Source organism: Lissotriton vulgaris, chromosome 2_1 (assembly GCF_964263255.1).
Source record: "Lissotriton vulgaris chromosome 2_1, aLisVul1.2, whole genome shotgun sequence".
NCBI classification, from domain to species: Eukaryota; Metazoa; Chordata; class Amphibia; order Caudata; family Salamandridae; genus Lissotriton; species Lissotriton vulgaris.
The window spans coordinates 1622203381-1622275469 of NC_141687.1; positions in this window are offsets into that span (position 1 = coordinate 1622203381).

Genomic DNA, 72089 nt, shown 5'->3' on the forward strand with positions numbered 1-72089 from the left:
AGGAGTCAACATCCATATCTCCACTGCCACAAATGGATCGAGATCGATTACTTTCACGTTCTTCACTCTCCCAGATTTCTGTCCCCAAGACATCTGCTAGATAAGTCCACTCTGGGGTGGCGTACCTTCGGCAGGGCACACGTACCCTTCTCGATCTTCTTGGACTCTCAGTGCCTGAGTCTGTAGTTTCTTCTTCTTGATCTGATTCTTCAGAGATTGGGACAAGGGTTTTCTCCTGTTGTGCCTTTAAGCTTGGCCTCCTTCTTCTCTCTGGCCAACTAGCTTCGTCACTCCTTGTCCTCCTGCTCCTCGTTCTTGGACTTGTCTCTTGGTCACTCTCAGCTTGTTCAGTATCTGATTCGATCTCCCAGTTACTTTCTTCTCCTGAGGCGACTTCGGTCTCACTAGTGTCCTGACCTTCGTCGACCTGTTCCGTCACAGTCTCAGCCTCTTCGATCACCTCTACAGCTTGGCTTTCCCCCTCTATGGCTTCTCCGCTTTCCGCTGGATTCTCATCCGAGAGAGGAGCTGTTTCTTCTAGAGGTGTTGGCACTCTTCGAGTGTGTGAAGCATGTATCCAATTTGGCAGGCCTCCACACTTCACTGCAGTGTTCGTAACAAGTATGACTTGAAATGGTCCTCGCCAACGCACGTCTAAGCAGTTTTTTCTGACATGCTTTTTCACCAGGACCCAGTCCCCCGGACTCAGATCATGGCACAAGTCTTGTGCTGATGGAACCTCTGCAGCCTGGACCTGGAGGGACACAGAATTAATGGCATCAGATAGTCCCTTGCAGTAGTCCAAGATCAAGTCGTCTGTGATGTTCAATAACGCTGCAGTCGGAACCGATGGCAATCTCATAGCTCTCCCCATTAGCACTTCATGTGGAGAGAGACCTGTTTTTCTATCTGGTGTGCTACGTATGCTCATAAGAACCACTGGAAGTGCATCTGGCCAACTCAGGGATGTTGATGAACAAACTTTGGCAAGTCTGGACTTAATTGTGATGTTGATTTGCTCTACAATCCCTGAAGCTTCTGGTCGATAACTGCAATGGAGCTTTTGATCGATACTCAAAGCTGAGCATAGCATCTTCACTATTTCGCTGTTGAAATGAGTTCCTCTGTCCGATTCCAAAGAGGATGGCACCCCAAACCTCGGTATTAACTCTCTAAGTAACAGTTTTGCTACTGTAAGTGTATCGCACCTACGTGTAGGGTAAGCCTCAACCCATCTAGAAAATATACAGACAATCACTAAAACGTATCTGAGTCTGTTGCATTTAGGCATTTCTATGAAATCAAGCTGCATCCTATTGAAAGGCCCCCCAGACCTCCCAATGTGACTCAATGTGACTGGTGTTCTTTTTCCTACATTTAGTTGCTGACAGATCGCACATCGCTGACATACTGCTTCTGCCGCTACTCTAAATTTAGGATTAAACCACGTTTGTCTGAATACTCTCACCATGGCATCTCTACCTATGTGTGCTGATCCATGCAATTTCCTTGCCATTGGACTAACAAGTTCATTTGGTAAAACTGCTCTCCCATCGGCAGAGATCCAAAAGTTCATCTCGCTTCTAGTACAACCAGCTGTTTCCCAGCCCTTTTTCTCATCATCTGGTGCATTCTCCTGAACACTCCTTAGCTCATCCCACGTATCTACAGTGTCTAACAACATTGTCAATTCAGTTCTTTCTTGGATTCCCCCCACCTTCACATCAGTGTGAGAATATCCCTGTTCTGCGCAGTAACGCGCTACTTCATCCGCATAGCGGTTACCTTGTGACACAAAATCTACATTTTTTGTATGCGCAGCACATTTGACAACTGCAATAGCTGTCGGGCCTTGCAATGCCTCTAACAATAATCTCACGAATTCTCCATTCCTAATGGGAGAACCCGAGGAGGTCATGTAACCTCTTTGAGACCATAACTGCCCGTAATCGTGAACTACCCCGAAACCATATTGGCTATCGGTGTATATGGTGACTCGAATTTTGTTACCTGCTAAACAGGCACGTGTCAAAGCAACAATTTCAGCTACCTGAGCGGAGTGTACTCCTTCCAGGCAAGCGGCTTCTATAACTCTGGTAATTGTACAAACTGCATAAGCTGCTCTCAGCTGACCAATATCGTCTCTTACGCATGAACCATCAACAAAGAAAATTTCATCGGGGTCAGTCAATGGCTCATCTACGATATCTGGTCTCGGTTTGGTGCATAGTTCAGTCACATCAAGGCAGTCATGATCTGTACAAATTTCATCATCCACATCATTTGGAAGTGGCATCAAAGTTGCAGGATTCAAGACGGAGCATCTTTTTAGGGTCACATTCTCGGCAGCCAGTATGACTTGCTCGTAGCGTGTGAGCCTGCTATTCGTCAGATGCTGAGTCTTAGTCCTGGTCATTAACAATTCCACAGAATGCGGTACGTACACCACTAACTGATGTCCCATCACCACGCTTTCAGAACGTTCAATGCTGACACCCGTTGCAGCAACGGATTTGAGACATCCGGGCAACGCTGCGGCTACTGGATCTAATGTAGCCGAAAAATACGCAACTGGCCTACGCGCATCTCCATGAATCTGGGCCAAAACTGCTAAAGCGCATCCCTCTCTTTCGCAGCAGTAAAGCAAAAATGGTTTTGTGTAATCAGGCATTCCTAAAGCCGGGGCGCGACATAAGTCCTCCCTCAGCTGTAAAAACGCCATCAAACAATCTTTGTCCCATGGTACCGGATCACTCACTCCTTTGTGCGTCAGCTGTAATAAAGGTTTTGCCTTCAGTGAAAAGTTAGCTATCCACTGCCGACAATAACCGACCATGCCTAGAAACATCCTGACCTCTCTTTGTGTTGTAGGCGCGTTCATTTTCATAATCGCCTCTATTCTGTCTGGAGACACCTTCCGTTTCCCCTTTTCAATCCTGTGGCCCAAGTATTGCACTTCGGTAAGACAATATTGCAATTTACTTGGAGACACCTTGTGCCCGTTCTCGGCCAAGTGATTTAATAAGGTGATGGTGTCTACTCTGCAAGCTTCCTCAGTTTCTGACGCAACTAGGAGGTCGTCTATGTACTGGACCAGAACTGAATTCTTGGGCAGTACTAGACTCTCAAGATTTCTCTTTAATAGCTGGTTAAAAATCGATGGGCTTTCTGTATACCCCTGAGGGATACGACACCATGTTAAAACGCGATCTTCCAGCTTAAAAGCGAAAAGATACTGGCTCTCTTCATCTAAAGGAATCGAAAAGAAAGCCTGGCACAAGTCTATCACGGTGAACCATTCAGCTTGGAACGGTATCTGAAATAATATCACTGATGGATTCGGTACCACTGGACAACATGAGACAACAATATTATTAATCTTTCGAAGATCCTGCACTATTCTGTATTTTCCACTAGGCTTCTGTAAACCCATAATCGGGGAGTTACATGGACTACCCACGATCTCCTTCAGTATTCCCTGTTTAATCATGGATTCGATCACAGGCTTTATTCCTGCAATCGTCTCCGGTGTCAACTTATATTGTGGTGTTCTTGGATACTCGGCATTGGGTCTTACCATGATCTTTACCGGTTCTACTCCTTTGATCAATCCTATTTCTTCTCCAGTAAAATCCCACACCTCAGCTGACACTTTCTCCCTCAAGTCTTGTGGAAGCTCCTCCACTGTTAAGGTAGGATATAGTTCCACGCATTCCTGCGAGTTTACAACTTTAAAATCGGCATCCTCATCATTGGTCTGCACTTCTACTCCTTCAGGTGTGCAATGTATTGTGCAATTCAGTTTACACAACAGATCTCTTCCTAGTAAACACACCGGGCTAGAATCACAGATCACAAACTGATGTTCGTCACTGTAATTCCCTATCTTCACTGACACTGGTTCTGTCAGAGGATTCGTCATCCTCTTGTTTGCGACTCCTACCACCTGAATCATCTCTCCTGATATCGGCAGACCTGGGACTACCGCTGATCTCAACGTGGATCTAGTGGCTCCCGTATCCACCAAAAAGGTCGTAGGACATCCAGCTACTTCGGCTTCTACGTATGGTCCTCTCTGATCTACTTCCAGGGCTGCTTCAAGAGTACAGTCTTCTTCCCTATTCACTCGTTGCCCTGTAAGAGGATCAACGTAGTAGCATTCTTCTCCTCCTACGAACAATGGCATTTGTCTATAGGTCTTCCCTCCATTCGCAATGCGAGGCGGTTGAGGAAACGGGGCTCGAGGAGTCTGAGTCCCCCCTTTGATAAACTTTCCCTTCGGGACTGTTGCTCCCTTAACCACGTTGTTCTGTACCTCTTCCTCCTCCTGTTCTAATTCCCCTGTCTCAACATTGTAAGGACACTCGCGTCTCCAATGTCCCACCTCATTACACTGATGGCACCTGGTTGTCCTTTTCAGTGTTGCGATATCCATTCTCGGTCTCGGTCTTTCTTCCTCATGTCTGCTCTGATTATTCTGTTTCTTTGCTGGCGTTCCTATTCCCTGTTGTCGCTGTCCACCCTTTCCAGCTGATTGCATCTGTACTAACATCAGCTTTTCCTTCAGCTTCTTTGCCTTCGAATCTATCTCATCGCTACAGTATCTTGCATACCTCAGAATCTCATCCAAAGGTTTGTTCTGCCAGCAAATTAAATGCTGTTGAATCATCAGGCTTATGTCTGGTCTCAATCCGAGAACAAACTTCGACACAAACTGTCCTATGTCTTTAGGATCCATTACGTCTAATCCACTGTACTGCTTAAATGCTTTCAGTAACCTCTCATAAAACTCGTGAACTGTCTCTTTGGGCTCCTGAGTTGTTCGATCTATCTTAACCCAGTCTATGTCTTGCACCGGCACTTTCTCTTTTAGCCATGTTATTACCCTCTCGTATTTTTCCATGACTCTATCTGATGGACCGCCTGTCTGTGCATTCCTCGGAGGCTCACAAGCGGGCCATTCAATACTAAGTTTGCATGCCGTCCACAAATCTCCGGGTACCACGATATCGAACAAGGTGTTCAAATCGATCCACAGTACCTTAGAGATCTTCACGAATCTCTCTACCTGCTTGTACCACTCTACGGGATTTTCTCTAAGCTTCGGGAAGGAATTAGTGAATGCCGCGAAATCCCCCCTACTCCATGGTACATGCACGTAGTTTCCGTTCGCGATTTCTCGCAAAGGGAAAGCTTCCATTCGCATTAGGTCTGTATCCTGGGACTTCACTAGTGTACTCCGTCTGACAGATCCCTTCTTGGACCATCTTTCCTCCCATCTATCCAGATCTCTCCATATTCTAATACACATGACCAATTCCCTTATGTGTACTCTTAGCCCAATCGTTCTGCGCTCATCTAGATCTTGATCCGTGCAATTCAGCCTATGGTTGGCCTGTAAAGCCTTAGTTCGTGATATGTCTATCATATACTTTTCTGCCAATTCAGATAACTTCTCATGAGCTGCTCTCGCTTTCCGAGTAACGTCTTTAGATAAGAACAGTATCTCATCTGGTGCGTACAGCTCTAACCTCTCGAATGCCACTGTGCCGTCAATTATTTCGTCCAAGTCTGATTTTAAACTCATTACATCTATGCATCTTGCTTTTATTTCAGCTCTCAGTACGTCAATCCTAGGTTGTTCTCTTACATCCCTCTCACCTCCACTATGCGCCCTACGCCTAAGCACAGGTGAGTTATGAGGAATTTTCCTTCCATCTCTTTGTTCCCACCTCTCTAGATCCCAAGCCTTTCCATCTTCCCTTGGGGTGTGGTGGAACAATGCTCCATCCCTCAACCCTACATTCCGTCTTTTCGGTTTGGTTTCTCCAGATACGAGATAGGATCCTCCGTGCTGTTCTAAACCACTGTAACTTGCTTGCTGTCTAGTGTCACTCAACAAACGATAAGGACCTTCATGGCTCTCCATGCTCCCGCGATCTCGTTCGTGATCACCGGATGTATGGCGAGACGTTTCGCGACTCCCTATATTCTCATGACTTCGTTCTTGATCACCGGACGCATGGCGAGACCCTTCGCGACTCTCCATGTTCCCGTGATTCCGTCCGTAATCACCGGAGGCATGTCGAGACGTTTCACGACTCTCCATGTTCCCGTGATTCCAATGTTGCACATTTTCATCCGGAGTATGGTGTGTGCATCTGAAAGTGTTTCGGTACTCCTGCGTCCTTCGTTCTCCCTCACTAAAGGTGACGCGAGGCACTTCCCCACACCCTGCACTCCTGTCGTTACACATTTGCCGATTGCCACTAGTAGTAGGGCAAGTATCTCCCCTGCTTCCTTGACTCCCTCTCTCCCACTCCGGGCTGCTTTCGCCAGCTCCACAATGAGAGAGGATCTTGTTATCCTGGTCTCTCCACTCTGCTCCTGTTTCTAAGCTTTTATTCCGAGCCTCTTCGGCAGTATCCCATTCTTTCAGATATTCCCTTAATTCCTTATAGGATTTTGGTTTCGGTCCCCTCAAATCCATTGATCCTCTTTGACCCCCTTGTTCTATCCAGGGACCCGTTGCGGAATCTAATGGGGTACTCCGACTCACTGGTGCTAATATCCGCCTCTGAGAATTCATCGCATTATTCCTATTCTCCATCTCTGCCCTTTCCCTGTCCCATCGTGCCTGCTCCTCCTGCTGGACCCCCTCTGGGTTGTAGATTGACACTATAGGACCTATGGTAACAGGTACTTGTAGAGCGTCTGGCATTTGGTACGACCTTGCACATTGCGTCTCTGGCACCTTCTGGACCACGAATCTTCCCACTACTCTCTGTTCGGAACTAGCTTGGGGTATTTCCTCACTCTTGTTGGAGTCCCACTCCGTCACTGGGATCGATTTATATTCCCCCCACCTAGCTCCGTCCCCTTGCTGTAGTATGGGACTTGCGGTTTCGCTATTGTACGGAGGTGGTCTATCTGTTAATAGCCTCTCTATCAGATCCTCCTCCGTCTCGCTTTCCTCATCTTCCTCCTCTAGAGGTTTCTTTTCTCCCGTGGCTTCTATCATGGTGAACAGTTTGTCCGCTTCTATCTTTTGCACTCTCCACTTCTTAGCTTCCTCATCCCATTTCGCATCCTGCACTGCCTTTACTGATCGTCTCACTCTTTCTTGGCGCCTCTTTAAATTTCTTTCGTCTGCTGCTCTAAACCATGCACTAAGTGCTTCGAACTGTGTTGGCCTCGGTAGAGGTCTCGCTGCAAGCATTACTGCTTTTAGTTGGTTCAGCACTTCTAACTTAAATGTTCCGAATCTTGGAAACGTCAGTTCCTTATTCCCTTCCGTTAGCCTATTCCACTCGGAGACCCATAATATCGAGTGTAAGCCTACATTTACTGCCATATGATAAGCTGGTGTGCCTTCTGGTGGAGCTTCTTCTCCAGCATATAAGTTTCTTCTATTCCTCCTAAAGATTTTTCTTAAACCCTTAAAGCACTTCATTTTTGATAATCTACGATTTTCTCTTATTAATTCTCTTCCTTGTTTATGTCCCGATGACAACTACCAATCCCTGTGCGACTCTCGCTAATCAGCCTATCCCAACGCTGTTCTATGCTAACCGACCAATCTCAGCGCGACTCTACGCTGACGTCACTCGTCCCCTCTGCAGCAGTTTCCTTCGTTTCTCAACTCGTCTCGTGGTCTTGCATGCGTTTCATTCATACACCGAAAAATGACTACTTCCGTCCAAGCGATCACTTTTCTCTGACTGTACGGCCACAGTCTAACTGTAATTGTCACCTCAACTAGCGAAACGTCTTCCTCTTACGGTCAGACGCTCACCTTAACTGATAGGTTACTTACACACAGTAAACGTACGACCAGCATGCGTTTACTCATACACTCACTCAAACGCTCCCCCTATCATCGGTCTGCGGGCGATCAATGGTACCTCATGACCCCCTTTAAATGGTAGACAAATTACTCTGGGTGTTCGATACACCCGAACCACTTAAGTCCTCTCTGGACATAAGATTTTATCCGGTTGCGCGCGCTCACAACCTTCCCTCAATCACACTACAGGCATTCAACTCCGCTTGACATTACAACACAGGAACAACATAAAACACCGCAATCTTACAACGCATGACCCTTATACTCACTCTCGACCGATTCTGCTGCTTTTCTCTCGACGCACCGTCAGCACCGTCTTCGGCAGGGATTCTTCTTCTGGTCGTCGATGACTAGGGACCTTGGGGTAAACTAAACCTGACCTAGGTTGTCTTCCTCAAGAAGAAAACCATCTTTCTCTGCTACCAACTGCGGGGAATGAGATTTTAATATCTTTTATGATCAATTTGATAACTTATCTCATTCGTCAATTTTGGATCGCTTGTTGTCTGTCATTGAGTAAAAGACAACCCCGCATAGGTTAGATAAACCCCATTAACTGACGCCACTCTGAAGAACCACTTACAACTGATAAAGTTTAAAAGGTTTAATATAAAATTAAGAAAAGTTGCAAATACAATCCTCTCAGGATCAAATTCAGCAAATATACAGGAACTAGTAGGAACATATATTCCCTAAAGAACCTCAGTCTACAAACAAATACAATTAAAGTCAGTTCCAAAAATCAGCAAATTAAAAAGCATCGATATGAAGTGGTTCTTCTGCGTCATCTACAGAAAGAGAAAAATAATCAAGTTAAATCTGTCCCTACTCTATACTAAGTGACATCCCTACTTCGCAAGTTTCTAGTACCCTAAAAAAAAGGTGTCAGCAGTTTGACTCCCTAAGAAGTTCAAACTCTCTTAGCCTCTAAAGGTAACTTAAGTTTAAGAAGCAGTACCCTCTCTGCCTACCCATCCGCTCTCCAAGGGTCCTCGGCCTACTGCTCCCTTGCGCTCTGATCTCTCTCAGCGCATCTGCTCAAGTCATCTGCTCTTTCTAACTTGCCTCTCGCTCTGAGCTCTTCGCCTTCGCTCTTGCTATCTTCTCCCCGGGGTGCTGTCCCTAAAATACACAATCACAGTGTGGGTGGAACGCCCCTTCGACGCCCACCACGGACTTTCCCCCATGATGTCATTTTCTCGCTCTTTCCATGGCTTCGTCTTCTTCGCGTCGTCCGTTAAGTTGACCTTTCTCCTTAGACGCCATCTTCATCTTCTCGCTGGTGACTTCATTCAACTTTACCTTTGACACTTTCGGAGCAAAATCTATCACCTTATCAGAACTTTATTCTTTACGACTATGCATATAACCTTTCTTGGTCCTGTGAATGGTCATTTCAAAACAAGACTCAAATTCCTATCGTCTCCCTTCATGTTTAGGCAATAAACTTCGTCCGACATTTGTCACCTTAAATCTAACAAGAACTAGACTCTTTGGCTCGCACATTCAAGTGAAGGCTATTCACGACTCCTGTGAGCCCACTAAATTACCAACAGCGGACTACACTCCTGCGAACCCTTGGTCAGTCAGGTTATAATCACAAATGACCTAAACTCTTCTAACATTCCTACAAACTTCTTCTACACAGTATAACCTTTAACATACATTTATATATGATCGCATTTTAGCAAATCCCTTGCTTATATGTGAATACATTTTACATAGAATACAATTTACGTAGAATATAAACCTTAATACATAGAATATAAATTACATAGAATATAAAGTTATATCCTCATTCGTTACATCGTTATATATATGCTCTCTGCACATTTCTCCATGTTACATTTCTCGCCGTTTCTACATTTAAAGTTACACATGTACATGAATTTCACTTTGTACGTTCTTCTGTTCGTGAGCATTTCTACACATTTCTATATTAGCCCACTACGTATACGGGCCTTCTAAATCTAATGCATTCTAAAGTGAATACAGGATATATTCCCTATATTACTTTAGTCACGTCTGTTAACTTTATACTTATAAGCGTCAACTTCACGTTCGATATACATTTCATTCCTACGTTTATACAATATGCTTCTAAATATGACTCGGATATACGTTTTATTCAAATTGCGCTCTCTCAAGGGTCCACTACTTCATCCAGCAACATTAGCCACAATTTGGTTCTGTTTATTGAATCAAATGCAGTGGACAGATCCATAAAGGCGAGATAGACAGGGCAACGCCTGGCAGGGATGTACTTGCTAACTGTCAGGGCTAGGTTCAAACATTGTTCATTTGTACCTACGTTTTGGTGGAATCCAAATTGAAAAGGAGAGAGGATGCCCTTGTCGCCCGCCCAGCTGACTAAACGGTCAATGAGTGAAATAGGGCAATTAGGAGACATATGCATGGTAATCTAAAAGCCCAACCTGCAACCCTTGACCGTGACAACTGTTGTACAAAATGTATTGGCCTTCACAGCTCCCATGTTGATGGCCCTGACAAATGCACTCACTGTGAAATCACTGCCAGAGTATCCACAGCATTTTACATGCAAATACGTCCACAAATAATCTACATCAATGAAAACCAATATGTTTTCACCACAAAGAATGATGAGCTCCCTCATTGCAGCTGCTAAATTCATCCAACCAGAGATCAAATGGACCAATCCATGCTGAGACTCATCCTCAAACATATTACAAGCCTTCTGTCTCTCCCCGTACCTTCACTGCAAAAGACTCTCCCTTTATGTGCGAGAAGCACAAAGTTGACTCAACATCTACTGTTAACTGTGCTGAGGGGTCTAAGGGTCTGATTTAAAGTTTGGTAGGAGGCTCACTGTCTGCTAGGGCAAGAAAGGTAAACACCTCCCTTGTTCTGGGTGGCTATTGCCCACCCTATTTGGAGATATATGCATGTCTGGTGGAGATCTCCATGTCTTCTGAGGAGCTGCAGCCACCGGGGCACTTCTGAAGGCATTGAATGTTTGCTGAGCTGTTGCCATGTTTCATGCAGCCACTGTGAAAACAAAAACAGATTCCCAAAGCGATAGTTTGATTCTATATCTAAAAAATCTAGCAACACCAACAGCTTGGACGTTTTGGTGAAGTACCATATCCTCCAAGGTCTAAACCAGGCCGTCAGCCTTGTCTTGCACTCTGGTGATGATAACTGAAGATCACAGTTTCAAAAGATAGCAAATATTATTTTGTGCCTTTTATTGGGGATTACTCATGAGCCACCACCCACTGTAGGGGTGGGGGAATGAATCAGCGCCTGGATACCCTCACGGTGGACAAGTAGCGCTCTACAAACCTACTGATTGATTGATGGCCTGCATCTAACAAGAATATCACATCCACCTCTTTTCGACAGTGAGGGAGAGGGTGCTCATGCCACCCTAATTGACACAAGTCACTCCGTACCTGACCTGACTCACAACCAAAACACCATGATATGAAACAAGGGGAAATGAACAGGAAAAATCCTGAGCCTTAAGGTGCCCTGCAGCTGTATTTGTGCATTGGATTATCGCCAAACTCCCCTGTCAGTCTGCTCTAGTGTAAGTGATCCATAAATGAAATATGCTCAACTCCGTCCTGGGCGTTTCATGTTCAGAAAGAGTATTAAGTACAATAACTGTCAGCTATTCATTTAGTGTTTGATGAAATACCGCCCTGGTGATGGCAGCTATTACATTGCTTTACTCGTATCTCTGCTTTGGGGATGCTGCAGCAGGGCAGGCAGTCTCGGCCAGGATTGTGGGCAGGGCTCGTGTGCCAGCATGACATGACTTGAGCTTCTTAAGGTCCCCCTGCCCTTCAGAAACAGCTCATCAAGTTGAAATAAGCAATTTCGGACACTATTTTATCTAGCACTGTTTTCTCAATGAGGATATTAGACGCTTCTTTCAGATCTTCAACAAATCCGCTGAGATTAGAGGATTGGTCTTCCCATCTCCGAGGTTTGAGGCGCTGCTTCTGCAGTGCTGCACACAGTGTGAGCCCAGCAGGCTTCATGAACGGAGAGAAGAATAATAAAAGCAAAAGGCGAAGAGCAGATTCTAAGCCCTGCCATGCAAGGGAAGTAAGGCAAGAACCAGGATGACTTGGCAAGAAATAGGTTCTGGTGCCCCTCATGGGGGAGGTGAAGTTCTCCCCAAGCTGCATTTGTGACCCCCTGCAGCAGAAGATCTAGCAAGTTCACCTGCAAGAAGAGCGGCCAGGTCTACAGTGGTGGGTCTTTGCTTGAAACTCTGAGTTTAGGTGTGCTTTTAATGTCTGCCTGGGGTGTATTTTTGGGACTATCTGGGAAAAACCACATTTATGTGGGACTCGACTGACGTACAGCAGCAGCTGTGTTGGTGAGTGATGTACAGGGCGTACGCAGCTGCAAATTCATATTTCCAGCGTGCAGTGAAGGAATGGCTGTAGGGAGAGCCTGCTCCACCCAAAGGAGGGTGCAGGCTCTGAAACAGGCAGCCTGCAGCATTGCGAGCACAGGAAGATGCGAGGATCAATGGCAACAAGAAGTGCCAGAAGGGGGCGGGTTCACAGGGGTGCCAGGCGCCATATTTGCCCGTTGTTCTCCTTGCAGAAGAAGACATTTGGTCTTCCTGAGGGGGGGGGACTTGAGGGCAAGCAGAGAGGACACCAAAGTATCTTTTTGGGGACACAACATGCAGCTGGAGCTAGAGACTGGAGCTCGGACAGATACTGGCAATGGACGTGTCCCCGGAGCAGTGAACAAGTACTGCGAGGGCCACACTAACAGAGAGCAGACCAGGCCACCCAGGACCTGGCGCATGACGCCTGGCAGGGGAAAGACAGCTCCTGCTCAGAAGAGGTAGGTGCCAAAGGAGCATGTTCCTCAAAGACAAACATGAGAGTTAAAGAATGTGATTGGGGTGCCGATAGGACATCAGGGGGTGTAACAGGTAAAGGACCAAGAGGGGTACAGAACCAGTTTTGGTGCTACCACAGTGGAATGCAGTTTCCACAAATATAGTCAGGAGAAGATTGCTATGAACAAGAGGAGCAAAAAATAGTGAGTGCCCCAGATTCCAGTTCAGGATGCTAGTGAGGAGGAGCAGGCTGACCGGAGGCGGCATCCCCTGCGCTTGGGAATAACATGCTTAGCAAGGAGTGGCTGCCTCCAGGCACGTAGCAGATAGGGTGTGCACCAAACACATCATGGATCTGGGGTTAAAACCATTGGTCAAAAAGAGAAAAACATGCAACTGGATGGGAGACATGATGTAAGGTACTCCCGGACATAGAAGGCCACCCTAGATCAGTGATGAAGGTCATGCTTGCACCCAAGTTACGTGATGGGGAGGTGGCAAGGAAGGAAGACAGGGACAAGGCGACCGACGGAGGGCATTGAGTTTCAGCCCATGAAGGGTCATTGAAGGGGGCATGAGAGACAAGAGAAAGAAGTAAGCAGAAATAGCAGTAGAGAGTCAAGATTCCAACATGGACTGTGAGCATAAGGGCTGACAACTCCAGACTGGACAGTGCAGTGAGTACAGGGACACTATTGGGATGCCTGGAGCTGTGATAGTGGAGAGCAAGTGCAGTGCAAGATGGACAGAGGGTACAGAGGGCAGAGCATGAGGAATTGGTTTTTAAGATGTCCAGAGGGCGTAGTGGGAGGAAAATGTTCTCGAAAGGAGAGGATAAACTGAGGTGCCTGGTACACCTGACATTTCAATGGACTACTGGTCCAGGATTCCCGGGGGCAGAGGAGAGGCCTCAAGGCCACCTGGCACTACAAAGCGTGCCTGTTACTCCCACTACGTGGGACACTTGATATTGCAAGGGACTATGTATCCCAGAATTCCAGGGGGCAGAGAAGGAGGCCCTAAGACCACCCAGTGCTACAAAGTGCGCTTGTTACTCCTGTTATGTGGGACGTGCCTGGCCCAGGTCCACGGCTGTCCGCACCCATCAGAGTACGGAAGAGGCTGGGCTGGACCACCTCCCTTTAGCTTTGCTCCTTCGACCTCTACAAGTACTTCCATTTGGTAATGGTTTCACTTTTATGGATCTAATCTTTCCATTGATACAAATTTACTGGTTTCATAGTGCTCAAGGGTCTGGAAGACTTACTTACTATTATAATGCCCCTTCAATATTTAAATTTATTTGAGCTTTTTAACAGCTCAACTCTGGCTTAATTTTTATATGTCTAACTGAACAGCAGATAACACTATTGTACTTCTATTTTGGTAATGTTATCCTAACCTCAATGAATGACACTTTAAAAAGTGGATAATTTCGTACCGACTTTTTCATTAGCACTTAACTAAAAACTTGCATTGCTGGTCAGGTTTTAGATGAACCAGTGCTAGGAAAGTGGACCACTGTATTAGGGACCCTGATAAGGTTTTGGTAGTATTACTTGTGTATTTCAAACTTGCTGCTTAACTTTCATCTGTTATTAACTTAGGGATTTGTGTAATAAAAGTCCCAATGAGAGTTGAATCAGTGGAAATATCTATAATTCTAAAGCTTTGCCTTTCATATTTTGCAAAAATGGTTAATCTCAAGGCACTCGAGGCAGCGTCAGGCAAGCATAAAATTGCCAAGATTAGTGCTGGGGAAAATTGCATTATATTAGAGATTGACAATCTAATAGAAGAGATCTAGTCTATGCTGTAGGATAAGACGAAAATAGATGGTGCCTAATACCCTAAGATAACATGATTCTACAAGTAATATAATGATAAGCAATACCCTTCAATAACTGCAATATCCGCCCCTAGCTTACAAGTTGAGCGGCAAGGTGGAAGACCCCCAATAGATGAAGCTTTGAAACATAACCTCTCACACATTACTCAGGTAATAGTTAGTCCATCTGTTGAGACGATGAATCTGGCTAGCCAAACCCCTACTGAAGTAGTTGCAGTGGATCCCATCATTCCCTCTACAAATAGATACTCTTCTGTGGCAACCCCTGAGCGTAGTAGTCCACTGAATATAACTGGTAACTTGGATAGAGGAACTCAGAGAGATTCCTCTCTGAGGGAGCTCTGCTCAAAAATTGACTCCCTCACCAAAGAGCTCAAAGAACTAAAAAGACTGGTGAGAATTCTCTTGTCCCATAATGAAGTCCTGGGGCTGGGTTCGAGTAGTCCCAACTAAATCACCCAGCAACTACTGAAACCCATAATAACTCTATTGGTAAGACACAGAGACAGACAGCATTGAATTTGGTCTCAATCCCTAGAGTAGCGCATGTACACTCTAGTTCCCCCTACAACCAAAATAATAGAATGTACAGGATGGGCCTGGGAGCTTCCCGTAAAAGTGGTGAGAATTACATCAAACAAATTGCCATAACAGGATCAAGAACGAAAAATATACCTAGGAATTCCCCCATATTTCCATTGAAACAAGAATACAACATCCTTTCCTTTATGAGATCAACTGAGAGAACTTTCACTCATGCCTCTCCTAGTATGCTGAATTCCCACACCGCCCCTTCACATCGATCTAATGGTTACGCTAAAGGAAGTACTCACAAACACGAAGGAAACGTAGTGTACATGATAAATGTCCCCAGGTTAAATAAAAATACAAGGGAGGGTGGTGAATCCCTGATTAATAGGATAATTTACTGGATTATGCCAATGTATGTCACTGGTGCGTGCAGACATATTAAGAGCTGAGCAAATTTCGAGTAACTTTGGGGAATATAACAATGTTTAACTTTTTCTCAGAGCCTGATAAATCGTAGATGGACTGATTTCAATGGAGCTTTAGATACCCATGTGTTCAAAGATAGTGTTCTAGACCATGATAGGGGCCCAATAATTGCACTTGTTTGCCAAAACAAGAAGACAAACAATTAATTAAGCACCTAAACCAAGTTTCTTTTTTTTGTTCAAATCTGTTTTTATTGTGAACACAGCGATAAGCCTACAACCCCGTGTCGGGGCCGGCCGCGCACAGAAGAACTGGAAGGCATGAGTAACCAGGGGGGGGTCGAAGTATTAACACAGCGCCCTGCCTACAACCCCTAGAAGGGGCCGGCCGCGTGGCTTAGGGGTAGTGATAGCAAGAGGTGGTCACGTGCTGGTGATGCATCGCTGTGCGGGGGAGGCGCGTATGAAAGGAAAAGCTGTAGTGTCACGTTTTCCTAAGGCCCAACGGGGCCCAAACTGCCCCGTAGGGGGGCGGAAGCCAGAGTGGCAAGTAGGAAGGAAGAGAAAGTCGGAGGGAGAGTGAGCAGTAGCAAGAGGGAGAGGGGCCGGGGGGGGAAGATATCAGTCGCCGGGTGGGGGGCAAAAACGCAAGCAGGCGAGCGGCGTATTAGAGCATAACAGCGCCTGCGCTGGGGGGAGCAGTTAAGGACCTAGTCTGCTCGGGTCAGCCGGGATGAGGGCGTCCTCGAATAGCTGCAAAGCACGGAGCCTGGGGGGCATGTGGCGGGCATAGCTGATGGAGCACAGATGGCGCACGAGGGGTTCCCACACTGCCTTGAAGCGCACGCCCCTCGTTTGGATCCGCGCCGTGAGCAGTTCCATAGTCAGGACCTGCCAGAGGCGCACAAACCAGGAGGCTATCGGCGGCGCCTCAGCCCGCTTCCAGTACAGAGCAATGAGTTGCTTGGCAGCGCCTAACATGTGAAGTGTGAGGATCCAGTCGCTGCGCGTGAGGGCCCTAAGTGCAGGGGGTCGAATGCCCAGCAGGAGCGTGCAAACCTCCTCAGGTAGGGGGAAACCCAACACCCTCTTAATGTGACTGAGGACCTCCTTCCAGAAAACAGCTAGAGTAGGGCAAGACCACCAGATGTGTACAAAGTCGCCAGTCGCAGTGCCGCACCTCCAGCATAGCGGCGAGGAAGTAGGGAACATTTTGCTGAGTCTCAGGGGGGTATAGTACCATTGCGTAAGCATCTTGTATGCGTTTTCCCTCTGTGGAATACTGCGAAAGGTTTTAGGGATGTCAGTCCACAGCCGGGCCCACTGAGAAGGCGTGATATCGGCGCCGGCCACCGACTGCCATTGTCTCTGGTAGGGGTGTGCGGGTGGAGCGGTGGGGTGCTGCAGGATGTTATAGATCTGGGAGATAAGCCTTTTCAGCCCCCCGAGGGAGCGCACCAGTTTCTCGAATGGCGTGTAGGCCCTGGTGGCAGCCCGATACATGTCATCTCCCATAGTCCAATGGCGCAGTTGAGCATACTGTAGGCCGGCGGTCGAGGGGAGACCAAATTCTTCCCTGCAGTCGGGCCATGACTTAGGCACCCCTCCAAGAAAGAGGTCTCCTATTACTCTGCAGTCCCCTTGTGTCCAACTCTCGAAAGCGCGGGTCTGGGCTGCAGGGGGAAAGTGCGGGTTACCAGCGATGGGGGTGTGTGGAGAGGGAAACGTGGTTAGACCCTTGGACACCGCCACCCTGTCCCAGACGTCAAGAACTGTTTTCGTCGGGACCGCCATATATGCACTCCTGGATCGCGCCACGCGTGGTAGCCAAGGCAGGTCCCATATGGTGCGCCCCGTGACCACCCGGTCCATGTGGAACCAGTGCTTGTCGCTCTCGCGCGCACCCCATTCTACGACGAACCGAAGGTGCGCCGCCCAGTAGTAGTGGAGAAGATTCGGGCAAGCGAGGCCGCCCCTGTCCCTCGGTTCCATGAGGACTCTCTGCGAAAACCGGGGTCGCTTACCACCCCAGATGAAGGACGTGAGGTCACGTTGGAGGCTCTTAATGCAGTGAAGCGGGATTGGGGTGGGTAAGCACTGGAAGACATATAGAATACGGGGGAGGACCGACATTTTGACCGCGTTGAGCCGCCCTAGCCAGGAGATCATCAAGGGCTTCCATTTCCGCAGGTCCGCCAGGACGTCTTTGCGGCAAGATGCCCAATTCCAGGCGGACCATGAGTCCAGGTGGGGCGTGAGGTCCAGACCCAAGTATTTGATGTGGTTCTCCGCCCAACGGTAGGGTGTAACCCCTTTCAGGAAGTTGACCTCCTCCACAGGGATGGTGAGGTTGAGCGCCCAGGATTTGGTGTGGTTAATCTTAAGGCCAAATGCTCGTTCAAATAGGGAGAGAGCGTCATGCACCGCCGGGAGGGAGTCCCGAGGGCGCGTAAGAGTGAGGATCAGATCGTCCGCGAACAGCGCCACTTTGTTGGCACGCCCCCCATGGGGGATTCCGTGAATGTCAGGAGTGCGCCTAATCAGCTCCGCCAGCGGCTCCACCGCTAGGGCGAACAGGAGTGGCGAGAGCGGGCATCCCTGCCTCGTGCCCCTGTGAATCGAGAGCGGCGGTGTTAGTTGGCCGTTGACCCGAAGTCTGGCCTGTGGTCCGAGATAGGGGGCCATGCACCTAGAGATCATTTTAGGGGCAAGACCAAGTTTCCGGAGGACCGCTCGCAAGAAGGTCCAGTCAACCCGGTCGAAGGCCTTTTCTGCGTCAAGCGAGAGGAGGCAGGCCGGTATATCCCAATGCCGTACCTTCCCCACTAAGTGTGTCAGCCTGCGCACGTTGTCAGCCCCCTGTCGATCCCGAATCAATCCCACCTGGTCCGGGTTCACTAATACCGGCATGTACGGGTCCAGCCGTTTAGCCAGGATCTTGGTGTAGATCTTAAGATTGGTATTCAGGAGGGCGATGGGGCGATAGGAGGAGCACAGGTCAGGGTCTTTCCCAGGCTTGGGGATCAGGGCGATCTCCGCCAGGCCCATATCGGGGGACGGGCCAGTAGTGTCAGAGAAGGAACCGTACAGTCGCAGCAGGTGCGGGCGGAGCTGGGTCAGAAATAGGCGGTAGAAGGCCAACGGCAGACCGTCTGGTCCCGGGGTTTTCCCAATGGGGAGGTCCTTGACGGCCTCCGTTATTTCCTCCTCCTGCAGGGGACCTTCCAGAGTAGCTGCACATGCCGGGGACAGCGGAGACCCCTCAAAATCCGCAAGAACGGCCTCCCGCGCCTCCGCAGAAGTGGGCTCCTCAGCATATAGGGAGGAGTAGTAGGCGACGAAGGCCTCCCGCTTGGCTTTTTCAGAGGTGGCGCAGGTGCCATCCTGCCGCTTGACGTTGGCGATGTGGGCCCTGGTTGCACGTGCTCGCAGCCTGCCTCCCAGCAGGCGCCCAACTTTGTCCCCGCCCTCGTAGTAGCGTTGTTTGAGCGCCAGCAGGGAGCTCTCTGCCTTGTTGGTGCGCAGCGTGCGGAATTGCCCCCTGAGGTTGGCGAGCGTTCTCTTAGATGCCTGTGAGGGGGAGTCCCTATCCCGAACCTCCGCTTGTTTGATCTCACTAGCCAGGTCGGTTTCCAGCTTAAACGCCTCCCTCCTCCGCGCTACCGCCAGGGAGGTAATGTGGCCCCTAATGGTGGCCTTGAAGGCATCCCAAGTCGTATGGAAGGGTAGGTCAGGGGTATCGTTAGTAGCGAAGTACGAGTCTATGGCGTCACGGATGCTGGCAACATTCTCCAGGTCTCGAAGGATACTCGGCGGGAGCACCCACCTCCGCTCACGAGTGGCATGGGCCAGGGGATCTAGTAGCAAAAGTTCCACATGGGCGTGGTCCGATAGGGAAATGTCGGATATGGCGGCAGTCAAGGAGTCTCGGGCCAATTCAAGGGAGGTGAAGAGGTAGTCAATACGGGAGTACGTCCTATGGGAGTGTGAATAAAAGGAGTAATCTCGGGTTCCCGGGTTGTGGTAGCGCCACACATCCACGAGCCCCAGGTCTGTAAGCTGCGTTCTAAGGGTAGAGGACATTGCCCCCATGCCATTAAAGGAAGCCCCCGCCCGATCTAACTCAGCGTCCCACACTAGATTGAAGTCTCCGCCCAAGATCACGCTAGGGTCGCCTGGTGGGAACTGGTCTCGCAGAAGCGCCTGGAGGTATTTGTCCTGCAACTGGTTGGGCGCATATACACATCCCAGGGTGAACTTTGCACAACCCATCTGCACCGTGGCTCGGAGGAAACGCCCGTCAGCACTCTTGAAGGGTTTCGTGGGTCCCCGTGTGAAGCCAGCCCTGCAGAGGATTGCCACCCCCGCCGTCTTAGTGTCAGAGGAAGCCCAGAACTGTGTGGGGTATCTAGGGTGCGCCATGCGCTTAGTATCCCCCTTTAAGAGGTGCGTCTCCTGGAGGAGGATAATGTCAGGGGAGTGATGCAGGAGATAGCGCCATATCTGGTTCCGTTTGTTGGGGGAGTTGAGCCCTTTGACATTGAGTGATAGGACCTTCAAGGGCGCGGGGATGTTCGCTGTCATAACACTAAGGGGGGGCGGAGCTGCGCAAGTGTCAATGAAGCATTCCCCCCTGCAGACAGGGCAATGTCAGCCTCACCTCACCCCCAGCGTGTCAACCCCCGTAGGTCCCACCCCGTCACCCCTCTGCAAGCGCGGGGAGAGAGCAGGAAGAAAGGGTAGCGCGAGAGAAAAGTAGGAAGAAAAGAGGGAGAAGGAAGATAAAGAGCGTGGAGAGGAAACACAACCAAAACAGGCCAACAGGGCCATTGTACATTGTCCCAGGTACCGGACATCCTCTACCCGAGGGTTCGGATGAACACAGGAATGTCACTTCCTACGGGACAAAGGGAGGGAGCGGAGATCTGGGTGAGTGAAATGAAATCCGGTCGTCTCGCAGCCCGTCCACCCCGCTGCCACAAAGAAGTCCGGGGGTGGTCCGAGCCGGGGGGCCCTCAAGTTCAGATCAGGCACCAGGAGGGCAGCGAAGCCCGGCGATGCGTTGCAGGGCCCGGAAGGGGCGAAGTCCATCGTCCGCTCCCCCTGGCCCCCATGGGGGGCGGGGGGGAAGGCCGCGGAGGCGGCCCTCTAGAGTGGAGGGGAACCCTATCCCCAAGAACAGTAGGGTCAGGACACCGAGGCGTGGCAGGACAGATCCAGGTGCCCAGGGGACGGGTGTAGGCTCAGGACAGCATGAGGTTAGTTAATCGTGTTCAGTTGTCTTCTGGAGTCGAAGGACGGTCCCCTCCCTCAGCGCCAGAGGCGAGAAGCTGGGAGGCCTGCTCCTCGCGGTCGCCCTCGAGGGAGCGAATGTGGTCGATAATGTCTTGTTTGGTCTGCAAGGTGGAGAGGCTAGCCACTGCGGGGGACCGGCGACGTTTGCGCACAGTGGACCAGTCTGGGCGCGGAGGGGCCCCCTCCGGGCGGTGAGGGCGGGATGGGCTGTGGTCCGGGGACTCCGGCATATTAAGCAATTGCGCTTCTTCTCGGTTGGACCGGAGGGCCCTTCGTTTTCCCTCCCACCTAAAGATGAGGGCAAAAGGGTGTCCCCACTGATAGGAAACGTTGAGGGTCCGGAGTCTCTCAGTGATCGGGCGGAAGACCTTTCTCCTGTGGAGCGTGGTGGGAGCCAGGTCTTGGAAGATCTGGATCTTGTGGCCTCCATACCGCAGGTCCGGGTTGTCTCTGGCCGCTTTTAGAATGGCCTCCTTCTCCGTGAAGTAGTGGAGCCTGGTGACAATGTCGGGCAGGAGGCCCGCCTTGCCCCCCACTCCAAAGACTCGATGTGCGCGATCAAGGCGCGGTGGGGGGGCGTCTTCCTCACCCCACACCTCTTGCAGGAGTAGGGCCACGTAGGCCATGGTGTCGGTCCCCTCTTCTCCGAGTGGCACGCCCCGTATGCGGAGGTTGTTGCGGCGCCCCCTGTTTTCCAGGTCCTCCTGCTTGATCTGGAGCTGGATATGTTGCTCTTCCAGGGTCGCCACCCTCTGCCAGATTTGCTCTAGGTCCTCAGTGCGGGAGTCGACCGTCTTCTCCAGGCCGTCAACCCGGTCGCCGAGGTCGGTGACTTCCTTGCGCAGCTCTTTGACGCACAAGTGGACCTCCGTCCTGAGGGATCCAATTTCGGACTTTAAGTCAGCCATGAAGGAGGACATGAAGGCTTGAGTCACTGGGGGGGAGTCAGCAGGCGGCAGAGGCTTCCCCCCTGACGTAGAGGGGCCCCCGGATGATGGCGGCGAGCCCGCTTTGCCCCACATGGAAGCCACCGACGCACCTCTGGTTGTCGTCGTTGGGGGGTCCGGCTTGTTCCCTTTGCCACGGGTCATGGTCCACTCGGGGCGTCCAGGGATAGCGGGGAGTAAGGCAAGCTGGTGCGGGTAGCCCCCGGCCCGCAGCGGAGAAGAGTCCAAGGGAGGTCTCGCAGGTGCCCCGGTGATCCAGCAACCCAGGGCCCACGATCAGGGGCTCTAGACCGCAAGGAGGAGATGGCGGGATGCGATAGGGCCCCACAAGCCTGAGGCAGGGCCTGCCCGTAGTCCGTCCGCAAGGTGTGCCAGGGCAGCAGGGGTCCAGTGTGCAGGGGGCCGGGTGGACGAGTGAAGTGGCTCCTCCGGGGAGGCAAGGCGGCGTGCAAGCAGGGGGAGAGATGGCAGACATTTAGCAGCGGCGCGGAGGCTGCAGCTCACCAGGGGTGTCCCGCGGCGGATGTAGGATCTGGAGCTGGGGCCCGCGAGGGGAGAGCCTCCGGCGTCTTCTCCGGGGCCGGCCTCTCGTTCCCGCCCAAGCCGGGGCCTCTCTTGATCAGGCGGCCGCAGCGTCTTCAGCCGGGAGCAGCCCGGCGCCAGCAGCCTTGACGGGGCGCCCAGGCAGCAAGCAGCACCACGGAGGGAGACTCGCCCAGGGTCCCCGCAGGCCGGAGACAGGGCGGCCAAGTCAGTAGTCCACTGGGCACATGAGGGCTGAAGGAGAGTGGTGCGCAGGGGGGCTGCCAAAGCGGGTGTAGTGGCTCCTCACCTCGAGTCGGACAGCCAGCCAAGGGGGCAAGGCGACGTGCAGATAGAAGGGGATCGGAGACGTCCCGCCGCGATCGGGAGCTGGATCTCGCAGCGTTGGGGCCCCGACAGCTGTTGCGGGGCCCGGCCTTCCTGTCCCTCCGAGGCCTGGGCCTCGCTCGAGCGCAGCGTCCGATCAGCCTCCCGGCCCGCCGCCGATGTGCCTCAGGGCAGCAGGGAGCTCGCAGGCAGGGGTCGCATGCACAAGGGGGGCCGGTCCACCACCTCCGAGTGCGTCGCTGCAGAGAGCCGATCAGGGGGAGAAGATGGCGGGCAAAGCTGCAGCAGGGCCCCCCTATCGCCGGGCCCCTCCAGGGAAAGACAGAGGGAGGGGGGGCGGCGCGCTGCAGCTCACCAGATGTGTCCCTCGGCGGGCGATGAAGCCGGAGTCGAGCCTCGTGGGGAGGGGGCCTCCGGCGGCCTCTCCAGGTCGGGCCTTCTGTTCCCGCCAAAGCCGGGGCCTCTCCTAGCCGTGGCGCCCAGGCAGTCGCTGCGTCCTCCGCCGGGGTCAGTCCGGCACCAGCAGCCTCGCGTATCCGCACAGGCAGCAGTCAGGCTCCGCGAGAGGGGTGCAGCCGCATATGGGGCTCGGGGAGTACCAGCATCTCTCCCAGGCCGGCAATCAGGCCCGCACCGTGGGGACCAGGCCAGGCAACTCGGCAGCCGACCCCGCGGCAAGATGGCGGCCAGAGGCCGATCGCGGAGGTCCCGGGGCACCGATCGTCTGCAGCAAGGGCTTCATCGGCCGAGGCTCGCCTCCAGAAGGGATCGCTGGCAGGGTCGGCAGTACACAGGGGGCCCCCAGGAGCAGAAACCCCCCGGACTTCGCTGAAACAGGCGTAATTAAGCAGCGGGGGCGACGGAGCTCACACGAGACGCGTCTGCTCACATCGCTGTCTCGGCCACGCCCCCCACCAAGTTTCTTTGAACATTGCAGTCTAAAGGCAAAAACATTTTGACCTTAATTGGCAGGACTAAATTGATCAATTCTAAATTTGTATATTGCAATAAATCTGGCTAATACAACCACCTCATAAATCAGGATATAAAACATATAGTGTAAATGCTATACCTTCTTCCAGTGATAGGCCATCAGGGGGTCTTGTTGTATTGGTACAAATATCACAGAAATATTCCTATTGAAGCATTGAACATTGATTCCCCTGATATCCTAGGGTTAAGAATCAACACAGAAAAGAGCCTTATTCTGTACCTTTCTAACATCTTTATTAGGCAGAGACAGAGAAACATGAATCCTCCAGTTTAGTGATACTGGAAATCTATTTAAATACTATAAAAATGAATGGCATGATAGTTATGCAGGGGGCTTTAACATCATGTATGAGTTCATGTGCGGCTTTAACTTAGTTACTGAGGAAAAGGATGAAGTATGGTACATACCTTTTCTTGACTGTAACCAGATCTGGGGTATCCGGGGAACAGACCTCAAGTGTTCTGTGATCCTGCCTGAGGCACCTTCTGTTAGTAGACTGAGACCAGGAATAGAGTATCGGTGGAACAGACCTCAAGTGTTCTGTGATCCTGCCTGAGGTACCTGCCATTAGAAGACTATGAGCCGGACTGAGGTATCCGGGGAACAGACCTCAACTACTCTGTGATCCTGCCTGGTGTACCTGCCGTTAGTAGACTATGAGCCAGACTGGGGTATCCGGGGAACAGACCTCAAGTATTCTGTGATCATGTCTGAGGTACCTGTCATTAGTAGACCGTGACCGGGACTGGGGTATCCGGGGACCAGACCTCATGTGTTCTGTGATCCTGCCGTTAGCAGACTGTGACCAGGACGGGGGTGTCCGGGGAACAGACCTCAATTATTCTGTGATCCTTCCTGAGGTACCGGCCCTTAGCAGACTGTGACCCAGACTGGGGTATCAGGGAAAGAGACCTCAAGTATTCTGTGACCCTGCCTGAGGTAACTGCCATTAGTAGACAGTGACCCAGAATGGGTATCAAGGGAACAGAGCTCGAGCATTCTTTGATCCTGCCTGAGGTACCTGCCGTTAGTAGACTATGAACTGGACTGTGCCATCCGGGGAACAGACCTCAAGTACTCTGTGATCCTGCCACAGGTACCTGTCGTTAGCAGACGGTGACCCGGACGGCAGTATCTGGGGAACAAACCTCAAGTACTCTGTGATCCTACCTGAGGTACCAGCCCGACGGAAGTTACCCGTTGAGGGTCACCCGGGTCACTAATGACCACCTCTCAGCCTTCCATGCAAAATTAAGAGTCGGTCAGAAAGTAGAGAATACAAAGCAATAACTGTTTATTCAGTGTACACCCAGAGTGGAGCCCATTCTGCCTAGTCGCTCGGAGTGCTGCAAAGGGACTGACATCAGTAAGCATATAGATACATATGTACATTTCAGAACCAATGAAGACACGCACATCATGGAATTTTCCAAGCAGATGCAGAAAAACAGTGAAGTACAAAGACTATGGGCCTCATTAGGATCGCGGACGGACGGAAGTCCGTCCGCGACCCCAGAGCAGGAGGGAACCTCCGCATGGCATGCGGAGGTCCCTCCTGTGCAATTAGGATGTGACCGCCACCCTGGCGTACAGGGTCCTATTGTTCATCAATACTTTGGCACTCTTGAGCACCAGCGGTGGAGCTTGCTCTGTCCTAAGCTTGTATCCCACGTTGATCTCAATGGGTTACTTTCAGGGTGGGAAACATCACTTACAACGCAACTTTTACAACGACATACCATTACAACGCAACTTTTACATCGCAAAAACTTTTACAACACATGTATTTACAACGAATGTTTTTACAACGCAGGTACCTTTACAACGCATACCATTACAACGTAAGTATTGGTAAGTATATAATTATTTTTTATATGTTATATGTTTGGGGTAAAGGGGTATTTTTAGGGTTCTGGGTCAGTTTTGGGTTTTTGGGTAAAGGGGTATTTTTGGGGTTCAGGGTCAGTTTTTAGTTTTTGGGTAAAGGGGTATTTTTGGGGTTCAGGGTTAGTTTTTAGTTTTTGGGTAAAGGGGTATTTTTGGGGTTCAGGGTCAGTTTTTAGTTTTTGGGTAAAGGGGTATTTTTAGGGTTCAGGGTCAGTTTTTAGTTTTTGGGTAAAGGGGTATTTTTGGGGTTCAGGGTCAGTTTTTAGTTTTTGGGTAAAGGGGTATTTTTGGGGTTCAGGGTCAGTTTTTAGTTTTTGGGTAAAGGGGTATTTTTAGGGTTCAGGGTCAGTTTTTAGTTTTTGGGTAAAGGGGTATTTTTGGGGTTCAGGGTCAGTTTTTAGTTTTTGGGTAAAGGGGTATTTTTGGGGTTCAGGGTCAGTTTTTAGTTTTTGGGTAAAGGGGTATTTTTGGGGTTCAGGGTCAGTTTTTAGTTTTTGGGTAAAGGGTTTTTTTTGGGTTTCAGGGTCAGTTTTGGGTTTTGGGGGTACAGGGGTACAGGTTAAAAATAAATTAAAATTAAATTTAAATTAAATTATATTTTTTTAAATTAATTTACGATTATAAAATTAACATATACTTACCAATACTTACGTTGTAATGGTATGCGTTGTAAAGGTACCTGCGTTGTAAAAACATTTGTTGTAAATACATGCGTTGTAAAAGTTTTTGCGTTGTAAAAATTGCGTTGTAAAAGCATGCGTTGTAATAACATGCGTTGTATCAACATAGATCCCTTTCAGGGTATACTCTGGCCTTCCCTATCTAATGACCAAACAACTAAACTGAGGTAAATAAATGTGCTATGCCAGTTTCAGCAAATTTTGTTGGTACCACAACCCAGTACAACCTATCTAACACAATCCATCCTTAATCTCTTTTCTCCTTGGATGCAATTTCCTTCAGCCGAGGGTGCAAATTGTACCTGGTGGCCCCAGTCACAGAATAATCAACAAATAAGGGCTCCTGGGTAGCTCGTATTCTGGAGGAACAGTCGCTTTCAGCATATCTTCATTCTTATCCGTTTGAATACAAATTAGCTGGGCATCGCTTAACGGGACAAACCGAAGCACCTGCTCAGTCTCGGAGTCCCTGATGCCGCCTTTCACCCACTGGTCATAGGGCAGGGGCAAAGGGACCCTGCGACAATGGGTTGCATGGATCCAGTTCTTACGGCCAGCAACTTTCACTGCGGAATGCCTTACTAAAAGGACTTGCTCCGGCCTCTGTCACCGTGGCTCCAAACTTTTCTTCCGCTGAAAGTTCCTGATCAATACAAAATCTCCAGGCTGGATATCATGGCTGGTCCCTCTGGCATAGGGGGCAGTGAATCCTGGACCTATTGGTGAATAGAACGTAAACTTACTGTTAACTGGCCAAGATAATCCAACAACACAGGGTACTCAATATCAGAGAACTGACTGGGACATGGGACGCCATAGACATTTGCCGGGCGTCCGAACTCAACCTCGTATGGCAACAGTCCTGTTCTAGAATGTGCTGTTATTCTTGTTGACAAAATAACTAACGGTAAAGCATCTGACCATTTTAACCCTGTCGTCTCCTGAATTTTTGCCAGTTTGAGTTTGAGAGTACCATTATACTTCACAACCAAACTTGCTGACTGCGGATGATTGGCAGCATGAAATATCTGCTTTATGTGCAGATCTTCACAAATCAATTGGATCACTTTTGCATTAAAATGACTTCCGTTGTCAATCCAGATCACTCGGGGAAAGCCGAAACAAGGAAAGAACTCCTTCAGGAGTACTTTTGTAGTCATAATGGCCATATTGTCTTTAGTGGGGTAAGCCTTGAACCATTTACAGAATGCACATACAACCCTAAAACATACTTCAAATTATTGCATCTTTTCAACTGTATAACATCCATTTGAAGGACGTCAAAAGGAAATGTAGGTGCTGCAAAGCTGCCAGGGAGTGTAGGGGTACATTTCCCAGGATTATGCATTATACATACCATACAGTACTTCATAAGTGGGCTGCTGTCTTAGAGATGTTATCATTCTGCCACAAAGGGTCTAACAATTTGCAAATGCCTTTAGCACTAATGTGAGCTGGACCGTGGGCCATAGTAACCACAGGAAGAGCATATGCATCTGGCAACATCCATCTCTGTTTCCCTGATTTATCAACCCAACAGCCTTCATCATTCGATTGTGCTGTACTTTCCTGCCACACCGCAAATTCTTCTATTGTGGCTTCACTTTGTATCTCCTTTACACTTTCAACACTAACTTCAGGAACCCACCTAGCTGGACCTGCTACAAACATTCTTTTCATATTTGTCCGGGCCGTTTCCTTAGCTGTCTGATCGCAAAAGCATTTCCCCTACCTACATCATCAATGACCGTCCGGTGGGCGCAACACTCACTATTGCCAATTTCTTGGGGCGTGCCAAAACAAAAAAAAAGCCTCAATATGGGTTTTGGAGTAGAGTGCTACTCGCCAAAAAAGCGCTTCAACACCCCATCAGGGGTAACAAGTAAGCATGGGCGGAAAATCCGTTTCGCTCGCGGATTTTCGGTAAATTTTGCAACTGCGAGATTCGCGAATCTCCTGCAAAATCCACAAATCCGCGAGCAGCGGATTTTATGGCTTGCTCGCACTGTTCGCGTGAGTTTGCGGCTTCCCAGTACAACTTCGCGCCCCGCGAATAAGCGCTAAATTGCAGAAATACGATCTTAGCAAAACTGAAACTACTTACCAGGTTCAAAAGTTCAGGCTCATCATTAGTAGCCATTTCCTGTAGTGCTTCCTGAGGGGCCCCTCCAGAGTTCAGTTGCCTACTTGCAACTATTATGTGACCCTGCTGTGAACCTCAGAATAGTTACACATATGCCACAAAGGTCCTGAATTACAGCTAAGGGAGACAAGCAGGAGCCAGGCAAGTTCAAATCCATTAATCAGCCCCTAATTCATTATTGTCAGTTGGGGCAGGGCAGGTGTTGTAACTAATTTTGCAACAATGAAAGCACTTAGCAAGTGCAAAAGATCACTAATCAGGAAGCACTAAGGAAGCAGGTGCCAGCTAAAAAAATATTCTGTGACACATTAATCAGCCCCAAATTAATTCAGGTCACTTGAGGCAGGGAAGGTGTGCTTTGCTTTGCCACAATAATGTACACTGACTGGACAACCAGAGGGTGCTGTGATGAAACAGAGGGTGGCATGGGTGGGCCAGAGGGTGGCATGAGTAGTCAGAGAGTGGCAGTGGTGACAGAGAGTGGCAGTGATGAAGAAGAGTGTCCCAAACAGGCTGGACACGTAGAAACAACAAGTTCGCAAAACTTGCGACCCGACAGGTAAGTTCGCGTTTGCGAAATTGTACAAAACCCTCGCGAACTGGCAGAAACCTGCGCGAACACACAAAAAAAAAATCCGCAAATTCGCGAGAATTCGCGGATTTTGCGAATTGCGAGTTCGCAAATCCGCAAAATTCACGAACGCGAGATTCACAAAATTCGCCCATGCTTAGTAACAAGTGCTTGTCGTGATTGGCATCAGCGCAAGAATAAAGAATGCCACTAACCTTGTTCTTGTGCCAGGCGGAGACGATGTCGGAGCTAAGCCCCCCAATCCCTCTCGACACGACCTCCAACAGAGAAGAATTTACTCCCTGCGTGAACTCGTGCCCCGGGGGAAAAGGGGAAGTGGATAAAATAATAAAGAAGCTGTGGTTTCCGTATTCCTCTCTAGGGCGTGGTATGCACTCTGCGCTGTGTCGGAAAGGGCCTCCAACGCTGTATAACAGGGCGACAAAGCAAATAATTTCTCTCTGTTCTCTTATACTATTTATACAAGGTATTGTTCATCCCCTCCTCCAACTCACCAAAGTTTCATAGGCTTCTGTAAATATTTGGATTCCTCATAAAAAGTCACTAGAACAAGGAACTTGACTTCCTTTTGAACAATGCGTTGTTACAATCACAACACGGGTTCCATGGATCATTTACTATAGTACCACAACTTGTCCTTAATTCAGAGCAAATGTCCAGCTCTTTCCAAACAGGCTTCCACGGAATTGAAATTACACTGTGTCCACAAAACACTAAGGGATTCTCTCCTAATACTGAAAGTAAGTGCGCCGAACGCGTCTTTTAGTCAGACGCAAGTAGCAGCACAAATGCTTTCTTTTTACTCACGTGCCATTGAAACGCGACTCCGCGCGTTTAATTGCATCGGGCTTCTCTTTCCGTAGGGAAAAGGATTGATTCGAAGGAGGCGAGCCCGCTCTCCTTCCACAGGTACTGCGCGACGATTGTCTCAAACACTCTCTGAAGTCTTCGGAGGTCAGGGTTTCAACAGGTCAGGTACATGAAAACAGAAGCTCGAATCTTCACGCTGGAATCCGGCGGGGAATACCATCCGCCATTCCTCTCTGGAAGCAGGTCAATTGACAAGCACCTTACCCCTGTGGAGGAGGGGCTTATGTCTGTAGAGAAGGCCCCAAGGCATTCTGGTAGCTGTAGTCCTAAGGACGTTTCCCGTTTTCCGTGCATAGTAGGGAATTAGCCCTTTCGACCTTGTAATCGCTACAGTGCTATGTATATATACATGCAGACCTTTGTCCCACTTCTATCCCTCTGCTACCCTTCTCAATCCAAATAACTGACTAACATCCACCAATCAAATTACTTTCACATTTCACTATACTAATCCAACACTACTCCTTTAATGGGTTCAGGAGTAGCGTGCTACTCACCCCAAAAAGGCGCTTCAACACCCCATCAGGGGTAGCAAGTGCTATATGAATGCAGACCTTTTCCCTCTTCTATCCCACCGTGATCCTTCTATACCTGATTAATATCCACCACTCAAATTACTTTCATGTATCACTATACTAATTCACCACTAATCATTATGAGTTCCGGAGTAGCGCTCTAATCACCAAAAAAGTGCTTCAACACCCCATTAGGGGTAACAAGCATTATATAAATGCTACACTTGTTCCCTCTTCTATCCTTCCGCTATCCTTCTCAATCAAAATAACTAACTAATATCCACCACTGAAATTACTTTCATATTTCACTAAACTAACTCAACAATAATCCTTTATGGGTTCCAGAGTAGTGTGCTACTTGCCGAAAAAGCGCTTCTATGCCTCATCAGGGGTAGTAAGCGATATATAAATGCAATTACCCTACAATACAATACAATACATTAGTTCAAATGTTTCCTATGTTGTGCTGCCATGCCTTCTAACCGTAGCACATGGTCTGCAGGCCTGCAATGGCATATCTAAATCTGACCAATTTGGCACATACACTTTTCAAGGAGGTACAACCAAATCTAAGATTGATTACATCCTTTTAGGTATCCCTTTATGGGATAAAATTATGGACTTCATGATAAATCATTTGGAAGATAGTGACCATTACCCTCTACATTTAATGTTGTCAAGCTCCTTGATTAAGGAATTGGGCATGAAATCTAAATTGCCTATTCTAATGCCCTGAATACATTTATCGACCTCCCTACTTCTGAAATTCCTATAACTGACATTCACCATAGGTTAGTTGAAAACGTAAAACAAAATCTAACTAAAGCTCCATGTAAAAGCTTGGCTAAAGTGTCAATTTGGAAACATTTGAGAAACCTCTGTTATACAAAAGATTGCCGAAAAGCTAAAAAGGCCCTAGCCATGGCTTTAGGATCTAAATTCCATTTTGATGTGGCCAGGGCCCAGTATAATAAAGTAATAGAACTGATCAAATGTAATGGGATGATACCAAGTGGATAGATCGGATTGAGGCAGCAAAAACTGGTGACAACTGTGCAAGGCCCCAGGGGATCTACTGCTGTGAAAAGCAGCGAGTCTTCTAAGACCCCCAATGTTGCCCGGTCGCAGGGTCCCACCTCTAATTCACCTTGGGTTCGTTACCAAAATAATTAGGCAAGCGCTGGACACTGGAAGACAAGAAAAAGGTTTATTACTCTTAAGAGGAGACCACATCAACTGCAGACACCGGGATGTCTGAGGGAGGTGTTCTGCTGGCAACTCCTTCACGCTCTTCCTTTCATACAGGTTTGACACAATGCATTTGTTTTATTTATCCTAGTTACAAGCTTGGAGTCTCCCCCCGGGCAGGTTTGTCAAAGAAGCCCAACATTGATCCATCAACATGGTTACACAAGCCCAACATTAATTCTCCTCCCACCCAGGTCAGAACAGACAATCTCATCTTGCAGCTGGACCTTGCTTCAGGGTCTAAAACATGTGAGACCGGCCAGATCTAAGAGTCTGTTCTGTTGATAAAACCAGGTCCTATTGTTGGCAAAAACAAGTCTTGCTGTGTGTAGTGCAATAAACCATGTTTGCAAGAGTCTGTTTGGTATTTGGAACCTGTTTGTGTAAGGGTGTCCAGGGGTTTGCCTGTAAACAGAGATGAGAGGAAAAACGAGTTTGTGGCAGCAAGTTCATGTTTGTCGTGGCAATAGTTTATAGCCCCCAGCTCACATACCAGGTTGGTCAGAGGGATGCTAGTAAGGGCAGGGTGAAACAAAAGGTGACCAACAGAATACAAAATGGCTGCGGTTGGTCAGAATGACTGCAGTTTATGTGCACGTAGGAACTTCCATCAGACAAGATGGCGCAGGTAATGTTTATGATTGTCGTTTTGCTTTTAACAGTCGCCCCTTTGAACATAACTAGCCAGCTTATCAGTCTTTTTTGATCTCCATAATGTCCTATATCTCTTGTTCATACATTACTCTCATTTTTGTTAGCTGAGTGTCCATAGTCTTAGGGCGCAAGGTACTTATGCAAAGAGAACACAAAGGTGGTATAGAGTATACACCCAAACAACAACATATTGCTAATACTGGGACCAAGAGAAACATTGGGCGCGATTCACAGAACTAACTTAAGACAAAATCCTAACCTTACTACCATTTTCGTATTCACAGAAGGCACTTACTCATTTTGGTATTCACAGAAGACACTTACTCATTTTTGCATTCACAGAATTTAGGACTCCTAATTTTAGGACTCTGAAATGCCTTCTGTGAATACCGAAAGTCTTAAAATTGGGATTTTTCTCAATTTAGGAGTACTAAAGTTAGGATTCCTAACTTTACTACTACTAAACTGAGAAAAATCCTAATTTTAAGACTTTCGGTATTCACAGTAGGTATTTAGGAGTCCTAAAGTTAGGAGTCCTAACTTTACTACTACTAAATTGATTAAAATCCTAATTTTAAGACTTTCGGTATTCAAAGAAGGCATTTAGGACTCCTAAAGTTAGGACTCCTAACTTGTGTGAATACCAAAATGAGTAAGTGCCTTCTGTGAATACCAAAATGAGTAAGTGCCTTCTGTGAATATCAAAATGGTAGTAAGTTTAGGATTTTGTCTTAAGTTAGTTCTGTGAATCGGGCCCATTGATATTTTACAACCCCAGTCCTTCAAGATGCCCCAAAGCCAACTTCCAATTGTCCAAGTCTCTGATCCTTGATGAATTTCTGAAGACAGTCTGTGGAGATGTTCGATTGCTTCATAGACAGAGAGTGAATTATCAGGGATGTATATGCAGCAACTGGCACCGATGCTGCAACATGCTCCTCCATGGTCCGCTAGTACCACGTCCAGGACCATGCGGTTTTGTAGGGCCACCAGACGGACCGCTGGAAGCTCAGCAGTGTTGTTGGTGAGGATGCAAGTTGTGATGTTCAGGGCGGTTTCTACCGCTTGAGACAGATGTCTGGTGGCTTGGCTGTTTGCCTTCGGATCCCATAGCGGGACGAGCCCTTTTGCTGCATCGAGGAACTGTGATGCAGCAGAGTCTGCTTGATCAGTGTCTTTATAACGCTTTTCTCAATGATGCTCTGCAGGGGCTGTGTGGGTTGGTGGCAAAACAAAGGCGATGTAGCACGTGCCACCCCCCCAGTTTCTGGGGAGCCAGGTGTAAGCTTTGGTTCCACAGACAAAGTACATATTGGGTGATGCAACAAATGCTGGAGGGTTGACAGTGTTCAAAGTCCTTACAATGGTACAAGTGCTGTGACCCACATTCTTAGTCTCACGGCCTTCAATGCATACAAGGCCAGAGACATTCACCACAGATAGGGCCACAGTCAGTGTTGCAGCAGTTCTTTTCTTCAGGTAGGAAAATGTGGCTCTGACAGGATTATTGAAAACTTGTATTTCCACTCGTTCTTTGGAGGGGACATTCATTGGGAATGTCACATTGGAGGTGTGAGGGCAAAAGGGAGCTGCTGTTCTTCCTGTTTTGTTTAGCCAGAACTCGTTGTAGAACTGAGCGATTGTACCATCGGAAGTGGCATTGTCTTTGTAACTTTCTTGTAAGAGCATCATCCAGGCAAGGCAAGATCCGTGAACAGAAAACGGTTGAAAGGGATGGAATGTTCAGTGGCATGTGGTAGCAGCCCACAGACCCAACAGTTAGTGGCATTGGTGGCAAGATTGTGCTGGTGTAGCATCGGCACGAAATAATTATTCCAGAATTCTTTCCGTCGTTCTCGGAGATGTGGCGACAGTGATACCAGATAATGTTCTTTCTTGGTGGTTGGTTACATGGTGGGTGACATTGTTCTGTATGCAGGTGCATTCTCTTCAATGATCCAGAGTGTGACCATTAGCAAGAGGCAGGTGAGAAATGCTGCTACAAGTGCAATTGTCTTTATGCTGTGCAGGTTGGTAGTCTTGGTGTCTTTGCAGTTGCTCTTCAGGTGTTCCGTTTCTTCCATCATCTTCGAGGAGCTCACCAACTGTTCGGACCACAGACTTTTGTCTGGTGCTTTTCCTGGCAGCGTTGTTTGGCTGTGCTACCGATCTGAGACTCTGACTCAGTTAGTGGCCTGGTTGTTGGAGCTCCAACTTTTCATCGATCCTAGGTTGTACCCTTCCTTGGATGGCACCGTAGGGTCGGAAAATTTAGACAGTTGGAGGGTGTCTTCTTTTTGGTAGCAATTCAGAGCTGGTCGGTCCTTTGCGAGTACTTCCTCTTGCACCTCCACCTCTTCAGAGGTCGCCAGCGTTGGAGGGACTTTCTTGCAGTGATGGGTGTGCAGCCAGTTTTGTTTTCCTTCCACTCGGAGGGCAGTTCGAGTGTTGATCAGAACTTGCCAGGGGCCCGTCCACCTGGGCTCCAGATTCTTCGTTCTTTGAAGTTGCGAATTAGGATGAAGTCCCCAGGCTTTATCACGTGTTCTCGGCCCCTGATACATCAGGCAAGGCTTGCTGCACCTGTTGGTGGATAATGGTTAGCTCGTTTGTCAATTTATGCAAATAATCTGACATTAATATGTTCGGGACATCGTTACTGGAGGTGGATCTTGGTGCCGCCCAAATGCTCATAGGCCTGCTGAAGACCACTTCATACGGCGTCAGTCTGTGTTTGGTTGGGGTGGAGCGCATTGATATCAATGCCAATGGAAGGGCATCGGGCCATTTCAACCCGGTCGTGGCAACTATTTTGGCTAGCTTTAGTTTCAATGTTGCATTGTGTCACTCTACCAGGCCCGCTGATTGGGGGTGGAAGACGGCATGGAACTTTTGTTTTACCCCCAACCCTCTCAGTATGTTCTGTATCACCTCGGCTACAAAGTGGGGGCCGTTGTCGCTCCATAAAATTCTGCAAAGGCCGTATCGGGGGAAGAATTCTTTCAACAATACTTTTGCAGTGGCTATGGTAGTATTGTCGCTGGTGGGATATGCCTCCACCCATTTGCTAAAAGCGCACACAACCACCAGGACATATTGTAGACCATGGCATCTCCCTAGTTCGATGTAATCCATTTGAAGGACTTCAAAGGGGTGGTCAGGGACTCCAAACCCTCCCGGTGGTACTACTGTCCCCTTCCCTGGTTTGTGTTGTAGGCAGACTATACATTGTTGTACTAGGCGTTTTGCAGATTCTGCTATCTTGACATGGTGATGAGTTCAAGCATGGCGGTGGAGCCTATGTGTGTTGGTAAATGTGCCATGGTCAATATAGGGATTAGATAGGCATTGGGTAACAGCCATTTATTCCTATCTTTAGTTCTCCAGCAATTTTCCTCGTCTTTTAATCCCACCCTTTCCCACTCTGTAAATTCGTCTTGTGTGTCTGTCGTCTGTATGTCCCTTACAGTGGTCCTAGCATCAGTACATTGTTCAGCTTGTGACCTGGTCACATACATTCGTGTTGTAGTTCTGTCTTCTGCCGTGGCTTGGGCAGTAACGTCTGCTAGCGCATTTCCCTGTCCAATGAGATCTGTCACTTTCCTATGTGCTTGGCATTTTATAACTGCTATCTTTTTGGGGAGGAGGACTGTTTCCGTCAAGGCGGAGACTAAATCCCCATGCAGGATGGGTGTACCGTGTAAAGTCAGGAACCCTCTTTCTTTCCATAGAATCCCAAAATGGTGAACCACCCCGAAGGCATACTGGCTGTCGGTGTATATGTTAACTGTCTTGTCAGTCGCTAAGATGCACTCTCGTGTGAGGGCAATGAGTTCTGCTGCCTGGGCGGAACTTTGGGCAATACGGGCTGTTTCTAGAATGGTTCAGGCTGTGGTGACAGCATATGCAGCTGAGGTGGTGCCGTCGGGGAGTTTGATGCAAAAACCATCCACCCATAGTTCTCCATCTGGCTCTAGAAAGGCAGTGTCTCTGAGGTCTACTCTACTCTTTGTTTGTTCATTGGTTAGTGTCACACAGTCGTGTAGTGGAGCCACGTTAGGATCATTTTCGGGTAGAGTTAACAGTGTGGCTGGATTGCGGGAGGTGCATTGCTTTAGGGTAATGTGTGGTGCTAGCAGGGTCAACTCATATCCTGTCAGTCGGGCACTAGTCAAGTGTTGGGTTTTGGTCTGGTTCAGTAGTGTGTCGACTGCATGGGGTACTAAAACAGTGACTGGATTGAAGAGCACTATTCCTTCGCTCTGGCGTACTGATACTGCTACAGCTGCCACAGCGCGCAGGCACACTGGCAGTGCTCTGGCTACTGGATCGAGGGTGGCAGAAAAATATGCACAAGGGCATTGTTTGTGACCAATTGATTGTGTTAGGACAGACAATGCACATCCCTACCTTTCCTGTGTGTAGATGAAGAATGGTTTGGAGTAATCTGGGGTTCCTAGGACTGGCGCTGAGCAAAGGGCATTGTGTAGTTCTTTAAAGGCTGATTGGCATTCAGGGGTCCAGGGGAAAGGTGAGGGGATGTCTTTAGCTAGGAGGGAGAGAAGGGGTTTGACAATGAGGCTAAAGTTCGGTAACCCCTGTCTGCAAAACGATGTGAGGCCTATCAAAGAGCGGACTTGCTTCTGATTTTTGGGGACAGGGGTGTCTAGAATTGTCTGGATCCTGTCTGGATCCTGTCAGGCGTGAGTTTTCTCCCTTCTTTTGATAAAAGGTGACCCAAATAGGTCACTTGTGATTTACAGAACTGCAATTTCTTTCGGGAGACCTTGTGACCATTCTCAGCAAGGAAATTGAGTACTTTGATGGTGGCTGTGACGGCTATTGGTATGGTTTCTGCTGCTAGAAGGATGTCGTCTACATATTGTATTAGTGCCACTCCATCTGGCAATTGTATGGCATCCAACTGTCTTTTAAGTCCCTGGCTATAGATGCTTGGGCTCTCAGTGTACCCCTGAAGTGCTCTACAAAATCTATACGAACGGGAATTTAGGGTAAATCCAAAAAGATAGCAGCTGTCCTTGTGCATAGGTATGGAAAAGAAGGTGTTCTTGAGGTCGATCACAGTGAAGGTGGTGGCAGTGGAGGGGATTAAAGTCAAAATTGTCGTGATGTCGGAAACTACCGGGTATTGTGGTACTACGATTTTGTTTACCTCCCGCAGGTCAATGATGAAGGGGTAGGCTTTCCCGTCTCCCTCTCCCTGTCTCTTTACAATCGGTAGTATGGGACTGTTACAAATGTTGTACACTACTCCTCTGCCACCCATGCCTCTACCAACGAGTGTATGATCTCTGTCAATGTTTTCTCACCCTCTAATGATATTTTGTACTTCGGTACCTTCGGTAGGGTTGCGTCCTGTCGTATTGTTACGTGTACTTGGTCAATCATCATTCGTCCAACAGGGAACAGACTTTAGAGCTATCTCTCCTGCCATTGAAGTTTATACGTCAAAAGCAAAGGTAGCTGCCTTGTATGGTGCTGAACTTTGGGGAATAGATCATGTGAAAAGTTGACATTGGGTGAGAACAATTTCATATGGTCACTATTACATCTCCCCAAAAGTACTCACTCATTCCATTGTTTCATGATGCAGTCCTCAAAAGAATAGAGCATGTGGCAGTTTTACGTCCTCTGCTCTATTGGGTAAGGATATGGACAGTTCAGAAGCTGGCCCCATATAGAGAAGGATTTGTAGTGTATGTTAATTGTACAACCCTATGCGTCAGTTAGAATGTATTAAGGTCATAATGTATGTCGCCCAGGAGACTGATATCGAGCTGCGTGGGGAGTGACAGTTGGAAGTTGTCGAGCCCAGCAGCCAATTACAGTTACCTGCATAGTCGCAAAAAGTAGTAATACTTTACTTATATGTAGTGTCTTTACTACACATTAGTTAGCTTCTCCGTGTACGTGCTCGTGAGTCTGTGGAGTACGGTTTGAGGAGGAGATTTTGTTGATCTGCACAGCATATTTCAGCGGTTTCATATGGATGAAGTTCAGCAGTATCATTAAGCTGATCCACTCAGCAAGGCAGAGTAATTCTGAGAGTGTGGCTTTATCATATTTTGGTTATTGCAGCATTTGTCATCAGTTCCATATTATTTTGGGTCTTGTATCCTTTCTTTGCAATATCTTACACTGATCCGCACAGCTTGCGGTCAAGCAAATTAAGCTCTGCTACACATCCAGCTCTACTTTTTGGATTTCCTATTTTTTTTAGTGCCAATAATCCACAGTGCATGTGGTCATGTTCTTTCTTTAATGGAATTTTATTTTAGAGTTTTTAGTATAACCTTGACTATTTCCTGGTCCTCATTCTATTCAATGTGAATTTACTTAGTATTTTCATAGGCATTTTCCTTGTTAAGTTTCCAGTGTCATTTTAATAACTTTTTTCCAGCTGTATATGTTGAGACAAAGTAAATTTGAACTTTCATTGTTAAGTTTCTAGTATTATTTGAACTTTTCCGTGTAATTAAAAAAAAGGGAGAAACTAACAAACCATGGCAACTCCAACACTGATTGTTACGGAGAATCCACTCAAAGAATTCTTGTGTATACCTCGGAAGCCACCAGTTCCATGGTTATAGAGGGAGGAATACGCTTTGAATTATAATTCCACCATTGATCATACCAATAAATTATCTGCAGAAAGGAAAAAAGGATTGCTACTACACTCTTTAGGCCTGGAGGGTTTAGGGCTTCTAACCAACTCTCCAAGGATGACAATGCGGGACATGAAAATGTCTTTAGGAAAGTTCCTAGACAATTGGATACTTATTTTTCTCCAAAAGTATGTCCTGGAATAGCGCATTACTACTTTCTCTCCACAGGAGGCAAGAGAAGAATGAGTCAATAGATAAATATGTGATCACTTTGAATAAATTAGCATTGGATTGTCATTTTGTAATTATAAAGGAAGAGCTAATCAGAGATCAAGTCATAATGCACGTTCATGATCATTCTAGCAAGGAGAGGTTGTGCTAAACAGAGACAGTTCTTTGAAAGATGTAATGTCAGTCGTGAGAAAAGCTGTGTTGTCTGGCAGATGCGCTAAAGCGTTCAAGAAAGATAGACATCTGTTGAACATGAAACAGTTGTCAGAAATATGGTGAAGAAACCTAAAATATTTATATTTAGCTAGGGATACAGAAAAAAAGAAGGAAAGAAAAACACAGTAAGAAAAGATCTTGGGTGTTGTAGATGCTATACGAAGAATCATCTGGCTAATTGTAGAATTTGTCCAATTATAAAACAGAAGTGCAGCGTTTGTGGAAAAATCTGTCATTTTGATTGCAAGTGTAAAAGGAAGACGTCAAGAAATGACAAAATCAAATGTATTGAGGAGGGCATTACTGAAACCTCTGGTGAGGGGGGAGAAGAGGATAAAAATGAAGTGTTCTAAATGTTGGAGAGAAAGTTGTACTTAATATTGGAAATGGGAATGATAAATGCCAACAATGCAGAATGAGGACATTGCCGCAGATTCTGGCTCACTATTCATTATAGTGAATGTGTCGATATGGAAAGAAAAATTTGAGAAAATATTGGGTTCAAATCTTCTGAAAACGGATATTGTTTCGGAAAGTAGTACCAGTGAAACCAGAGAAATTTTGGGTTATAGACAATTACTTATTAAGGTTCAAGAATAGGAAAGCCATAGGTAAAGTTATTGTTTCCAAGAAAGGTCCTTTGGTTCTAGGATGGAAAGATCAGAGAAATCTGTACATCATATTAGATCCTAGTGGTATGAACAAGTAATTGTGCTTGATGAGGGGGAATTTAAAAGGAAGGGAATGCGTGAAGAATTTCTTAAAGTTTTTGGTGAAAGCATTGGTAGGATGGAAGGTTAAAAACATAAGATGGTTTTGAAAGAGAATGTTATTCCTAAAATACATAAATTCAGGAATATAACCACGTCTTTAAGGGAGGAAGTATGATTAGAGTTGGAACAGCTAGTGAACAGTGGTATTATAGAACCGGTGCAGTCGTCCGAATGTATAGCTCTGTTGATTTCCCAAGAAAGACTAACTGCAAGATTAGAATATGCATTAATCTTCACCACCTAAATTCCAATATTATATTTGATCAAATTCCCTTTCTCAAAATCAATGAGATGTTGGCTAAAACAATGGGCATGGAGTTCATCTCCCCTATAGATCTATCACAAGCATACCATCAAATCTTTTATGTGAGGATAGTAAGAAGTTCACAGCATTTATTTCACATATGGTATGGTATCAGTTCACAAGAATGCCTTACAGGTTGGCCTCTGCGGCTGCAGTTTTTCAGCGCTTGATGTTTAATACTTTTGGAAAACTGGACCTAATTCTATTTTTTCAAGATGATATTTTTGTCGTAGGAAAGGACTGTAGTGACCATGATTTCAAACTTAAACTAGTTTTGCCTTTGTTAAACAAACACAGTCTTACTGTAGAATATGCCAAATTCAAATTTTTAAAAAGACAGGTGACGTATTTGGGGCGTGAGATCTCGGCGCTTGGGATTCAAACTCAGAGTAAACTAGTGGAAACTATTAAAGATTCTCCCAGTCCAAAAAGTGAAGACAAATTCAAATCCTTTTTAGGACTTGTTAAGTTTTTCTCCAAATTTGTCAGAAATATCTGTATGAGAACATTTCACATTAGGTAATTACTAAGAGCCAATGTGAAATTTGAATGATCTGAGAGCTGTGTGCAGGAATTTGTGGATGTAAAGAATGCAATTTCGGCTGGCCCTGCATTGCAAGAGTTTGACCGTATGGAAAAAAGTGTGGTCACTACGGAATCCAAGCATCATAGGTTTTGGAGCTGTATTGTCACAATCTAATAAGGATGATAATCATTCCATAAGCTTCAAGATAGTTGTCACCAGCGGAATTAAAATGTGCTGTGATTGAAAGGAAACATTGGCGTTTGTTTGGTCACTTGAACATTTTCGTCATTCATTTAGGGAAGAGAAGTTACCGTCAAGTGTGACCATAAGTCACTAGTTGAGGTGTTGACTAATGTGGGAATGAACAGTGTTTCCTCAAGGTTGGTCAGGATTTCTATGAAATTATTAGATTACATATTCAAGATGGAGTATTTGACAGGAAAAAAAGAATGCTGTAGCTGGTTTCCTATTTTGTTTTCCTAGATGATGTCAAACGTGTCTTGGCATGGGATAATGGGATGCAAGACTTCACAAAAGAAGAGTAGAATCCAATAAATATTTCACATAAATAAGGTAACGAAGTTCATAAGTAAAGGATGGCCTACAAAGGGGGAGTTGAAAGAACTTAGTCTATTTTGTGAAGTAAGGCATGAATTAACGTGCAGCGATATTCTCTTTTCTTTTTTATTTGTCAAAAAAAGAGCAGATTCAAGATATTACAATCCACCATAACTGAAGGTGGTAGCGGCAAATAAAATATTAACACAGTACACAATATTCAAATTCCTAACAGGTGATCAATTCATTACAAATACATATAGATTCACAAGAAAGCAAAACAAATGAATAAAAAAAAGAAAGAGAATAAAGAAGCAGCAGCATATATACACACATTGATCCTCCTTGAACCTGTACACTATCACATAGATTCATCATCGGCATGTTTTGCGAGTCTGTAATAGCGATTATTAAGGAATCGCTATTACAGACTCGCAAAACGGGATTCATGTAGAAATCGCAATATTTATTGCGATTTCTACAGCCTCCTTATTTGCGATTAGCTAATTGCTAATCGCAAATAAGGAATAACTCCTCATTCATTCCTATGGGCCTAAAGGCGCACAGGAATGAATGGGAAGACATATCAATGTGCGAATCGCTATTAGCGTTTCGCATGTTGAGTTTGCGATTTCAAGGGTGCAGGGGTGTCCAAAGGACACCCTGTTGCACTCCTGAAATGATATTGGATGCTGGTGTTACGCACACACATGTCCCAAAGACATGTGTGTGTGTAACATACAACTTAGAAAAATGCACTTAAGTGCATTTTTCTAAGTATCCGCTATTTACCACGAGGTTTGACTTCGCGGTAAATAGCGGCCTAAAATTGCGAATTCACAATTTTTCAAATAGAGATTCCTTAAATGCAATTCCTCGCAAATTTGCGAATTCTATAATAGCGAATTTTGCATTTGCAAGCAAAAGACGCCGGATGTTCCTCTCTGCCGGTCAGAAGTTCCGAGTCCACACTAGTCGCAATTTAAAGTCTGCCAAAAACTTGTACATCTCACAAGTAAGACCCTCGTACCTCTATCTTCTCTTAGAGTTTAGTGGGTGGCAATATTCTTTCTCTATTTTTCCATTCTTGAGGCCATGGGTGGAGAGGACAGAGAGCCGATCGCGATAGAAGGGAGTCAAAGCGGTTCTAGTCCATGATCTTCCATCCCCCAATGTGCAGCGATCTTAATGTAGCTAGAGGAGAAAGACTTGTTCCCCAGGAAACTTTAAGGAAAAGGATTATTTCTTTGTGTAATGATGGGCATTTTGGTATTATAAAGACAAGAATGAGTGTGAAGAGCATCTACTGGTGGCAAGGTATTGATGCAGATGTGGAAAAGGAAGTAAGAGAGTGTAGCACATGTATGTCAGCAGACAAAACTCTCAAGACTTTAAGGCCTCCCATGAATGAGTATATTTGTCCCAGATTCCCGTGGGAATGTGTGGAGCTGAACATTATGGGGCCGTTGGTAGTTCAGGAAAATACATAGTTACCCTAATTGATGTGTTTTCTAAGTGGCCTCTTGTGAAAATCATCAAAAACTAGACACAGACACTGTGCTAAAAGTTTTTGATGAAATGTTTTTAATTGAAGGTACTCCTGGGATAATTATAAGCGACAATAGAGTGCAAACCATTTAGGATATAATAAATCACATTTTTAATTAATGTGGGATCATTTACAGAACAACCTCACTGCATCATCCCAGTGGAAATGGTGTGGTGGAAGGGTACAATAGAGTATTGAAAGGTGCAATTCAACTGGCATGCAGGAACAATATTCCATGGGAGGTACAGATTTTTAAAACATTGTGGTCATGTAGGGTTACTGAAGTTCAAGCCACAAATATTTCACCTTTTAACTTATGAGGGAAATAGAACCCAGATCAAAGTGGAATCCGTGATGGTTAAACTCTTTAGGAAATGTAAGATGGTCATTGTCAGAAATAATCTATTGCAGCAACATGACAAATATAAAAAATATTATGATGAAAAGCACCATGTAAAACATGCTGATGTTAAAGTAGGTCAAAGGGCAGGATTAAAAAAACTTGGGAGCATTTCTAAAGGAACTAATATATTTTTTAAACCTCAACACATTATTTGGGTGAAGAAAAATTCAGTGACATTGGAAAATGGGAAGTGTTAGAATCTTAAAAGAGCTTCATCATGTGGACAAGGGAAAGTAAACAACGAAAGTAACAAATGGTTAGAGCTGGAGCATGAATAGGAACAGAACACAAATCAGGAAGGTCTGGAATAGGTTGATGGTAGAATGAATGAAGGGGTGTCAGAAGGCAGTGCAGAGGGTGTTTCTGAGAAAGAAATAGCTGATTTAGGAAAAGACAAAAAAGGGTCACAAAGCGATCTGTAGTGCTTAATGATTATCTTTGTGATTAATAATGTGAAATGTATATTTAGTCAATACTGAATGTTGACTCATCTTCCTATAGACGTGATATTAAGTTGTAAATGTATTGCTTATAGATTACTATTCATTTCAATTTCTTTTGTATAAGTGGGAAGGTGTGTAGTGCATGATAACTGTAGAATGCTAAGCATCAGTTAGAATGTATTAGGGCCATAATGTATGTTGGCCAGGAGATTGTAAAAAGGTAGGCAGATTCAATCGATAACCTTTAAGTATTGCCCGGCGTTAGTCGCCTCTCATACCACTCGAAATTATCAAACAAAGAGGCAGGCGCTGGAGACTGGAAGGCAGGAAACAGAAGTTTAATCCGTCGGAGCAGAACACATCAAATCAGACAACAGGGTATCGTCTCGAGGTGCTCTAACCACATCTCTGAGGCCTGGCCTCTTATACACAGGTTTATGGCTTTATTGCATGAAACACATTCTTGTTAATACTTTGATGTACGGAAAGACATCCTCGGAATCCCTGTTTCAAGCCTGTTCCCACACATATCTACAGTAGAAGTCCCCACCCCGATCTCAGTAGGTGATGACTGTCGCGCAGCCGGACATTCCGCCGGTTCCCGGAATGTGTGCGGCTGATCGGATCTCATGGGGTGGGGGCTTTGATCAGTCATAGATCCTTTGAAGAGGGGCAACTTCCTACTGTAGGGGGCAATAAACTGCATCCACAGGACTAGGTGATGGCCTGGGATGGGGTAGGACAATCGGGCACAGAGGAAGGGGGTTCACCAAAGGATGTGTGATTATGAAAGGGATGGAGGGAGGTGTTAGCCGGGTACTGGATGTGGCTCTGAAGCAGGGTCGCGCTGAGGGGGTGGTTTATGGCCCAAGCATGTGAGAGCGGGGGCTGTCAGTGCGTGGGGGATGCTTTCGAGGTCAGAGAGAGAGGCGCTGGTGACCGGCAGTGGGCAGAGAGGCCATGGCATTCAAAAATGGCTGCTACTTACGCACACATATGAGCCTGGAAAAGGGACAAGATGGCACCGATAATGTTTACGCCGCAATCTAGATTTTAACAGTCCTCCCTTTTCAACATATCTAGCCAGCTTGTCAATCTATGTCTATCCCCATTATATTACGGATTTCTACTTCGTATAAAGCTTTCATGCGTTCAGCTTCGAAGTCCAGAGTCTTAGGGCAGATACAGTCAGCAAAAAGTGAGCACAGGGGCGGCAAGCATTGTACACCCTGGCAGAATCCACATATTATGACAATCGGTATCAATACAATCATAAACAACCTCCACCCCCAGTCCTTTACAGCACTCCAGAACCAGCTCCCAAACGACCATTCTTCTTGTTCCTGATGAACCTCGGAGGAAAGTCTGTGGAGGTGTTCAATGGCTTTGTAGACTGAGGGCGAATTGTCCGGTATGTAGGTGCAGCAGCTGGACCTAATATTACGGCATGCTCCTCCATGATCCGCTAGAACCACATCTAGAACAAGGCGGTTCTGAAGGGCCACCAGGCGGACCGCCTGAAGCTCGGCTGTATTGTTTGTGAGGATGCCAGCTGTAATGTTCATCGTCGTTTCAACTGCCTGGTTCAAATGTCGGATGGCACGGCTGTTCGCCATCGGACCCCAGTGTGGAACAAGTCCCTTCATTGCGTCCAGGAACTGTGCTCCGGTGGAGTCGGCTTGCTCAATGTCTCTTGCTCGCTTTTGTCTGTGGTGGTTTGCTGGAGCCACGTATGTCGGAGGAAGGATGAAGGCACCTCCCCTGCCCTTTGGGAGCCAGGTATAGGCTTTCGTACCGCAGACAAAGTACATATTCGGAGAGGTGACAAAAGAGGGTGGATCAGCTGAGTCAAAAGTTCTGGTGATGTGGCAAGCGCTGTGGCTCACCAATTGTGTCCCGAGGCCTTCGATGCATACAAGGCCCGAGACGTTGACGACAGACAGGGCCACAGTCAGGGTGGCAGCTGTTCGTTTCCGGAGGTAGGAGAAGGTGGGTCTGGTTGGCTTGTTGAACACCTGCATTTCAACCCATTATTTGGCAGGGATGTCCATATGAAAGGAAGCGTTGGATGTCACAGGGCAAAAGGGAGCAGCAGGTCTTCCTGTTTTGTTCAGCCAGACCCCATGATAAAATTGAGACACAGTTTTGCTGGAAGTGGCATTATCCCTGTAACTCTCTTGCATGAGGATCAGCCTAGCAATGCAGGAACCATGAACGGAGAAAGGTGAAGGGATGAAGGGGATGATTGTGTTGGTGCAGCAACTGTACGAAGGAGTTGTTCCAGAACTCCTTACGTCTTTCTCAGAGTTGAGGTGAAAGAGAGACCAGGTAGTGTTCTTTCATGGTGGTAGTCTGTGCAGTGGTTAGAAATATCTTATGAGCTGGTGCGCTCTCTTCCACGATCCAGAGGGTGGTCATGAGGAGGAGGCAAAAGAGAAGGGTGATAAAAAGGGCAATAGTCTTTAAGCTGTGCATTTTGTCAGTCTTTGGGTTTCTGTAGTGGATCTTCGGATGTCCGGTTGCTTCCATCATCTTCGTATCGGGCGCTTCCATCATCTTCGTATCGGGCGCTTCCATCATCTTCAAGGGGCTCGGTAGCGGGCAGAACCACAAACTTCGTTTAGCTTCTCTCCTGGTAGCCTTAGTGATAGGTCACCGTTCTGAGATTTCTAACTTAGTCAGTGGCCTGCTTAGCCGAAGCTCCCTCCTTTCGTCGCAGGTTATACCCATCTCTGGATGGCACAGTGGGATCGGGAAATTTTGCCAATTCAAGTGTCTCTGTATCAGGGTATTTAACAACAAGGGGTGGTGATGGACAGAGTTTCTGAATTAAGCAGAACACTCTCACCCAGTCAAGAGATCAGGGCTAGATCCAACACCGTTTTTTAGCTCACTGCACCATCCCAGCTCAGAACCAGGCTATATGCAAATTAGTCTGTTCCTGTCCCAGTGCATGATGGGAACAGGGCAAACCAAACTACCAAGCCAATTCTTACACTGGGAAGGAAACAAGCTCCCGGGTAAGAGTGGTCTGCTTAATTCAGACACTCTGTTCATCACCACCCCCTTTTCTGAATCATTTTTGGCCACTATAGGTGTGGCAGGGTATACTCAGACATGAGTCCCTTTCTCACTGCACCATCAGGATTCAAGCAAGCCGGGCCGAAGACGGCTGAAATGCCAGAAACCGGTCCCCGGTAGCTTGTCTCCTGTCTGGTGAAGAATTGGCTTGGTAGTTTAGTCTGCCCTGTTCCCATGATGCACTGGGCCAGGGACAGACTGATTTGCATATAGCCAGGTTCTGAGCTGGGATGGTGCAGTGAGATAAATAACGGTGATGGATCAAGCCCTGATCTTTGGACTGGGTAAGAGTGGTCTGCTTAATTCAGACACTCTGTTCATCACCACCCCCTTTTCTGAATCATTTTTGGCCACTATAGGTGTGGCAGGGTATACTCAGACATGAGTCCCTTTCTCACTGCACCATCAGGATTCAAGCAAGCCGGGCCGAAGACGGCTGAAATGCCAGAAACCGGTCCCCGGTAGCTTGTCTCCTTTCTGGTGAAGAATTGGCTTGGTAGTTTAGTCTGCCCTGTTCCCATGATGCACTGGGCCAGGGACAGACTGATTTGCATATAGCCAGGTTCTGAGCTGGGATGGTGCAGTGAGATAAATAACGGTGATGGATCAAGCCCTGATCTTTGGACTGGGTAAGAGTGGTCTGCTTAATTCAGACACTCTGTTCATCACCACCCCCTTTTCTGAATCATCTGTATCAGGGTAACAGCTCAGGGATGGTCGGTCTTTGTTCAGGAGCTCTTCTTGGGTGGCCACGTCTTCGGTCGTCGTCAGGGTCAAGGAGATTTTCTTACAGTGGTGTGCATGCAGCCAGTTTCGCTTCCCCTCCACTCGAAGAGCTGTTCGGGTAGTGATCAAGACTTGCCAGGGGCCCGTCTACCGGGGTTCCAGATTCTTTGCACGCTGGAAATGTCATATTAGTACAAAATCTCTGGGTTGGATGTCGTGTCCAGGGCCCCTGGAAGCATCGGGAATGGCCTGCAGCACCTGTTGATGGATAACAGACAGCGTTTTAGTCAGATTATACAAATAGTCAGACATTAGGACGTCCGGGACGTCGTGAATGGATGTCGGTTTTGGTGCAGACCAAACGCTCATAGGCCGGCCGAAAATGACCTCGTAAGGGGTCAAGTGGTGTTTGGAGGGGGTGGAACGCATTGATAGCAATGCCAGTGGGAGAGCGTCTGGCCATTTCAATCCTGTGGTAGCCACTATCTTCGCTAGTTTGAGCTTCAGCGTGGCATTATGTCGCTCAACCAGTCCAGTAGATTGGGGGTGGAAGACTGTGTGAAATTTCTGTTTTACACCCAACCCCTTCAAGATGAGTTGGATAACCTCGGCTACGAAGTGGGGGCCATTGTCGCACCACAAAATTCGACAAAGGCCGTAGCGAGGGAAGAATTCCTTCAGTAATATAATTGCAGTAGCAATGGCAGTGTTGTCGCGAGTTGGATAGGCGTCCACCCACTTGCTAAATGCGCACACGACAACAAGTACATACTTCAGACCTTGGCATCTTTCTAGCTGGATGTAGTCCATCTGTAGGACTTCAAAGGGATGATTGGGGACCCCAAACCCTCCCCAGGGTACGACAGTTCCTTTCCCAGGGTTGTGTTGCAGGCATATCAGACATTGTTGGACCAGACGTTTATCTGAGTCTGTGATCTTGTCATTGTGCCAAACTTTGGAGACAAGTTTGGCCATGGGGGCAGATCCTATGTGTGCAGGGGAGTGTGCCATGGTCAGTATGGGGATCAGGTACGAGTTGGGCAGCAACCATTTGTTCGTGTCTTTTGTCCGCCAGCAGCCTTCATCGTCTTTCAGTCCCACCCGTGCCCATTCAGTCAATTCATGTGGTGAGCTGGCCATTTGGATGTCCCTAATAGTTTCCCTAGCGTCCTTCCAATTTTTCTGCTTGTGACCTGGTCATGTACATGCGTGTCGTCGTCCTATTCTCGGCTGTGGTCCGGGCAGTGATGTCGGCCAGTGCATTCCCCTGCCCAATGATGTCCGTCACCTTTTTGTGTGCCTGGCATTTGATTACAGCAAGTTGTTTGGGAAGGAAGACTGCTTCAGTCAGGGCGGAGACTAGAGACAAGAGACAAGAGCCCGAAATGATGAACCACCCCGAAGGCATACTGGCTGTCCGTGTATATATTTGCTGTCGTCCCTGCTGCTAGGATACACGCTCATGTGAGGGCAATCAGTTCTGCTGCCTGTGCAGATCGTTGTGTGATGCGGGCTGTCTCAACTACAGTTCGGATTGCGGTAACTGCATAAGCAGCTGAGGTGGTGCCGTCGGGGAGTTTGATGCAAGAGCCGTCCACCCATAGCTCTCCATCAGGATCTGGGAAGGCAGTGTCTCGGAGGTCAACCCTACTCCTAGTCTGTTCGTCCGTGAGGGTCACACACAGTGGCGGCTGGTGACATTTGAAAGTGGTGGGGCTGAAACTGATAATCATACTGCACCATAGCGAGCGAGCGTAGGAGGTTTCGGGGGGAATTCCCCCCGAGAAAAGTTTGAAAAAATAGTGGAAAATGGTGCATTTCCAAGCAAATCTGAGAAAGCAGAAAGGTTAATAAAGCAATTGTGAAAGTGCAGGTATTACATTATTAAAGAGCTGTCATATAACATACTAGGTAGCTGCTTATTCAGTATAATAACAGAGCTTCATCACAGACTTCAAGATGCAATGCTGAGAACCTCACAGATTGTTTTTATTTAAACTGCAAACAATAAAACAAACAACTTTTTTGATTTAAACTGCACACAACAAAAGAACCAACTAAACAGGTCACAAACTATCACCAATCAACATATTTACTTTTTGTATCTAAATTCAGCACGCCTGTCTTTAAGCGCAGCAAATTTTTCAATTACTTGAACGTTAAAGTCAGCAATATTTTGAACAAGCTTGCTCTCTATAGAGAGCATTGCCAATGCATTGAGTCTTTCCTGAAGCATGGTGTTCCTCAGGAATGTCTTAATCCTTTTTAAGGAGGAAAAAGATCGTTCTGCCTCTGAGGTTTTCATAGGAGTTGTAATGACGATTTTTAATAAAGCTGCTGTCTCTGTAAATGTCTTTTCCATATTAAGTTCATGAATTAAAGACAGCAAAGACCTGCCATCTTTGGCTTTCTGGTACACAGGCATTGAGTACATTACTGTCAACTCACTTTTCAGGTCCTCTTGGTTGAGCATCGGATAAGCTTCCACAGCCTCATGCAGAGCATGCTCAGGGAAGGATTCATTATATTTTTTCAAAGTATTTACTTTCCAATAATGCAGCACTCCCCAAATGTTTTGTGAAAGCAAAACGCTCTTGTGCCTGCACAATTACAATGTCACAGATCTCTTTTGCACTTCGGACCAGAGTGGTGATGTTTTTTCTGTGGTTTGAAAAAGTTGAAGCCGCTGGCAGTTGGCTGTCTAAATTGTCAACCTCATCTCTCACTGTGTTTATGCTTGCGACAAACTCTGTGGTATATCTTTTCTCAGAGACAGTATCTACGTCTCGTCCTTGCAACTGATTGTATAAATTCTCGACCTTTGTCATTATCTTTTCAAATAAAAACAGAAAGAACTGAAACTCTCTATCTTTTAGTGTTCTAGCAAAGCCACGGGCTTCACTATGACTTTTGAAATCAAAGGTGTCATTGGCTTCTATGGCTTCAAAACATTCCACAAGGTCCTCCCTATATTGAAATATTAGTTGGACTGTACGTATGTTATAGTTCCAACGAGTTGAGGCTCCCCTCTGAACCTTTTTGTCCACAATCTCCTGAAGTGCTTCCATTCTTTTTGGGGAACGTGAGAAGAATGCTGCCATGCCTCCTACATCCTGAAAGAAAATTCGTGCCTCAGAGATCTTTGATACTGCCTGTTGCATAATAAGATTACGTTGGTGGGCGTGACAGTGCACAGAATGAGCATTCGGGTAGACATCTCTTATTCTTTTCTGCACGCCACCATGGCTTCCACTCATTACGGACGCACCATCATAGCTTTGTGCAATAAGTTTTTTTCTTTGCTGCAGCTCTGGAAAAATGAAGTTGAGTTGACGCAGTATAGCTGCAGTAATGGTTTCTGCAGTGGAGTTTTTTAAATGAGTGAAACCATAGAACCGCTCCACAACATTATAGCCCTTGTCCAGGTACCGAAAGACTAATACGGACTGCGTTTGTGTGGCCACATCAGTGGTGTCATCAGCCTCAATAGCCACAAATCCTGTGTTTTGCAACCCTTGGACGATATGGCTTCTCATTATTTCTAGCATACACTCCAGGAGTTCATTTTGTATCGTTTTAGAGGTGCCCTTAAAGACTGTAGCACTTGCTAAATGTGCTTCCATTTCCTTGTCTATGCTTGCTACTAAATCTACAAGACCCATGAATATTCCAGGATTTGTGGATCCTTCCGATTCATCATGGCCTCGCAATGCCAGTTCGAAAGCACCACAGAAACGAATGCAATCAATTATTTTTGATAGTATGTGTCTATTCCTATCAACTGTTTCATTGTGTTTCTGAATTGTTTGGCGATATGCATCGCTTATGTGCTGCTCAATCGGTGCGTCTCCCAACATTCCCAGTCTTGTAACGTTTTCCATATGCTTTCTTGTGTGTGCATGCTTCTTTATTTTTTCAGACAGATGCTTTAAGTCTTTAACTCCTTCTTTTGTCCAAGGAAAGTCACCATTAAACAGCAAGCAGGGCAAGCAGAACAATCTGTTTCTTGAAGGGCACCCTGTAAGCCAATCAGCGTTTGTGTACCAGGTGTTTGAGAATGCACAATTGTAAGATTTTCCTCTGTCCTGGGTAACTTGTTGGAGTTGTAGGTCAGGTCGATGAGGTCCTAACCTCTTTATCTGTAGTTTATCTTCCAGTGGGCGTGCATGGAATGACCGTGTAATTAATTCTTGTACCGTATTCATCTTGCCGATGCTGTCTTTACCAATATGAAAGAAGCCTGTCAATAGTCAAAGTACAACATATAAGATTTGGTGCAATAATATCAAATTTCTGTACAAATACATATATATTGTGCAGGATAGCAATATAGCTGCAACAGCTCATTTGAATGGCCAGCCAGGGGTGGCACATAATACATGCTGCAGCCCCTGGTAGGCCTTGAGTGCACCTATGCCCTGGGTACCTATGGTACACTATACAGGGACTCACAAGAGTGACCCAATACCCAATTGGCAATGCACCTAAAGTACATTGAGTGAATTTAGAGAGAGAACAGCTGGGTTGTGGGTCTGATTAGAAGGACCACAGCCTTTGTAAGTTGTAAACCAGTAAAGCAAAAAGCAAAAAAATGGGGTGACCATAGGAAAGCAGACCCTACCCTCCTACATGACGCTCCCCTTTGGACAACAGGATAGGTAAAAAATACAGCATGACTGGCTGCTTCCTCTGTGTGCCATAGTGGCACTCAAACAGACACTGTTTGAGGGCCTTTAACAAGGCATGGATAGATAGTGCCTATAATACCCGTTATTGCCCAAAGCACAGGGCTAAGGGCAGGCTCAGTATTACTAAATTCCATCCAGTCACAGTACAATGTTCAGAATGTGCACCCACCCCAACCACCATGTAGATTGAGTGACCACAAACATAGCCCTAACTCCAATCTAAAAAAAATATCATCTGTGTCCTTACCTTGAACACGGTTGTTTGCTGGGTCGTAGCCGGGATGGTTGGGGCCTCTTGTTCTTTCTCCAAAAATTGCACCAAAAAGTTAGGTAAAGGTTCAGGTTGGTTGTCAGGCTTTACCAGGTGCTGGAAATAAAAATATAACAATGTATTTTTGAGACATTAGGGTAATCAAACAAAGACTAGGGGGGGGGGACATAATGGTAACATTTTAACCTTGCAGTTTTTAGTTCACTGTTGTATGTTAGGATTTTTACTTAGGAACTGCAAGTGACAAAATGATTTATCTGAGAAAGGCAGTGACTCACTGACCTATTTACAGCATTTTGTAATCTGCATCAGGTACATGTTCTTTGCAGCAGGCACAATAACCTTCTCTGCTACCTTTCCATGAGTCAAAACTTACATTACCCAAAACTCTGATCTCTCTCTAGGAAAAACATTAACAATATCCTTGGTGCAACAACAAGTGTTGCATGGCTAAACATTTATAAGGTCCCAAAGGCGCGACCTGTTAGCTATGCCAATGAAAATACTGGCTGCTACCCGCTGTTATGGCTGACAAATTCGAATAGCGTCTGCCCAAATATATTTACAAGCCACATGTAATAGTGCTGGAAAATTCAAATGCTTTAGACGGTGGACCAAAACATTGTTTATAGGATGTGGCCTTGCCCTAACAATGGACCACACAATTACTACTGACATACTAACACACACAGGTCAAAAGGCACAAATCCTCGTTCACACAGGCTGTGCTTTACATAGAAGATGAGGACACAGTCATAGGTGGAGGGGAGGGGCCCTGACACCGCGAGCCCCTGTGCCACTGCACCTGCTGCACCAGTGACAGCTGCCCCCCCACCCCTAGGATTGAACCCCTGATATCACACTGCCCAGTACTGACACCGCCAACATCCTGGGACAAGAATACTGGGAATATTAAATGGCGCACGCGTGTAAGGGTGCACAGCAGTGCCAGTCTACGTGCCCCGAAGATATATGTAGCACCTAAGTATGTGTGGAGCTAGGTAAAGGGCATCTAAACGTACCTGTCAACATTTTAATTCGAAATCCTGTCCTCAATATTGAGGTTTCAATATTCAGGGGTCACAAGCACACCTAGGCCTCGAGGCCTGCAAATCCTGCTTCCTGGTGAGTAACCCGCACCGCTGACCCTCTGTCACCTCAGGGCCATGGACCCTCACACTGCTGCACCCCAGGACCTCAGGACCTCACACTCTGCTTCCTGCTGTCTTCAGGCCTCTGGGCTCAAGCCCTCAAACCCAAGACCTCAGGCCCATTCATCCTGGAACATAAACCCTTACACTCTGCAGCCCTCTCACCCCGGACCTCAGACCCTCCCACTCTCGGACCTCAGTCAGCCCCTCTCACCCTCTCGGACCTTAGACCCTCACACCCTGAAGCCCTCTCACCCCCGGACCTCAGACCCTCACACTCTCGGACCTCAGCCCCTCTCACCCTCTCGGACCTTAGACCCTCACACCCTGCAGCCCTCTCACCCCTGGACCACAGACCCTCACACTCTCAGACCTCAGCCCCTCTCACCCTCTCGGACCTTAGACCATCACACCCTGCAGCCCTCTCACCCCCGGACCTCAGACCCTCACACTCTCGGACCTCAGCCCCTCTCACCCTCTCGGACCTTAGACCCTCACACCCACACAACGTAATTTGAACCCTTGAGGGGTTAAGAAAATCACTTAGTGTAAAACAGTGGCTCGTTTTAACCCTTTCCAAGCGAGTTGCCATGCCTAATTGAATTTAAAGCATCCCCGTCTGACTGCGCCCCCGGGACATCACCTTCCTCTCCAAGCGCGAGGAGTCTGCGCGTGCCCCGCCCTCCGCCCCCTGCCGCGCTATTTAGTGTGTGCTAAAATTGCATTGTCCTTAATATGGGAATTAAGAGATGATGCATCATTTGCCTAGATTCTGATACGCTAAATTCATGAGATATCCAGGTCTCATTATATGATGACATTTGCTCCCGTTAGTACTGTTTAGTTGACACTTTCATATCCTTCATCCTGCCACTGTGTTCCTGAGAAACCTTGCTACATATCATTTGACTCTCCCACCCAACTGTTTCGAGTACTGTTATCAACTTGTTATTCACCTACTTTAAGAGCAACATCATTTCACTAATATGCAGTTTGATTCACCAAGTAAATTTTTCTAAATTAAGAAAATTCACCTCTTGAGTGGAAAATATATATATATTTAATTCTTACGTATATTACCGCCATAGATGTCAACAGAATGCCAGTGGAAAGAATGAAATGTATATTCTTGCATCTTATGGGATGGGAGGGGCAAGAAGCGTTCAGGTACTTGCCCAAATTTGAACCACCTGCTGGACAGGATGACCTTGATGAGTATGAAGAAGCATTGTTAAGATTAGAGAACCGGTTTTTCAAAACCACTCCTAAGCAAAAGACTGGAGAGATACCACTTTTTTACCCATCATCAAAAAGAAAACAAAAGTTTATGAATGTTTAACTGCTTTGAGAAGCCTCTCCTGTTCATGTAATTTTGAGGTCACCACTGATGACATGATTGGAGACCAGCTAATGGTTAACACAACTTGTAAATGTTTCCATGAGCATTTGTGGGTTATTGCACATTAGAAGAAGTGATAAAATCAGCTAAAGCCAAAGAAGAACAGTAAATATCCTGGGTAAGGGAGATGAATGAGGACAAAAACATGTAGGAAAACGAGGTATGCCAGGAAAGTAATGAAACTTACTTTAAAAAATGTATGAAAAACATATAAGAAATGACACTAAACATATTTGCTATAGATGGTGTAGGGGCTCTCTTTTCTAGCTAACAACAGAGTGCATCTTGCTATAGACAGGGAGTGTGTGATATGCAAGCTGGTGAGCCACTTTGCCAAGATGTGCAAATACAAAGGCTGAAACAAGAAGACGCTAAGTTCTCAGATATCTCAAATAAATTTGACTGATAATGTCGATGAAGAAGAGAATACTACAAAACACAACACTATGGTCTTCATGGTGAAAAAAACAGGAGAACATTTTTAATTCACAAACAAGGTTTGTAGCAACGCAGGAGAGAAAACGAAAGTGACATTGAAATCAAGGACGGCAAGACAAAAACGAACAACCTTGCAGCATGTTGTCAAGTTTTGCAATGCATACATATTTTCAGGGCCGGCTCTAGGCTCATGGTGGCCCTGGGCAAGGAGCATAGGTAGGGGGCCCGGAAGAGGGGGTCCGGGTGGGGCGGAGCGAGCAGGTCAGTAAAGAGGGGAGGGGGTCAGGGTGTTTAGAAGTGGAACAGAGCCGGAGGCCGCCAAATCCCTGCCAGGGGCCACCACGCAAATATGTATCCATCCTCAGAGGATTAATATATTAAGGATATATATTGGCGTGGTGGCCCCTGGGGTTTGGTGGCCCTGTGCAGGTGCACAGCTTGCACATGCCTAGAGCCGGCCCTGATATTTTGGAGCTTTGCAGTTCACGTTTTATTCTACTGTTTCTTGGGGGGTGGGTGGCTCGTGTGGGGTTTTTTATTTGGGGGACGGGGAGGGGAATAAACCCAGACTGCAGTGCAAACACATATATTGCTTGGGGGTATTCTACAAAAAAAAAATGCATACAGTGTGGGTTTCCATAGAAAGAAACCGCTGCACACAATACGCGTTATTGATACCACGTAGTTTCCAAATTCCAGATTAAGATACCAACCAAACACCGAGTACTAGCCACAGGCTGCACCAACATTTGATTGGCATGCACAGCACAGCACATCAGTCCGCATGGGTGTCCGCGTCAAGGGATTGCGTTTTTTCTATGCCTGCAGAACACTCCACCCCTAGACTGCAGCCTGTCTCATTTGTTGTCTTCCACATAAACTCGCACTTTGCCTTTGTGTTGTCTCTTTAAAAGGTCAGTAGCAAAGCCTGGCCTGGAGCCGTACGGACTGGCTAACAAAAGTAACCTCGATTGTTGCCCATTGATTTTTAGTTTTTTTTATTGAGCGTTGAACGTGGGTCTCTAAAGGGGTGGATGTCTGCACAGTTTGATGCTACACGGTGCACATGGCTGGGGATAATGTGGTACCCCGCAGTTTAGAAAGATGGCATGCATTTCACTCCACGGTGCTGGTGGCCTGACAAATGAGGCACTTGTCCTGCGTGGGAACTTGGGCGCCAGAAGGGGAGTCCTGCGTGTTCCAGGCGATGGGGGCTTGAAAGTCAATGACTCTGAGTGGGCCGATCTTCCTGTCACCCCAGCAGGCCGTGCCAGCAGCACTTTATCACTGCACAAGGGCTGCTGAACTTTACCCTGGCACACAGTTCACATGAGCACTTTAGTGTTCTGTGCATTTTTTGTAGGTTGCTAAACTTAGTACAAAACATTAACATACACAAACAAAGCCCTCACCTGCTGATAACAGCAGCAGTTTATTTTTGCAAATCGGGGTTTTCCATAATTGGTATTTCTTTATATCTCACCGATGTACCTGCGTTCCTCCGCGTAAACTGGTATGAGGTGTTTGTCTGTACTTACTTGACTGACTCTCTTGAAGTTATTTTGTTTTTATCCTATTCAAAAGTGCATCTGTAACATGCATCGATTTTGAATGCTACCTACCGTGGCGTTCTGAAGGAGTATATGTTTTTTTTCAGGGGAGGTGCACGTTGGTTTTTACATTGTCAGACACTCTCCCCCTCCCACACACACACCCTACCTCGAAGAAAGACGATTTACCTACGTTCAGCTCCCTCAGTCTCACCCAAACATTCAACAAAGACCCCCGATTCCGATTCACGTCAAAAGGGCAGGACCCCCAGGGCTGGCCCGTTCAGGTACGACCTACATGAGTTAAGTTTCAATTTAATTTTTAGGGTCACCCCCTCAGGCCGAGTGCCGCCGACTACTCACCTGCGGCAAGTTACAGTAAGTAACACATACTACATGCTAACGGTAGCAGCCTACAGGTAAAAGCGCAGGGGGCGGCTGTAGCATGCAGGTAGTATTTATTTATGCAATTTTACATAGCGCGAACTCGAACTTTAGGTATCAGTCAGAGTGCTTTACAGAACCAGTTGAAAAAGAAAACATAAGGATTTAGGATTACAAATTACAACAAGCATTTACAATGCAATGGTTTCGCCTTTGGAAAAGTTAGAGTTATTGGCATTGTATATGCCAACATTTGTATTTATGTTTTTGTTTCGAAAACAGATAAGTAAATGGCATTGTCATTTACATTGCCATTACCTTTTTTTTTGCAGTCACTTGGCACTCTCTAGCACTCCCTAGTACTCTTTATGCACTCTGCATTTCTAATGCACTCTGCAGTTCATATGCACTCCCTGTGCACTCTGCACTCCCTATGCAGCACTCTGTATGCACTCTGTACTCTATATGCACCCTGCACGCTCCACTTCCTATGCACTCTGCACTTTTTATGCAGCACTCTGTATGCACTGTGCACTTTGTATGCACTCCACACTTCCTATGCACTCTGCACTCCCTATGCACTCTGCACTTATCATGCACTCCCTATGCACTCCCTATGCACTCTGCACTCCCTATGCAGCACTTTGCATAGAGAGTGCAGAGTGCATAGGGATTGCATAGAGAGTGCAGAGTGCCTAAAGAGTGCAGAGTGCACTCCCTATGCACTCTGCACTGTCTATGCACTCTGCACTCCCTATGCACTCTGCACTCCCTATGCACTCTGCACTCCCTATGCACTCTGTATGCATTCTGCATTACCTATGCACTGTGCACTGTCTATGCACTGTGCACTCTGCACTTCTTATGCACTCTGCACTCCCTATGCACTCTCTGCATTCCTTATGCACTCTGCACTTCCTATGCACTTTGCACTCTCAATACACTCTGCACTCCCTATGTACTCTCTCTGCACTTTGCACTGTCTATGCACTCCCTATGCACTCTGCAATACCTATGCACTCTCTATGCACTTTGCACTCCTTATGCACTCTGCACTCTCTCTGCACTCTTTATACATTCTGCACTTTTTATGCACTCTCTCTCTGCACTCTCTATGCACTCTGCACTCCTTATGCACTCTGCACTGTGTATGCACTCCCTATGCACTCTGCATTCCCTATGCACTCTGCACTTTGTATACATTCCCTATGCACTTTGTATGCACTCTTTATGCACTCTCTCTGGACTCTGCATTCCCTATGTACTCTGCACTGCCTATGCACTTTGCACCCTCTATGCACTCTGCACGCACTCTGCACGCACTCTGCACTCTATGCACTCTGCACTCCCCCTGCTCTATGCACTCCCTACTCTGCACTCCCTTTGTTAAAGTTTGAGCTTTTGATAAATGGTGTTTTGTATCTTCATTGAATTATGTGTAAAACGTTGATGTGTTTTACTTTACACAGAAATCTGGAGTGCATTTATAATGCAATTATTTGCAGAGAGAGGGAAGGGATGAAAGAGGCCAGGAGTAAGAAAGCTCAAAAGGAAGCGAGTGCAGGATAGAGAGGGAGGGCAGGAGGGAAGGAATAGACGCAGGAGAGAGGGAGGGCATAAAGGAGTGTGAGGGCATGAGGGAAGGTAGGAAAGTGTGAGAAAGGCAGAAAGGAGAGGGCGGCAGGTAAGAGAGGGAGGGCGGAAAGGAGAAGGAGGGCTAGAGGAGGAGAGAGAGGGAGATGGAGGACAGGAAGGTGAAAGAAAGAAGTGGAAAAGGGATGGCAGTAGAGAGAGATAACAGAAGAGAGAAGGGCAGAGGTAATAGAGTGAGAGTAGGCAGAAGAGATAGGGAGGGCCGGAAAGAATAGAGCAGGAAGGAGGGCAGAAGCGAGAGAGTGTTGAAAGAAAAGATAAGGAGTGCGGGATAGAAAGTGAGGAGAAAATGTAGATGTAGATGGAGAGTGAAAGGCAGGAGTGTGAGAGATGTAGAGGGAGGGTGAAAGGAAGTGAGATTGAAACAAAGGAGAGAGAAAAAAGAGATTGAGGACAATAAAGTGAAAGAGCAGAAGAGAGGTGGAAAGGGAGAGAGTGGGAGAGAGGGAAAGGGAGGGAGTGAGAAGGAAGGATGTAGGGCAAGAAAGAGAGAGGGTAGAAGGGAGAGAGGGGGCAGGTATTAGTGTAGTAATGTAGACAGAAAGAGGAAAAAAATGTGTGAAAAAGTTGACAGTGCCTCAGGAAAGCAACACCATTGGAGTGTGCAGATTTGTTCTCATCACATAAGGAACACCATTGGAGTTTGCAGATTTGTTGTCACCTGCACTCACTTTCTCATCATAAGCACTGGTCAACTTATAGCCTCTACACATGCCCTTTAAACATGCACTATTTGCACTTGATCTCTCTGTACTTGCCCTGTATGGAAAACACCCTCTCTGCACACGCCCTCTTTACTCATGCCTTCTCTTCACTTGCCCTCTCTACACATGGACCTGTGCAGAGAGATCATATGGAGAGAGGCATGTGCAGAGAGGCCGTGTGTAGAGAGGCTGTGTGCAGTGATAGCGCATGTTGAGAGGGCATATGCAAAGAGGAGAGGACAGGATACAGAGGTAGTGCAGGAATAAGAAAGTGCAAGAAGTAGTGGGAGGGCAGAAAAGAGTGGGAGAGCAAGAGAGAGGGCAGAAATAAAAGGGAAGGGATGAAAGAGGCCAGGAGTAAGAAAGAAGAAAGGTCAAAAGGAAGCGAGGGCAGGATAGAGAGGGAGGGCAGGAAGGAAGGAATAGAGGCAGAAGAGAGAGAGAAAGGGCATAAAGGAGTGTGAGGGCATGAGGGAAGGTAGGAGGGTGTGAGAAAGGCAGAAAGGAGAGGGCAGCAGGTTAGAGGGAGTGCGGGAAGGAGAAGGAGGAGAGAGATGGAGGACAAGAAGGTGAAAGAGAGCAGAAGAGAGAGGTGGAAAGGGAGGGCAGTAGAGACTAAGAAGGCAGAAGAGAGAGAGGGATAACAGTAGAGAGAAGGGCAGAGGTAATAGAGTGAGAGAAGGCAGAAGAGATAGGGAGGTCAGGAAAGAATAGAGCAGGAAGGAGGGCAGAAGCGAGAGAGTGTTGAAAGAAAAGATAAGGAGTGCGGGATAGAAAGTGTAGAGAAAATGTGGATGTAGATGGAGAGTGAAAGGCAGGAGTGTGAGAGATGTAGAGGGAGGGCGAAAGGAAGTGAGATTGAAACAAAGGAGAGAGATAAAAGAGATTGAGGACAGTAAAGTGAAAGAGATCAGAAGAGAGGTGGAAAGGGAGAGAGTGGGAGAGAGGGAAAGGGAGGGAGTGAGAAGGAAGGATGTAGGGCAAGAAAGAGAGAGGGTAGAAGGGAGAGAGGGGGCAGGTATTAGTGTAGTAATGTAGACAGAAAGAGGAAAAAATGTGTGAAAAAGTTGACAGTGCCTCAGGAAAGCAACACCATAGCAGTTTGCAGATTTGTTCTCATAACATAAGGAACACCATTGGAGTTTGCAGATTTGTTGTCACCTGCACTCACTTTCTCATCATAAGCACTGGTCAACTTATAGCCTCTACACATGCCCTTTTAAACATGCACTATTTGCACTTGATCTCTCTGTACTTGCCCTGTCCGGAAAACACCCTCTCTGCACACGCCCTCTTTACTCATGCCTTCTCTTCACTTGCCCTCCCTACACATGGACCTCTGCAGAGAGATCATATGGAGAGAGGCATGTGCAGAGAGGCCGTGTGTAGAGAGGCTGTATGCAGTGATAGCGCATGTTGAGAGGGCATATGCAAAGAGGAGAGGACAGGATACAGAGGTAGTGTAGGAATGAGAAAGTGTAAGAAGTAGTGGGAGGGCAGAAAAGAGTGGGAGAGCAAGAGAGAGGGCAGAAATAAAAGGGAAGGGATGAAAGAGGCCAGGAGTAATAAAGAAGAAAGGTCAAAAGGATGCGAGGCGCCCAGCTCACCTCACCATACACAGGGGTCTCAGAGCACACACTCGCACGTTTATCTACGCCTGATGGGTCAAGTAAGGGCACACCCCATGATGGGGACTCGTTGGGTGGATTGCGTTCTGCTGACGTCACTCTCCGGGTTGCTGACCGCTCTCCAGCATTGCTTGCGTCACCTAGTCCCTGTGGCCTGCAGCCCGCTTAAGATGCGGCTCCAAGGTCAATTCACCAAAATGCCTGGGGTAGCGGAAGTGCCTTTACATTCCACTTGACCTTCACTTACACATACATATTTATACATATACAAACACACACTCTGCCTACTCATTTACACTCTTACATAAACACACTTAAAACTGCCAGCACGCACACAACATACATATATCTAAAAGCATTTTTCCCCTTACCTCAGCTGCGAGGGAAAAGCATTCGCCAGCTATAAATATGGGGTCGTTGGAGCCCCCCTCTGGGGCTCGACGTCCTGAAAAATGGCCCCTCTGACCCTCAACAGGCTCTCTTCAGAAATGGGGCGACCCACTGCCATCCGGGGCCGCCCTGACTCTCCATTTACTTCACCAAATGCCCCCCAGAGCCTCTCAGGGCTCTAAATACAAAAAAACGGGGCGGGGAGCCTCTCCGGGCTCTGTGCACGTTGGGGCGACCCACTGCCAACCGGGGCCGCCCTTGAAGCCCTCGTGGCTTCACACACCCAAGGAACGCGAGCTCGCGCTACTGCGGGGGAGGGGCGCACACCGGCAATGTGTCCCGGCGCCCCTCCCTTTCGTCGGCTCACTCACCGGCCGGCGGCTCTCTCTTCACTCGGGGCTCTCCCTCCAGTCGGGGAGCCTCACGGGGGGGGCAGGCACCGGCAATGTGCTTCGCGCCCCCTCCGCTCGCTTCTGAAGGCCGCTCCTCTCGCTGCAGGGCTCCCTCCGCTCACGGGGGCCCTGCAGTCCAGCTGCCATCACTCTTCCTCCTCTTCTCCCCGGGCCCGGCGGTGATTACCCGGCACTTCGGAGATTCCCTCGGCGAGGACGGGGTCGAACGGCTGACTCGGCTTCCGGATCCTCGCTGGGGCGGCTCCACTGCTGCGGCCCAATCCGGTCACGGCTCCTGCGTCGAGCCTCCATACACGCCCAGCTTCTGCGGGCAAGCCATCCAATCAGAGTGCGGCTCTCGGGACAGGCCTACTGCAAACGGCCAACCAGAGCGCGCCTCCTGTCAACAGAGGACCAATCAGGTCGCGGCCCCTTCGTTTCTCTCGCTTCAGCTTCTGATCACTTTCAGGCCCCCGGGCCGCAGCGGTGAGAACACGGGGCAATGCCGGGTGGGCACCGGCTCTTCAGTTAGTTAACAATCGAGGTGGCCACTCGATCGGGCCATAACAGGACAGCGAGGAGGGGGGAGGGGGGACGGCGGGAGGAGGGACACAAGGCAGGACAGCAGCAAGCACGGCCCGGCCGGACCAAATTCGGGGGCGTTCCCGGCTTTTGGCTGACGTAGCATGACGTAGCCAAAAGCCAAAAATTCTCGGGAACGCCCCCGAATCTGGTCCGGCCATGACGGACGCCTCTCTGTTCCAATGGCTAGCCTCCATTTATGGAGCTAGCCAATGAAACAGAGGGGCGTATTCAAGGCACCCTTACTAGAAACTACAGATTTCTCTGGAGGCGGAGCTTACGCTCCGTTCCCCAGCGAAACCTAAAAAGGTACTGCTCGGGTGGGTGAAGACTCTCAACCAGAGAGTTGAAAAACTTACGTGGACGGTGGACGCGGTCGCGGTGGTGGTGAGGTCCGGACCGGACCGGGGCACACCGTAGTCTCTCACTCTAACATTAACAACCACCAGGCCAGGGCAGCAGGACAACGACGAGTCACGACTCCGAGTCTCATGATGATGACGGACGGACTCCTTGTGACTGACACACTCTCTGATGGTACTGTCCTGTCCTGACCAGTCTACTTCTACTTTCACTTAGTAGACTTGTTAGTTTCACTTTTAGTAGTCTGGTTGTTGTTTTGGTGCGCCACGCGTGGTAATGGCCAATCACCTCGACTTTGCTGGATAATAGCCACAGGTGATTGGCCATGTACTGCGGGCCGCAGCAGAGCAGCCAACACCCACGTGTGGCATCATCCTGCTGCAGCAGCCAATCCTGGAGCAGCCTTAACAGCGCCACTGCGCCAGGATTGGCTACGAGCAGACTGCTATCTGCCCCATGATGAGACCGGGCCCGGGTCCCATGCCTGTGTATCTAGTCTCTGACTCCTATGGGGGGTGGGGGTGGACCACAGTACGCATGCGCAGGCCAGTCAAAATATTGAGGTCTCCTGGATTTCACATGCGCAGTGTGTACAGTTACTGTAGTACACACTGCGCATGTGAAATCCACGAGTTACAGTTACTGCAGTGCTCATGCTCAACGCAATTTCTGCTTGCGCCGCCCCCCCCGCACGGCTGTTGTATCTGACTGTTGCTTTAATTATGTTGTCATCACAACAACGGCCCACTCCCTTATGCGCTGCCCGATTCTGTCGGGCTTCTCCCGGCCGGGGATGGTAGCGCGCTGCTCAGAGCCTCAGATGAATCCCGTTTTTTAAATTATGCATGTTGTTGTTGGCAGGTGCGTCCATGGCTAGTGGGGCAACGCCCCAACGCCCCCAATGGACGCACCGCCACTGGTCACACAGTCATGTTGTCGTAATTTGACGATGGCCGAGTTAGCGTTTAACTGTAGCTACACGTTTTATTCTTATATTGGCCAAACTTGAAAACGCCATTTTGTGTGTTACGGCGGCCATCTTAGATCATGAGCGGCCTCGTGGCCAGCATGGCCTTTAGTCCGTTATCTGTACCACTGACCACTTGAGTTTGCCCAGCAACAGGCTATTTTTAGTAACGGTCAAGCCTGTACATGCGCAGTCCCCATCGACCAGTCACCCCTTAGGAATGTGCCGCAAACTGACCAGTGGGTTTGAAACCCTCCAATGAGCTGGCAGTGTTCCAAAACATGACCATATATGTACATAATGTTCTGTAATTTTGTGCCGCCTGTCCTTTTTTATTACCTGTTAAACGTATAAAAGAGGGGGTCACACCGATGTTCGGTGTGATACTTCTTGCATTACCGAAGGGTGCTGTAGGAATGTACCACCACCCCATGGGGTCTTAATAAACTTGTTCTTTGCATTTTTCAGTTTCCGTGCCAACAGTTCTTTCGGTGTAAGTGGGTTATCTTCGGAGCATGTAGGCCTTGGGAACCCAATACCACAAATTGGCGACTCTGGTGGGACTCATCGGCGACTCGGATGCCCGAAGGAGAGGTCGTGACGAAGGTCTGGATACTCGCCATGGACGCGCGCTGCCACTGAGTGACCCGAGTCTTGGCACCCACTGTGTTTTTTCCTTTCCTTCCGATCTGACCTTCCAGGTGGCGCCGGTCTCCGACTGAGTCCTCGATTGTCCGTGTTGCTGGATAAAGTGCTGTTTGGCTGATTCGATTACAAGACCTTTGCAGTTGGAAACTGGACCTTTGAGGCTTGGGTAAGATTTGTGATCGGTAAGGTAGTCTGCGGACGCTTACTGAAGTTCTATGATTTGTGATCGGTAAGGTAGTCTGCGGACGCTTACTGAAGTTCTATGATTTGTGATCGGTAAGGTAGTCCTTGGACGCTTGCCGAAGTCCTATGATCTATGATTTTGATTTGAGTTAGCTAACATTTGTGAATTTGTGAATTTGTGATCTTTGAGAAAGTATATGTGTAGTGCACTTCACATAGGAAGGCATGTAGAGATGTTTCTCTAATTTTGTTTTTTTTTCCTTCGAGCGGCACATTTGTGGAGAGTACTGTAAGTGCTATTTTTCTACGGTATCGCGCTTTCGTGGTACCCTTTTGAACATGCCTGTTTTAAGCACACTCCGAGAGATGTGCTGTCTTGGAAATGGTACCACAATTAGGTTAGCGGAAGCACAGCCGGCTCCCCCAGAGGGAACACCAAATAGGGACATGTATATAAAGCATGGCCTTCCACCTATAATGTACAGTAAATTATGGAATAAGTATACAAAGTCGGATCCTGAATTGCAATGGCCACTACATGGGTCGTTCGATTTGCGAAAAGTACAGTTTGTGGAGCAATGTTTGTTTCAACGAAGGTCTAGACAGAACATGTTTGATTGTGTGCGAATGTGGGAGAAAGCGGTGCGTGAGCGAATGAAACGTGAAGTTGCCTTGGCGGACAAAGAGCAGCGCAAGGCTGCTCGGGATAAGGCTTTACAGCTTGAGGAAAAAGAGGAGCAGGAAAAGAAAGAAAGGGAGGAACGGGAACGTAAATTGCAAATGACGGGTCAATTCCCTATTCGTCGACCGCTTTATCCTGTCCTTAATAATGAAATTGATGATTTTTCTTTATTAGATCGATCACCGCCTCCGTACGTCTCGCCTACGGCTCCTCTTGCAGAATCGGACGATGAAGGACAGGATAAGTCGGGAAAGAAAGGGGTATCCGCTCTCAGGTTTACCGCAGAGAGATCCGCACATTTACGTAGTTGGGCTCATAAAGTGAATACGAAGTTTGTTACTCAGTCTGAAATTATTGCTGAAAGGAGTACTTGGACAGACCAAGAGTTAGTGTATTTTATGTCCGCTTTGGCAGATGAAGTTGTTACCTCATTTCGTAAATTTTCAGATACGTTAGAACCTAAAGATGTGTCAGTTCATCGTGAGAATTTAGAAACAGGTGTCTTTGTTCTTGCAGATGTCGATGCCTTTTACAAGCAACTGATCAAGCTGCGAGATGAAACTATCAGATTGCGGGACGAGCAGAAAAAGCTTAAGGAGTCCGGGCTGGCATCCGACGGGCAGTCAAAGGAGTGTTCTCTCCGGGGTTCAGATAAGAGTTCTGCAATGCATGTTATGCCTATGCGTGAAGCTGCACCCTTGTATGTTCCACCGAAAGGGGAAGGTACAGATGATGATAGAAGGTCAAAAGATGCGAAGGGGTATTTTGTATATAATTGGGTGTATACGCCTTGGAATAGAGCGGATGTTATGGCATTGAAAAATTCTCTACCTGATCTTCGTAAGAATCCGGCAGCATTCTACGAGGGGGTGGAAGGGGCTATTTCATCTTGTGTGATGACTCTGGTTGATATAGATTTGTTTTTTGGGTTAATACTTCCGCCTGATATGTGGAGACAAATTCGTAAGAATAATGATGAGACAATACTAGGGGGTACATGGAAAGAGATTAATCAAGCTGACCTAGAAAGGAAACCAGCATGCAAGCCTTGCCAGTTGATTTTAGACCTTCCAACGGCTATACTGGTTAAATTAAAAACGCTCATACCTTCTAAAAAGATAGATTGGACCATGTTAGCTTCGTGCAAACAAAAGCCAGATGAAACGGTTTCAGACTTCTTTACACGCTTCGAAGAGGCGTTTCATGATTACAGTGGTCAATCTTTAACAGACGATACAGGTCGACATTTGTTCGTAGATAAGTATGTGGCTAATCTCCTGCCGGAGATTGCCAAGCGATTGAAGTCGAGTGAAAGTTCCTGGGCTACGGTGACCCCTGCGTCTTTGTTAACTATGGCTCAGTATTATGAGCGGCAGGAGTTGGAGGCTAAAGAAAGTGTTGATAAGAAAGCAAAAGAATTGAAAACGAAGGTGATGTTGGCACAGGTTCGTGGAACACAGGGTAGAGGGAACGATAGGGGTAGACGAGGTGGAGGAAACTCGTCGTATGGTCGTACGGATATTGCGGAGGATCAATTTGCTTATTGTAAGGAGTTTGGTCATTGGGCTGAGGATTGTCCGGTATTACGGGAACAACGTAGCCAGCGTGGTCGAGGAAGTGGTAGGTCGCGGGGTGGTTATACGGGAGCGAGAGGTGGTGGAGATGATCGTGGAAGGGTTGAGCAAGGGGGCCGTGGCCAGGATGAACGAAATACTTTTGATAGACGGAACCAATATCAGATTTCAGAGGGTGAGAATGTGGAGCATCAGGATTATGTGCATGCATAGGATTGCGTAGGATGGGGTGCGGAGCCAATTGAAGTGCCGGTAGATCAGGAAGGTCCATATGTAACAGCGGGCATTTTGGGTTCTACTGATCAATTCTTAGTCGACACTGGAGCTACTCGTAGCGCCCTGTCAAAGAAATTGGTTCCGAGGGCTCCCCTGTCTGGCGAAATGATAACATGTGTAGGGTTCGATGGCACACCCTCCCCTAGCCCTTTGTCCAAGCCCCTTGCACTCTGTCTTGATAAATTTTTTAGTTTTGGCCAATTTTTGTTATCTCCCTATACCCCAGATAATATCCTGGGCCTTGATTTGCTTAAATATTTTCGAGCGACGATCCGGTGCGCTCCTGAAGGAGTGCGGGTTATCCTGAATGACAATTACCCTGATCCGAATAGGTTCTATACTATATCAGACATTCCCGCTTTGGCCTCTCTCCCGCACACGTTATGGGCGACCTCAGACACGGACGTGGGGGAGATGCGTATTCCACCTATTCATATTACTGTTAAGGAGGGGCCTCTTTGCCACGGGTGCCACAGTATAAGATTTCGAAAGAAGGTGAAATTGCCCTGACTCACATTGTTCAAGATCTGATTGCGGCTGGGGTGGTGGAAGAGGTTTCTTATAATGTTTGTAACAGCCCTATTCTCCCGATTCTTAAAAGAGATACTGATGACAAAATCTATCGCTTTATTATTGACTTGAGAGAGATCAACAAAATTGTCGTTCCCCAATACCCGGGGGTGTCCGATATTACGACCTTGCTTACGCTGGTACCACCAACGGCTACGACCTTTAGTGTAATTGATTTGAAAAACGCTTTCTTTTCTATCCCTGTCCATCCCGATAGCAGATATCTGTTTGGCTTCACGTTAAATAATAAATCGTATAGATTTTGTCGTGTTCCCCAAGGTTACACTGAGAGCCCGAGTATCTATAGCCAGGCTTTGAAACAACAGCTTGATTCCTTTAAGCTGCAATCGGGGGTTGTTCTGATCCAATATGTGGACGACCTCCTGCTTGCCGCAGATTCTTATACGCAATGTGAGGAGAGTACGATTGCGTTGCTTTCCTTTTTGGCACGGAATAATCACAAGGTTTCTAAGAAAAAGCTTCAATATTGTAGACCCAAGGTGACCTACCTCGGTCATCTTTTGTCTAAGGAGGGACGTGCATTAACATCAGATCGAATTCAAGCAATTTTAGATACACCAGTCCCCCGCACGCAAAGAGATGTACGTGCCTTCATAGGGTTAACGTCCTTTTGTAGGCAGTGGATTATGGGGTTTTCGCACATTATCAAGCCTCTGTTAGCGTTACTGTCCAAAACGACACCAATGCCCCTTGAATGGACAGATGAATGTCAAAATGCTTTTGATCAATTGAGGCAAGCCCTTTGCTCTGCACCCGTATTAGGTACACCAGATTATACGAAGATTTTTACATTGTACGTGCACGAGAAAGATGGGTGCGCGTTATCAGTGTTAGTGCAGGCACACGGGGACAAGCAGAGGCCATGTGCATACTTCTCTGCCATTCTTGATCCTGTAGCGCGAGGGTTACCTGGGTGTTTCCGAGCAGTTGCAGCAACAGCAGTAGCGATACGGCAGAGTGAGGGAATAGTGTTATCGCATAAATTGTTGGTGTTAGTTCCTCATGCAGTAGATGCCCTGCTAAACCAAACAAAGACCCAATATCTCACTAGTGCACGGTTAACAGGATACGAGCTTACCCTGTTGGCGCCACATATCACACTAAAAAGATGTGCTACTCTGAACCCTGCCACTTTATTGCCCTATCCGTTCGAGAAGGGTCAGGAAGAAAAACATCATGATTGTGTTTTCCTGACCGAGGAACAGACAAAGGGTTGTGTTGACTTACAGGATATGCCACTTCCAGATGTGGATGGGGAACTGTGGGTTGATGGATCATGTCTGAGGCTGCCAGATGGCACGACTTCCGCAGCCTATGCAATAACGACACTTAAGACAGTGGTAGAAACAGCTAGAATACCACAGAAATCGGCTCAAGCAGCGGAGTTGATAGCCCTGACAAGAGCTTGCGAATTGAGTGCTGGCCTATGTGTGAACATATACACAGACAGCCGGTACGCCTTCGGAGTAGCACATGACTTCGGTCTACTCTGGAGAGAGCGTGGGTTTTTAACTTCTCATGGAGAACACATTATGCATGGAGAATTGGTGCGTGATCTCCTAAATGCGTTGCTTTGCCCAAAGAAAGTAGCGATCATAAAATGTAGCGCCCATAAAAACATCACTGATGAAGTGGGAAAGGGAAATGCCTTTGCGGATATCATAGCGAGACAAACGGCTATGTCCCGAGCTGACTCCCCCATGTATGTGACCAAATCCCAAGCAGAGCGATGGAATGATGCTAGAGCGGAAATATTAGACATTCAGAAATCAGCTACTGAATCAGAACTTGCGGCATGGGCAACTGATGGGGTGCTAGACGATGAAGGGTGTTGGAGAAGCAAGGACATGGAGAAATGGAAGTTGCCTGCAGCTTACTTGCAAGCGATGGTCCAAATGACACATAGGTTAGCGCACGTGGGGGCTTTTGCAATTACTCGATTGTTAACACGAGTTTGGGAGCATCCCGAGATAGCTAATACAGCCAAGAGAGTAGTGCAGACCTGTTTGGTATGTTTGCAGCACAATCCTGCTAAGGGGACCCATACTCCGAAAGGAGGGTTCGTTCCACCTTCTGCACCATTCGAGGTACTCCAAATGGATTATATCCAGCTTGAGCGCTGCAATAACCTTAAGTATGTCTTAGTGGTGGTATGTGCTTTTAGCAAATGGGTTGAAGCCTTCCCCACGAAAGACAATACAGCACTGACAACAGCTAAGGTTTTGCTCAAGGAGTACTTCCCTCGATTCGGAGTTTGCAAATTTTTGTGGAGCGACAATGGGCCTCATTTTGTCGGGAAAATTGTGGAATACGTGCTGAAGGGGTTAGGGATCCAGCAGAAGTTTCATGCTGTGTTCCACCCTCAGTCAGCAGGTCTTGTGGAGCGGTATAATGCTACGTTGAAACTAAAATTGGCTAAGATCGTGGCGTCCACGTCATTGAAATGGCCGGATGCTTTACCGCTGGCATTACTCTCTCTTAGATCAGTACCCCACTCTCGAACAGGCCTCACACCATATGAAGTGGTGTTCGGAAGGCCTATGAATATCTGGGGGGTGCCCAAGCCGCGATTGATACATGATGTGCCTTGTATAATGATGAACGATTATTTGGCACGATTAACAAATGATTTGCTTTCTATTCATCAACAGGTTCGAGAAGCGCTCCCTGACAACTCTACTGGAGAGGGCCATGATCTTCGCCCTGGTGATCATGTAATGATCAGATCGTTTGAGAGGACGAACAGCTTGGAACCAAGGTGGCGTGGCCCCGAGCAGGTCCTCCTAGCTACTCGCACGGCTGTACGAGTAACCAACAGGAAGCGGTGGATACACTCAACTCACTGCCGTTGTGTCTCTCCTGACCTGGTGAATCCTGCTGTGTTGACCGACTACAAAGAGATTCTGGATAAAGAGAAGAGCCCAGCAGTGACATCGGCCGAAGCTGAGGGAGCCTTCCCGGACCACACTGTTTCTGGACGAGACCACTACAATCTACGGCCACGATAAGAAGATTTTTTTTGGGTTGTTTTTGAACTGGTTGGTTACCGCTCCAGGTTTGTGAAACGGAAACCGGGAATTCCAAGGGGGGGGGATCAGTTCTGCCAAGTGTAGCGACACCCGTCTTGGCCCGGAGAAGAAAACAGCGGCTACCTCGGAGCTCAGCACTGTATTTTTTCTTTTTTTAGGTATAATACATTCATATGTACATTTGAGAACTTGTGCACTTCCTGAACTTTTGAACATTTAAGACTTTTTGAACTGCAATTGAACTATGGCGTCGTCTGCATCACGGGATAAACGTATACTTGGTGCCATCCTTTTTGTTCTAACAATTGTGGTAATAGCAGTAATAGCCTGGGTAGTTGAACTTGTGGTACCTGTACGTGAACATTTGCTGCCGACTACCCCGGCTCCATCTGAACATTTTCACTTCACCCTGCCTTACCATGAAGAACGGCACCGACAAACTTATTTGAACAATAGCTTCATTCAGATCTTGCATCATACGCATAATATGACAAATACTTCAAATTGTTGGGTGTGTGGGATGTTACCGGGGCACCAGAAGAAAGGGGGCACTCCACTTATTCCACTTCCGTTCTCACATAATGGATCCTGCAACGCCTGGTACACCCTGCTCTTCACTTTGAGATGGCCAACAAAAGGGGGGGTGCTTTTCCGTTTAAATAAAGTGTGCTACCATGATCGAGATGGGTATCCGCAAGCTGAGGGTACTAGATTTGAATGGGACAAATACCGGCCTGACAATATCTCTGCCCCACGTGTTTACAGTAATCAACGTAACATAAATGTCTCCAGCTCTCATGTTATAAATGTCATTGCCACGAAAGCTGATTTATGTATACGTAATAAAGGCACGATTTCGGTTGGGAAAAGCGAATGTAATAACAATAACGTTTGACAGCCCGAATGGTATAT